The 53,278-nt window shown below is 48.5% G+C and overlaps 1 protein-coding gene and 1 pseudogene across 1 annotated transcript; both read right to left on the bottom strand.

The window, feature by feature from the left end:
* Positions 1–1,246: 1,246 nt before the first annotated feature.
* On the bottom strand, positions 1,247–21,831 carry LOC125917169 (RNA-binding protein with multiple splicing 2). Its single transcript, XM_049623434.1, has 6 exons — positions 21,433–21,831; positions 4,771–4,848; positions 4,133–4,171; positions 3,497–3,559; positions 2,926–3,076; positions 1,247–2,133 (listed from the first exon to the last, which is right to left on the bottom strand). Exons 1-6 carry the CDS (start codon positions 21,517–21,519, stop codon positions 1,946–1,948), a joined length of 606 nt encoding a protein of 201 aa, XP_049479391.1. The 5' UTR covers positions 21,520–21,831; the 3' UTR covers positions 1,247–1,945.
* A 20,195-nt stretch (positions 21,832–42,026) lies between these two features.
* Positions 42,027–46,627, bottom strand: LOC125917170 (glyceraldehyde-3-phosphate dehydrogenase-like; annotated as a pseudogene).
* Between the last annotated feature and the right edge of the window lie 6,651 nt (positions 46,628–53,278).

Raw genomic sequence — 53,278 nt, forward strand, 5'->3', positions numbered from 1 at the left:
CATGATAACTGGCACTTCTCTAGCATTCCCTCTATGCTAATATCAGAGAAACAAATACCTACAAAGTAGGTATGATTATCACCATTCCAAAGAAATTGAGACAGAGGTTAAGTAACTTGCCCAAGGTCATAGAGGTGTTGGAAGAGCCAGAATTTGGACTGAGGCAGCTGTACTGGAGTTGGACAGCCACTGGGCAGGGACAGGGTGGGAGGGAGGAAGCTAGAAAGGAAGAAAACAGGAGGGCACATAGCCCTGCAGTATGGAATTTAAGGACAGGTAGTAGCGTGCCCCTTTCAGCCAGCTGGAGGAGCTACCCCAAAAACAGCAGAGGCACCTCTGCTTATTAACTTGACATACTATCTCTGGTTCCCAACCTCTGCCTCACCTTTGTCATGGCCAAGCATCTTGGAGCAGATGGGGTAGAACCCTCTCCACCTCATCTAGATTGCCCTCTCATTTTACAGATGAGTACACACACAGAGGCCCAAAGGTGAAGTCACTTGCAAAAGATCAGGTAGTGAAATGGTTGCACAGCTAGGATCAGAGCAAAGCGCCCAGCAAGGCCTCATAGGGCTGCTGCAGTGAAACTCCCTGCATGGCCAGGAGCACTACTGCCAGCCTCCTGCACTCCACCAGGTCACGGAGGACAAGGACAGTCTCCTGGGCTCACCCGCTCTTTGCCCACCACAGAACCTGGTTTGTGGTAAATACCCAATCATTTCCCTCTGGGGAATGATCTTTACCACCTTCCTATCCCCTATCAATTTTCTAGCTGCCTGTGGTGCACAGCTGGGGAACGGTGCCAAGTTTAACCACACTTCTGCCCTCAGTACAATCTAAAGCGGCCATGGCCAAGGGGACCTCCCCTGATGGGGGAAAACAGCTTGCTAGGGTAGTAGGCGGGGAGTCTGTACCTTCCACGTCAGAACTGAGTAGATCCAGATGTCACTAAGCCCTTCAGAGGACCTGACATAGACACACACTGAGCCCCCCGCCTTGGGCAGAGCACCCAAGTCCTCCCACCTTGGCTTCTGGTTCCTGTGAACTCTCTCTTCCTGGCTTCTTATATCCTGTACTTCCTCGTGCCCTACTGCCCTGGTAAGGCGACCTCTATCAACAGCAAAGCTCGCCCGGCCAGGTCGCTCTTCCCAAGGCTCAGCTCTTGCTCACTCTACTGATCACAGGCCAAAGTGGGCTTGCCATCACTCCTCAGCCCCCTTGTGCTGCCTGGTGGCACTCTGTCCATACACCTGGCAGTGCCTCCTGTCACTGCACCAGGGAGGTCCAGGCCAGAACGGACCGTGGCTCACTGGCCTCGGGCACCTCGGTGAGTGGCCCAGCACTAACCTCCCCAACTCTCCCCTAGAAGTGCTCATTCCCTCTTTCCCGCCATCCCTGCACAGGTTCACCGTGGAGAGTGTCTAGGCTTCATGAAAACAAGCACTAACACTCACTGAGCACTCTGTGCTCCAGGTGTGGGGGGGCCTGTGGTGCCGGCCCTTCACAGGTGTTAACATCTAATTCTCTCAACAACCCTGACGCAGATAATACTGTGCTCATTCTTCTAGATAGTAAAAAAGTCAGGAATTTTTAAGTGCTTTCTGAAGTTCATAAAGACCAGAGAGGCAGAGGCAGAGGCAGGCGGCCTGGCTCCAGAGAGCACACTCAGGTTGGGATCTGAATTGTGGCTGTCACCACAGGCAGAACGCAGTATGGCACCCGCCTGGACACGTTCGGTCGGTGGTGGGACCATGGCTGGGTCTCTCTCACACTCACATTCTGCCTCAGATCCCCGATGTGGCCTCACAGCTAATCCTCTCCCTCTCCTCTGTCTGATCTGAAGCCCTAAAGAGAATGTCGTGGGAGACGGCAGTTCTGCAGCTCTAGAGGCATCAGTGGCCCTGTGGCCATTCAGGAACAAAGTCTGGCCAGCTTAGAGCCTCCTTCATCCTCTCCCCGCCTCTCCCCCAGAGGGGCTTACCTGAGCATGTAGGGCGGCAGCGGCAGCAGCAGTGGCAGCTGGGTAGGTGAATGCAGCGTGTGAGATGGCTGGGGTCAGCTCTGTGGTGTACAGAGGGTAGGGGGCCCAGGCCTCTGGGGATGCGGGGATCAGGGCAGCCCCCATAAGGTCATCTACAATGGGAGACAACAGCCCCCATTGTCAGAACACTGGTCTCCCCTTCCACTACCATTCCAAACAGAGAAGGGGACCTATCACTACACTATAAGCTCCCTACTCAGGCCAGACTTCCCTCAAGGACTGAAAGACCAGGGGAAAAAAAGCCATGTTAACTTGGCCTGGCATGGTGAGCATCCTATCTGCTTTAAGAAGCCCTCAGATGAGGGGTGCCTGAGTGGCTCAGTCGGTTAAGCGTCCAACTTCAGCTCAGGTCATGATCTCGCGGTTCATGAGTTTGAGCCCTGCATTAGGCTCTGTGCTGACAGCTAAGAGCCTGGAGCCTGCTTCAGATTGTGTGTCTCCCTCTCTCCCTGCCCCTCCCCGGCTCACACTCTGCTTCTGTCTCTCTCTCAAAAATAAACAAACATTAAGAAAATAATAAATAAAAAATAACTCACGCTCTTTAAAAAAAAAAAAAGAAAAAGAAGAAGCCCTTAGATGGGCTTCTGCCCATCTCAACCAAGAAAAATCAGAGAAGGCTTCAGAGAAGTTGGGCAATGCTGACAGCTCAGGAGCTCAGTCTGTCCACAGCCTAGCAAAGGCTACAAGGGGAGGAAGGAAGCATGGAATCCGCAGAGACAGGTGGCTGTGGATACAAGAAGCCTCCTGGAAAGGACTGACTCCCTCAGTGAGAATCTCAACAACTTCCCTCTGTATGCAACTGCACTCAGGCCCCTTGCCTGGGGCAAGTAAAAGGACAGCAGACAATAGCTGGACAGCAGATGATAGCTCTGAGCACCACTCACAGGGGTCCCGTGCAATGAAGTGTGCTCCTAGGGCGGGGTGAGCGTTGGTAGGATTTGGTGTAGCCATTAGCTTGTTCTTGGCCATCTTGGTGTTGGCTTTGGCAAACTCTAGCCTCAGGGTCTGCGGGTTCTCAGGATCAAAGCGAATACCCTACAAGAGAAGAAAAGAGAAGAGAAGAGAAGAGAAGAGAAGAGAAGAGAAGAGAAGAGAAGAGAAGAGAAGAGAAGGGAAGGGAAGGGAAGGGAAGGGAAGGAAAGGAAGGAAAAGACTTTACTTTGTAGGGCTCAGACAGTCTGTCCACTGCAACAGGTACAGAAGGGCCCCAGAAATGATCTTGCCTAAAAGACTCACCCATGCAGGGGCCAAGACAGACGACACACTGCTTGGACCTTGTGAGTAGTGGCGTTTGATAGACAAAGCAGCTAGGGACTTTGCCCCAGATGTTGGGGGATTAAGGTATATCTGTAGGCCCTTTTTAGTGGCATGGAGTGGGGGAAAGTTTGTAAAAGATAGAACAGGAATACTTGTTGTCTAGAGGTCTGTGGGTCAGAGAAAGCCTTGTGTACTCACATTCAATGCATTCTTGGCTGCTTCTGCTCCTGCTCGGCTGTCAAAGATCACAAAACCAACAGGCTAGTAGGAGAAAGAGAGAACATCCTCATTTCTCTCCCAACATTCCATTTTCCCCTCAAAAATAAAACAAAGCAAAAACAAAAAACAAAAACAACTTCTTGCCTATATCCTATGTTCAGCTAGAACAGTAGAAGTTTCTCATGCACCCAAAGTCTCCCATCCAGGTACTACATTGTGGGAAATGATTCCAATACAGCTTTATCCCACTGCATTAAACATTACCCTCTTGGTAAATCTTTTTTTTAAATGCACGCAAGTAATTAAGTTCCAGTGTTTTCGCCAGCAAGAAAGGGGGCACCAATGTATTAAGGACATGGGAAGGCCCCAGGTTTGGTAAAGGGGCAACAGGTTGAAAGCTTCTCAAAAACCAGAGAGGGAGGACCTGAAGCTGACTGGTAAGGAGAGGGGACCTGTGGAGGTCGCTCTTTCATCAGTTCAGAACAGAAACAAGATGAGAAAGAGCAGGTCTCAGCTGCCAAATGCCTCAAGATGAGGAAAAGGTAGTAGGCTCAGGTCCAAGCTCAGTAGTCGGTCTGGGCTGGGAGGAAAAAAAAAACTTTGGAGAGAAATTACCTGTCTCGATGTGAGTTTGATCAGGGACCCTTCATACCCCTGCAGAGAGAGGTGGTTATCACAGGGAAGGTCAGAAGCCTGTTGTGCTAGCCCAGCCACCCATAACGTCATCCCCCCTTTCTCCACCAGTGCTTGCCTGCATCATTCTCACACCACTCCCACCACGTGTCCACCACCCTGACCTCCACCAGTGTTGAGTGCCCTCTGCCCTTGTGTTCTGTATCACATGGTGTAGCACACGATGTGGGCATCATGTGGTAGCCTTCATCATTTCGTGCGTAAATTCCCACTTGCTCCGCTAACTTGTAATGTGGAAGCACAGACCCCACCTTTTTAAAGTTTTCTCAAAACTTGAACTGAAAAGACTACACTGAATCTCAAAGATTCCTTATATGGCAAAGCCTACTGAGATTCTCTCTTGTTTCCACTTTGCAGATGAGGAATGAGAGGCTCAGAAGGGCTAAGCAATCGACGAAAGCAACATGTGAATTAACACAACCGGGACAGAGAGCTGGGTCTGCGATCAGTTTCTGACACACTGCCCTCTGCCTTCCTGCTGCCCAATCCAGGTCGGATTCACTCCTGATGCTTCTCCTCCACCCTAGGCTCCGCCTGTGGGTGGCTGGGTCCAGACTCACCTTGAACGGCCTGAAGAGCAGGTAGAGTTCTCTGGGTTTAATGTCCACAGGGAGGCCACTGACGAATAGTGTTCGGACCTGGTGACAGAGACCACAGTAGACAGGGATGATAGCTCTTCCTCCAGGAAGGAACTAAAATCCTTCCAGAGTTTAAGGAGGAAATCTGTATTTCCTGGGCTTCCTTTGGAGGCCAAGGCAAATGAACACTCAGAGTTTCATAGTACTTAACTTTTCAGAGCCCTTTCTGTACCCTTTCCTTTCTCTACATTCATCCTGCAGTTGACTCAACAAGCACCTGCTAAGTACCTCTGTACACAGACTGAGCTGAAGAGCTGCAAGAGGGGAGAGCCCTGTGTCATAAGCACACAGATCAAGGATCCTTTTTCAGATCAAGGATTCCTGAGACTTGAAGAAAGCTATGGTGTCTTACCCCCAAGAATATACAAGTCAAAACATATATATTTTTCAGAAGATACAAATGGACCCCAGATTGAGAGTCTCTGCCTAGTCTAGAGAAGAGGCAAGGATGTAAATGGATAGTAAGCCCTATACCACACTACACCAGGAGTGATTTCAACAGAAGGCCTGGCGTGTTCACATCCATCTCCTAGTGCTTTCTATGCTAGATGTAAGCTCTTCGATGGCAGGGAATATGTTGTGTGTTTGCCTCTATGCCCAGGTCTTGGCATGGTGCTGTATTAAATGTTTACTAAATAAGAGACCGGGTTAAGGAGTCAGAGATGGAACAATTATGCTGGGTTTTGAAGAAGGAGTACGATCTTACCGGCTTCAAGTGAGGCAGATGGTGCTATAAGTTATGAGCCTTGCCCTCAACATGGTTACAAGCTGATGGGAAAGCCAAAGCTAGACACCAGGTGTCCATCCTGTGACTCCAACCAAACCCGACCTCCTGAACTGTGGGTGAGGTCCCTAAGAGGGTTGGCAGACACTCTAAGTTATTACTGCTAGTTAAATGCTGCTGGCACCAGATGCTCAACTAGCAAGGCCAGATCAGCCAATAATTATAACGGGGAGGGAGGATTTCCCACCGTTTAGATCCCTTACAAATATATATTAAAACCGTAGCTAAGTTGTGAAAAATCCAAACGAACAGAGCTTCCCTATACACTTGACACCTGATTTCAAGTCTCTTTTTTAAAAAAATTTTTAAAATGTTTGTTTATCTATTTAAAGAGAGCAAGCCGGGAAGGGGCAGGGAGAGAGAGGGTAGAGAGAGAATCCCAAGCAGGGTTTGTACTGTCAGCACAGAGCCTGACAAGGGACTGGAACTCACGAACCCGAGATCATGACCTGAGCCAAAATCCCAGGAGGTCATGCCCTGAGCCGAAATCAAGAGTCAGACACTTAACGGACTGAGCCACCCAGGCGCCCCTCAAGTCTCATTTCATACCACCAAGCAAGCCAAGCATAGATCTTCTGAACTCACCCCTGCCAGTATAAGAAAAAGCTCATGCGCCTCAGCCTGCCTCCCTGCCCTGTGGCCTTTCCTGATACCATTTAGATGCCCTACCTACAATGGGCCACATTCCCTTCTTCAGAGGTACCAAAAAACTTGCTCCATATTCCAGTGATGGCCTGCCAAACCCACGCGACAGCCTTTTCAAAGTCAGTGGCTTGAATCAGGAGCCTGGGCAGCTAGGCAAAGTTACACCCAATGCATGCAGGCAGGCAGGCAGGCCGACAGGCATAGACACCCCCACCACTCTACCTCTGCCCAGTCAACACACAGATCTGAACAACAGAGCCAGGAATGGCAAAGGCAACCACCCCCAACCAGTGTCACCAGCCCCACCCACACAAGAATGAGCCCAGCACGTGGCTAATAAAGAATGGATGAGGACAAGCTTCTTCTCTTGCATGGGTTTTTGCCAAGAAGCATACCAAGCAGGATCCTTTGCCATTTAGGATGCATCTTCCCCCTTTGGTCATGCCTTTCCCTCACCAGACACGCCTCTGCTTCCAGGCCTGGGGTGAAGATTCTGCACATTTCACAGGCCTTGGCAGCTCGCATTGCTGTATACACAGTTCTCAAGCATGGCCCTGTTGCCAGAAGCACCTGGGAAAAACTGGACAGCCCGAGCTCCAGGGTAGCGTAAACCCAGCTCCTGGGCTCCAGAGAGCAACAGTCCTCTACACCCCTGCCCTTTGATAAAAGAACCTTTAATTTACACACATACCACCAAACAGAAGTGACTTATTTGGGTCATGCAGCAAACCCAGGTCTCCTGACTACTCATCCAGGCTGCTTTTGGGTGCCAGAACATGGGCACTCAGCCCACCCCCCGAAGATGGACTCAAAGAGCGCAAGCCAGCCAGGGCCCTGCTGGAAGAACCTGGATCAGTACTACTCCCTCCTCCCTGGGACGTGGCTTTGGTCAAAGATGTGGAGCCAGAGCCGCCCCACAGAAACCTCTGCCTCAGTTCTCCCCAGGGGCCACCCATTTCACCCAGGCTAATTTTAAACCCTTCCTCAAATGGCTCCTTTCTGACCAGACCTCCCCAGAGGCCCCCTTAAATAGCAAGTTCTCAGCACAAAATTTCCTGCATGGGCTGGGGGTGGGGTTGAGGGTGAGTATAGGGGAGCTTTCCCTCATTCCCAGTTAGGATCCTTGTTTCCAACCTTCCTGCTGGGCCAGATGACCTTTTTCCTCTGCCTCCATCTTTTAGGTTCTCAAGTGTCCAAAATGCTACAATGCAGAGCTACCACCCTGTCCCTGGCCACCTCTCAGGGAATAAGCTGAGGTCAGGCAGATATGGATTAGGTGGGAGGTCCCTTTCTGCCAGGTCACAGGAAGCCTAACCTGAATACTCTTCTTGGTTCTCACTTGACCTTGGTTGCCCTGGAAGATGATGTGCCCTCTGCCTATCCCCTTGTGCAAATAGGGAAACTAAGGCCCAGATAGGGAGCATGCAGCTTAGGAGCTGAGCTGGATAAGATCCAGGGACCCTGATTTAGTCATCTATGCCATCAGCAATCCACCTTACTGTGGGGACAGAAAGAATGGTACCCGGGTGGCCTCGCTGGCCCCATGGGTGGGTAAAGAGCTGCCACTGTTCATTCAGTAGCCAGTCCCTTCCCCAGGCACTTGTTTAGGATGCCAGCTGGAGTAATGGGGGAAGAATAAGAAGAAGCCGGCAAACCAGAGGTGGCAGGATGTATAACCTTAGCAGGCTGGTCAACTACATGTGGAGAGGACAAAAGGTTGCAGAGCCTACCCTCCCTCCCGCTCCCAACCCCATCAGGTCCTGCCCCAGCCCCAACTATTCCAGGCCCCAGACAAGCACCCACACAGGCCTGCCTCAGGCAGCTGCTTGTGCTGCCCCTCAGCACTCCCCTTCCCCACTCCTTTTTTTTTTTAAGTTTATTTATTTACTTTGAGAGAGAGAGAGAGAGAGAGAGAGAGAGAGAGAGAGAGAAAATCCCAAGCAAGCTCCGCGCTGTCAGCATGGAGCCCAACTCGGGGCTCGAACTCATGAAACCACAAGATCATGACCTGAGCTGAAATCAAGAATCATATGCTTAACAGATGCTTAACCGACTGAGCCACCCAGGCACCCCTCCCCTTCCGCATTCCTTAACTAAAGGGCACTCATTTTGTGGATTCCTCTATTTCTTCACTCCCCTTTCCTTCCTCAGAAGTCCTATGGGGACAGGACCCCCTGCTTACATCGTTCCCACAATCTGAACTTACTCCCTCCACCTGGACTGTATAAAACCCCAGAGACAGGAGCCAAATCTTAAAACTTTCCTATCAACCAAGGTACCTAGAGTCAGGCCCCAGCACTTGAGATGCCCCCCCATCTCTATGCACCTCAGCCCCCCAAAGGAGAAATTCCCAGCCATAGACAGATGTGGCCCAGCAGGGCAAGGTGACACCACACATGGGGAAGAGAACAGGCTTCAGTTGGTTACACCAGAGTCTGTACCCTAGCTTTATGCTTGACTTAGGGAAGTGGTTTCACCTCTCCAAATCTCAGTTTCTTCAACTGTACAATGCAGATACCATCTACCTCCAGGATAAAGAGCTCACTTTATGCCTGGCATGTAGGAGAGGCTCAACAAAATACTGGTTCCCTTAGGGCTCCTGTAATCACAGCATTCACCTGCACAAAAACCTCCCTATCAGGTACCATAAGCCATTTATTTATAAGGTTGCCTAGTGAGTCTGGATTGGATCCAAGTCAGTCTGGAGCTGGGAATGCAGATGAGTCAACCTTAGGTAGTCACTGGATTCTTTAGTGTTCCTTCCTTTTCCCCAGGGAGGGAATGACCAAGGTGGAAGGCACCATGAAGACCAGCTAGTTCAACATCCTCATTTTGCAGATGAGAAAACTGAGTTTCAGAATAGGAAGGTGACAGAATAAGCTGATGGCACACTCAGGATTCTTCGGGGGACAGTAGGGACAGAGACACACAGTTACTTCTCCAAGGCCTTACAACTCCTGTGTCCCAGGCTGGCACTGGAGATCACTCCTTCCATGCCACTTACTGGAGCCAGTCTCATGGCCATAAGGTGCAACATTCAGGAAAGAGTTTGGGTACAGACAAGGATTCAGGCACCAGTTGCCTACTGATGCCAAGATAGAAAGATTAATCAAAGAACACACGGTCTGCCTACTCCACACGTTTAGTACAAGAATTCAGCACACAAACACACAAAGGTGCTCAAGTATTTGAAGAAAACATAAGGGGTGGTTCACACAATCCCAGGCTGCTAGAAGGCACCAAATTTGTTTACCTGGGCCCTTCTCCTTCCATACACTTAACTCTTTCTCCAGAAGTGTCCAGACAACCCAAAGGGTTATACCCGACTCCCATCCTGAAACATGGAAAGCACTGCAATCCTTTTAAAACGGTCATCTTTAGGGGCACCTGGATGGCTCAGTTGGTTAAGCGTCTGACTTTGGCTCAGGTCATATCTCCCATGTCGGGCTCTGTGCTGATAGCTGGGAGGCTGGAGCCTGCTTCAGATTCTGTGTCTCCCTCTCTCTCTGCTCCTCCCCCACTCACACTCTGCCCCTCTCTCTCTCTCTCTCTCTCCCTCTCTCTCTCTCTCTCTCACAAAAATAAACATTAACAAACAAACAAACAAAACTCATCTTTATGGCAAGTACCAGTAGACAGAGCTGGACCGTAGTCACATCCTTAGCACAGGTGGAAGGTATGTCTGGAACAGTGTAGACAAGATATTAGGGGAGAAATGGAAACAGTATGGAGAATCTTTAGAAGTCAGTGAAAGGGGTGCCTGGGTGGCTCAGACGGTTAAGCGTCCGACTTCGGCTCAGGTCATGATCTAATGATCCGTGAATTCAAGTCCCGCATCGGGCTCTGTGCTGACAGCTCAGAGTCTGGAGCCTGTTTCGGATTCTGTGTCTCCCTCTCTCTCTGACCCTCCCCTGTTCATGCTCTGTCTCTGTCTCAAAAATAAATAAACGTTAAAAAAAAAAAAAAAAAAAAAAAAAGAAGTCAGTGAAAGAATAAACATGCTGAGGAACAGCTTTTCTGGTGGAACCTGCTGGAAGCACCAGATTCAACATGGATTAAAGAACTGGCTAGAGAGATGTGCCCATACAGGTCACTGCAGACATAGCCATGCAGCCTTCATGATGGTCAGCAACAGACTCAGCCACACTATAGATCCCAGCTAGCATCAGGTTTGCCTAGAGGAACCAAATGGCCTTTGGCACAACTGTGTCCCCCATCAAGTAGGTTTTGGGGACTGGGCTGCTCTTCCTTTAGGCAAGTCCTGCTGCCTGTCCTTCCCCCAAGTTGCTGGGAGTGAAGGGGTTGGGGAGGTCTAGCCCCATCTGCTAAGTCCACACCACAGGCTATCACCGGTGGACAGACTTCCTGGGGTTGTCTAGGTCTTTGCTGTGTCTTCTTGGGCCCTTTCCCACTAGCTAGTGCTGGACCATATATACTGCCATGGAGGTGGGGGGCACTGCTCACCTCTTCCACAGGAGGCCCCTGAGCTCGCTCCCAGTGCTCCAGGGGAGAGGAAGAGAGGGCAGGACCTGGGGAACTTCCCTCACCCCCAGAATTACTCTTGAGGTCCCTGTGGAGGGAATGTTCCCTAGAAGAAGCCTCTCAACTCACTTTCTAACCCCAGCCTGATAGAGCACCCAGGCTCCCCAGACTCCCTGGCTCTTCTCCTCGGGCCTCATACTGGAAGTCTCTTTCTCCCTCTGTAGTCCTCCCCAGCCCAGAGTAAGATCACCTTCTAAAAAGAAGTAGGAAGAAGGACTCTGACAAACTCATTCTTACCTGTATGTCTGTTGTTTTTCCTTTAGACAAACTGACATTTGTTTATAGATGTTCAGAAAAATGAAATCAAAAAGAAGGCTTTAAGAGCAAGGTGACAGTGACACCCACTGTATCAGCCTTATACATTTTTAACATTTACTTTATTTTAAAAAGTTATGTTTTCTGAGAAAGACAGAAAAAGACAGAGAGAGAGAGAGAGAGAGAGAGAGAGAGAGAGAACGTGAGTGGAGGAGAGATGGAGAGAGAAATCCCAAGCAGGCTCTGTGCTGTCAGCATAGAACCTAATGTGGGGCTCTCACTCATGAACCATGAGATCATGACCTGAGTGGAGGAAACCAGTAGTCAGATGCTTAAATGACTGAGCCACCCAGACACCCCTTATTTATTTTATTTTAGAAAGAGAGTGCAAGCAGAGGAGGGGCAGATGAGAGGGGAGAGGGGAGGGGGGAGGAGAGAGGGAGAGAGAGAGAAGAGAAGACATGAGAAGAGAAGAGAAGAATCTTAAGCAGGCTCCACATCCAGTGCGAAGTCCAATGTGGGCCTCAATCTCATGACTATGGGTTCATGACCCGAGCCGAAATCAGGAGTTGGATGCTTAACTGACTGAGACACCCAGGCACCCCAGCATCAGCGTTACAGCACAAGTTCAGGCTTCTGTGGGAAAGGCTTCTAGGCAGGACTCATCCTCTATCAGTCCTGGTGGACATCTCTCCTGGTCCTTAACACTCATACAGGTGGACCTGTCATTCAGTGCTTCCAAGCCAGGCCAGCTCTCTAGTCAGTGGCTGCTCAGAGGGCTCCCTCCTCCCCAGGGCACACAGGGGACCCAGCTCATCTAGAGGTCCTGCAAGAATTACAGGAAGGGGGCTGCGGGGCTGCTGGGAGAAGGGGGTGGGTGACCTACACAGAAGAAAGCAGCCAAAAGCTTCCATGTGGCACAAGACTGGGGTGGCAGTCAGTGGGGGCCCTCCTCCAATAAAAGAGGACCCTGCGCTCAGACTGGGGCCTGGCCACTCTGCCCTCACAAGTGTGTGCCCTCTTCTGCAATGGGAGGGACAGTCCTGATGCCAAGGGCCCCAACTTTTTGACACAAGACTCCCTTCATACTGAGCATTAAACATACAACTTCACAGTTAAGGGCGGCAGCAGGGTATTGTGACTGAGAGGACAGGTCCATAAGCACCAGATTTTGTTATGAGACAGAAAGGGTAAACACTGCTTTCAAGAACAGTGGAATGCTAATAGATATTAAACCCTCTTATCCTTTAACTCTGAAGGACAAGCACAGCCTTCCTCAAAACCCCAGACTTAATCATCGCTAAGACCACACCCTGGACTTCAGGGACCACCCAGCCAGAGGACAGACTTTTCTCCACAAAGGATGCTGAGCTAGCCACCCACCCCCCACCTTTCCCCACCCCCAAATAAACACTATAGGCCCACTAGGAACACTCTGCCCTAGAAGACAGACTCCTGCCTTCCAGGCAAATCCCTGCCTCACAGGGCTGGGACACAGGAAGGACATGATTGGGAAAACTTGACTCTGGGCAATAGATACATCCTACCAAAGAGATAAAAATGACACTTGAAAATGGATTCTTTGCAGCAATCCTTTAGTATCTCTGAAAGTTGGAATTCAATCTGGAAAGGAAAAACTATTTCAATTGTCCATTCCATCAAATCGTTCAAGTGACGGGCTCACTTTGAATCCCCCCACCTACTCGATGCTTAGTGTGAGCTCTGGTGTCATCTGGATGGAAAACACCACTTAGGGAAGGGAGTGGGGGGAGAAGGGAAATCCAAAAAGGGAAAAACAAGCCTCTCATAAGTCCCTCCCACATCCTTCCCTGACTCCCAGCCCTCTGAAGCAACTGAAATGCAGAATATTTGAGCTAGAAGAAACCTTATTTTTAGATAAGGAAACCAACACCCAGGGGTCCAGTGAGTTGCTCGTGGTCACTGAGCATGTCAGAAGCAGCCCCAGGGTCCCCAGGTGCTCGTGAGTCAATGCTCCTTTGCAGACCTTAACCTTACACACCAACTTACTCAGACCCCAGTCAGGTCAGCCTTGGGCTTCTTGAAAATAAGTGGCCTTGGGGCACCTGGGTGGCTCAGTCAGTTGAGCAACCGACTTCGGCTCAGGTCACGATCTCACGGTTTGAGTTCGAGCCCCGCATCGGGCTCTGTGCTGACAGCTCGGAGCCTGGAGCCTGCTTCAGATCCTGTGTCTCCCTCTCTCTCTGCCCCTCTCCCACACATGCTCTGTCTCTGTCTCAGAAATAAACATAAAAAAACATTTTTTTTAATATATAAAAGAAAATTAGTGGCCTTTAGGCTCTGACCTAAGGAGCCAGAAACAGCCCCTTGCAGAAGGTTGATTCAGGGCGGGGGGGTTGGGGTATGCTACTGGATGATGCCATGGTTAGTTGTCAACAGAATTAAGTACAGGGAAGTGAAAGGGAAGACAGACAGCCAATTCCCAGCAGTTAGTGGGAACAGCCTTGTGTCCCACTGACTTGGAGGCAGGGGCCAGAACAGGGCCACACACATGCCTCCGACAGGGCAGTTGGGCACATGTGGCCCCAGGAAGTCCCAAGTCCAAACGGAAGCCCAGGCCACCCCATCCTGACCAAGGGAGTTTTTGAGATGTAGCCTGCGTTCCATACAGCTTATGGCTCTCCTGATACAAAGATGCTTAAGGTCCTTTCTAAGCTTGCACCAACCACCATCACACCCAGCTCTGCTCTGTCTTCTCCAAGGGGAAGAAACCCCATTGAGAGTCAAGAAACTCTACTCTTGCTCAGCAAGAACCTGTTGATCAGACATGGAAACAAAACAACCATCAGGAAACCTGGGTAGAAGTCCCAGCCTGACCACCAGCAGGCAGGTAGCTTTGTGGCCTTCCTCTGCTGCCTCAACTGTAGAGGAAGGGTGCACTAGCCTCAGGGCCCTTCACATTCCACCTTGTAAGATACCGAGGAAGTAGGAAAAGGTGACTGAACCGCAGTATAAGACTTGGGCATTCATTGCCCTCCTCCGTCTGCTCGGAGCTGAAGCGCTTCCCTTCCTTCTGCCCACAAGAAGGCAAAGTGGTGAAAAAGGGAATAGAGAACAAAAGGGTGACAGAGCAGAAAGTCAGCAGCCAGGTCCTGGGCCAAGGTGGGCTTGGAGGTTTGGGAGGGGTCTCTGCCGGGGCAATGTTGGGGTTGCCAAAAAGAAACCTCAGAGCAGTCTCCCACATATACCCCCCTGCCCAGAGATCTCAGAGGCCAGGGTTTTTTTCTTTTGTGCATGTGTATAGAGGGCAGGGTGGGGGATGGGTTCTGCCCAGGTCTCAGGCTTAAGCTTGGCACCAGCAGGTCGCTCTTACCCCTCCCGGGGAAAGAAGTCCCTCTGAGTGGGGCCACTTGACGAGAGGTGGATGGAATGTGGTGACATGGCCCGCAGACGCAGGACTTATAAGGGCTGAACAAGGACACAGGGAAAAAGAGCAAACAGATACAGCCAGACATTGGATGTGAATTGAGACACACGTTCCCAGAACCTCAGTGCTTCCCATGCTCCTTCCGAGGAGCTCTGGGCTGCTCAGCTCCCAGACTAGGACGCTTCCCAGCTTCTAGCCTCCCTCCACATAGGACACCTCCAATGCCATTAGTCTGACCTGGTGTGAAGTCCCAGGCTTAGGATCTGTTCCACAGCGTTTTGCCTGCCCCTGCTAATTCCAGCCCCAAATCAAAGGGTGTGGCTCTCAGGACCCATTCTGGGCAGCACTTTGTGGTTTCCAGGTCTTTCATACCTACCATCTGGCATGTGAGCCTGGCAATCCTTTGATGTAACAGGCAAAAAAGTACTGGCCCATTTTACAGATGAAGAGCCAGCTCAGGGATTAGGTGTCTGGCCAGCCAGTGGCAGAGCCAGCAGTAAAATCCAGGTTGTCTGGGAACCTGAGGCACTTCCCCTATAGCCTGCAGTGTGTACTAGAGTCCAGACTGTGTGTACAAGAATCAAGGGAACCAAGTTGGGATGGTAAGAAGTTCTTTAAAGGGTGGGACAGGGCTGGGTATGTAGAGAGTGTTAAATAAAATGGCTTCAGACCTAATGCTCCAAGCTACTTCTAGCCTCAGGAACAAAAGGCATAAACATCTTGGGAACACACCTGGTCAAAAGTCTGTTGTGAGTACCGGCCTACACCTCATTTACAGGGAACCAGATCTAACTGTGTGAACTGCACCGTGCAGACTCAGTGGCATGGCTGGGTGACTGCTTTCCATTTGGTTCCAGACAGTGCCAGGGGCCACGGTTTTCAGAGGCCACTCAAGTGGCAGGCTCACAGGGCCCCCAGCATGGACGCCTGCTGGGCAAGGTTTCCTTCCCTTCTATGCCATCCACCTCCCCATCCCTCCTGGGGCTGTGGGGTCAGCCAGCGCAGATCCATCGCTTGTCCCAGTGCCTGGTAAGGGCTGCAGTTGTCCTCACTGAAACACACCAACCCATGCATTAAAGAGTTGGCCTGGGGGAATCTTACACCCCTTCCCCAGCTCTGAAATCAACACCTCCAACCCTTAAACCACCTTATGGTATTCCACTGTGAACGTAGCACTGAGCCTACCACACCTGTATACTGCCTGAAGGAAGCAGATGAAGCCTGAGAAGGGATGTTTCCTAACATAATGCTACACTGTTCAGGAATGGAAGCTGCTTCAAGGGCCTGTATTCTGGTTTGGAGCTCCTCAGTCACAAACATCCCAAGCTGTGCCTGGATATGGCCACAACCATACATCAAGAATGAGGACCAGTCTGGGCAGAAGTTCTTCACACAGCCTTCATTTCAACAAACATTCTCAAAAAAGGGCCTTAGGTCCTATTCAAGTAACCTCTCCTGACCACCTCCCACTCTGCCAATAAAAGCCCAAACCCACTTGGGGAAGAAGGTGGCTAACCACAAAAGGGAACTAGGTACTCCAGACACTCATCCCATGGCCTGGTCCAGGTCAGGTTCTGTCCTTTCTCCCTGAGAGTCCCAGGCCTGTTCACAATTAAACAGGCAGCCTTGATGACTTCTGACAGCCAAGAGCCTCTGCTCAGTCAGCCGTAAATGACTAAAGGCCATGGCAGATAGACCTACACAGACCCTCCCACTACACACAGCCTTTGCTATACCCCAGAGGCCCCCAGCACAGACGGATCCACCAGTGGACTCTTCATGAAGGGAGGACCCCACCTGTCAGCCTTGGCACATCTCAGAGGTAACCATATTTTTTCCATCCAAGGATAGGATGGGGAAGCAGCGGAAAGAGGGAAGCCATGTTGTCCCTGGGCAGGGAGTAGATGGGGTTCTGGCATACAGAGCTTTGTGGACTATCTATAGTTCTGGCCTCACAGCAGCATGGTTTCTGAAGTCTAGTGATGGGCTCTGCCCCACTGCCTCATGGCTTTGCCAGGAGTGTGAGGATCCCTCTAAGGCAGCCATGGTCAGGGAACGGCAGAGAAACTAATACGGTAGCAGATGTCGGTGCTACCCAAAACCAATGGCCCAGCAGAGGCTGGGGGCCATTGGGTGGTACCAGAACCTAGCACTCTAGCTCAGCTCTGGGTAACCAGAGGTTGGAGGCCATGGAGCAGGAATCCAGCCCCCAGGCCAGGTGGGATGGACACCTATATCTCTCAGGACTGTCTGGAGCCCCAATGGGATAAATGGGTTAGAGACCATGAGAGCAAAAAACAAGGCACCCGCACTTCATGTCTTGACTCCACTCTGAGTACTCACCAGACCCCCTCTGGAGATGAGAACAAGAAGAAATCATTATGTCCAAATGTTCAATGGATTTAGAATCTGGTTCCTACTGGGATAAGCTAGCCAGGCTGCCCATGAGCCGGGAAGGAGGAGAGGAGGATACCCAACGGAATGACCCACCCCCACAAAAATGACAGGCAGCTGCTTTAGAGTGGGTACCGTTTCCTATTTAAGATGTCCAAAACATCAGGGTACCAGGGCAAGGGGGTGGAGTAGGGGAAGGAATGAAAGCAGTAAGCCCCTGCACAGGCAACAAGGGGTTGTATTGCCTGTAGGGAATTGAACAATAATAAAATTGACTTGATCTCATTTTATTATCACCCTGCACTGGCAATTCTAAATCCTGTCGGTGATAAAGATGTTCCTTCTACAAGCGTTGCCAGCTCCCATCACCCAGTCTTCAGATACCTATCCCAGCCCAAAGGGAACTAATCTGGAACAGCAGGACCCAGAGCTCAGGCCTCAAAAACTTTAGTTGCAGGATCTTTTTTCCCCCTACCCCCAAAACTCACCAAAACCCTAATATAAAACAAAACAGCAGATACAGTGAGTGTGTGGTTCAGAGCAAACTCTGGGTTCAAATCCCAACTTACCTACTAACTACATAAAAGTTATTTAACCTGTCTCAGATTCCTCATTTATAAAACAGTAATGACAATAATTCACAGTGCTGTTATTGTGCAAGTTCAAGGAGGTAAAAGGGTGAATTACTTCAGGTAATACCTGACTCAAACACTGTGTATGGGCTTACTACTACTAATCGGACAGCGTCTCTATTAGGTTATTTGAATAGAGAAGACACATGCACAACAACCCCCAGGGAGGAAGGCAGCCCAGCCTATAGCATCTGCCTGGGTCTACCTGCTGGGACCCTGTGTCCAGGTAAATGCCCAGAAGTATAGACTCCTCCCTACCTTCATATCAAAAAAGAGCTTGCAGATACAGCATCAACACGCCCCAGATTTTGTCAAATGTTTTTAATGGCAGAGAAAAGAGGAAGTGGCTGAGTCATATGTTGGGCCCCAGAATTCCTTCACCTTCATCTAGAGTGCAGAGACCTCTAGGGGACACACGGTGGACCCAGAGGTGTCCTGCCTGCAAGGAGCCACAATGGCCTAGATCCACTGGATGTAGTGGACAAGCAAAGATGGGAGTGGGAGGGCAGTAAGGGGCCAAGACCCTCCAGTCAAACTGTAGCCCCTTTGGCTGCCATTAATGCCTGCCTCTCTACAGTTTACCATTAGGCTGGCAAAAAAACTTCAACTCTTAGAAACTTGAACTCCACCCACCCAAGATTCCAAATACTACTTTCCTTAGCAGCCCCCCCCACAATGAATAATTACTGTAACTTAGTATTACCTTGTACTATGAAATTAAAGTCTCCATTTTCAAAATAGACCATGTTTTCAAACCACATGTACCCCTCCCCAGAAACATTGTAACTCTCTAGCCATCCCTAAAGAATCACTAAGACAAGCTTGGGTCTGGGATTCTACAGCCTCACAGGCAAGCCTGTCCTGGGCTGTCTGACCTCACCTTCTGGAGTTCCAGCACCAGCTATGACGCACCTGGGTTAAGGTAGAGGCTCTAGAGTGAAAGGGACACTCAGCTCTTCCCCTGAAGACCCTCTCCTTAATTTCTCACTGCCCTCCTTAGCTTTCAAAGGGTAGCAGAGCTTCTAACACCTCTCCTTTCCAAGTGACAGAAAATGCCAATTTTCCCAACCATGCATGATCTCAGGCACTTCACAATGTGGCCCCCACTACTGCTGAAAGCTAGCAAACTCCTGGAAGTCATGTGGCTCCACAATCCACCTCTCACTTTTACACATGCTATTCCCTCTTCTTGGAATGCCTTCTGACTGGCACAAGTCTAAGAACCTCCTACTGAGCTACATCTCAGGGAGGGCTCACTTCTACCTTCTCAGTGGTACCACTGCATCACTTGGTGATATTCCCTCATTTCACCACATCCCATTCCCTCCTGGCAAGTCCTTCTCACCTTCCAGTCTGTGATCTTTCACCTGGAATCCTGACCCCTGGTCCAGAAAAGGAACCTAATGCCTGTGATAGAGACAAAGCCCCAGTGGGTAGGGTGGCCAAGCAGGAAGAGTCAAGCTCCTCATGCAAAGGAGCTTAAAATGAGGAGCCCCACTGATACCCCTTCTGGAACCACGAAAACATACCCCTTTCTCCAGAAACCTAACGCCTTTAGAAATGAGTAGGGGGAGTAGGACTCTTTGGTTCTCTAGGCTTGCTTTACCTAATTTCCAACAGCCAGCCTGGGTTAGTCATGAAAGTAAACTAGCACTGCTAACAGATTCCCCAGATGGTGGCTCCTGGGGGATGCAGAAATGACTGCCTAGGGGACATCGAAGCTAAAGGAAGGAATCCAGGTCCAGCTCAAACCAGCAATTCAAGATGGAACCTCAGTAGGAGAGATCTTGGCCCAGAGGGCTAATAAGGGGAGGGGGCTCATCCTTGCAATTACCTGGCCAGAGCAGACACTGGGCTCCAGGAGATTCCCAGAGCCTTTAGTTTTAGACTTCTATTAAACACAGGGCTGTGCCCCTCCATCAGCACACGGCAGCACTAGTCCTATAACCCACCTCTACCTGCAAGGAGAAGTTAACAGGGATTCCACTTCTTGAAGATCCTGCCCTCTCTCTCAGAACAGGCACTTAGAAAAAAAGTGACCAATACTTCACATGCTTTAAGACTTTAGCTTGGCCACATGGTTCACCCTTCCCACTTCAAAGGGGTAAGTCTGAGGATCAGCACAACCTCTTGGGTAAACTCCCTGTTGAAGTCAACCTTCTAGCATTAGCGGTATTCTGGGTCCTTGCCCAGCTTCACAGGAGATGGCTTCCCTCTCCCAGTTTCAACCCCCAGGAGGCCAAGCAGCGATCTGCCCCCCCCCCCGCCCCCGCAACACCAGCAACCCTGTCACCCTCCCCCCAACTCTCAAGCGAGATTCTGAACAACCAGGTGGTGTCAGGATGGGGTTAAGGTTCTCATCAGTGCCACAGGCCTGTCAGCATGTCAAGGTCCAAAGAGGACAGGGCCTTCAGGGGGCAAAACCACCCCACTGCTCTGGAGCCCACACAAAACTAGCGGACAAATGTCAGGCCCTCCCTTTCCACCCTTCAGAGTCAAGAGTTATATATTCCCCCACCCTCCCTCCCTCCCTCCCTAAAAAGTGAGATCTAGACCTAGATTCTCAAGATGCCATGCCATTGGTGGACTAGGGTTGGCAGCAGGCCTCTGAATTACTAAGAGTGGGAGCTGGTGGTGTGACCCTCCCACCATCCCTCCCACAGTGAGGAGCCCAGCCCAGCAGTGGGCCACTGCCGCCATTCTGCACCAAACCCAGAGCACGGTCAGCCGGCACCACCGCCACTACATTGGAGGGAGGTGAGGGAGGTCAGCGACACCAGCCTCCACCAGGGGATCTGCGGTTTCTCCCCCAGACCAAGGGGAAGGGAGCTCAGGGTGGATAACTGGCCCTTGGTTTCCTGGGCAAGAGCTTGCCAGGACGCGGCAGGAAGGGTCTCCTAGCCTTGGAGTGACACAGCAGAGGCCAGAGGCCCCTGGAGAGAGATGCAAAGCCTGTCGTCCCCTTTCCGCATCAGTTTTTGTCTCTGTCGGCCCAGCTCCTGGTCTCCATTCGCCACCCTCAGCCTTAAGGCTTCTATTCACCACCTCATCATCACCCCTGCCACACACCCTCCCCGATTTCGCCATCCCATTAACCACACAGCTGCTGCTGATTCCACGAAGCCAAGCCGCCTCACACTCACTCCCTCCTCATACTTAGCACATGTCTGGTGGACAAGATAATGTCGCCTTTCCTTGCAGAATCCCACCCAGGCCAGCTCTGGGGTCCTGAATTGCCTGCTGGGGCAAAACCGGGGTGGAGGGGGGTGGCGGGGGGGAGGGAGAACCGGGAACGAAGTATCTTTAGGCATCTCTTTCTCAACTCTAATTAACTGCCCCGCTGACCTCTTTGCCAAAGCCCAGGTTCTGGGGCTGCAAGCAAAGCCCGTCCACCTCCCGTGACTACAGCTCAGTTACAGTGAACCAAGGTGCCGGGCAGCCGTCCCGGGCCTCCAAGGTCACCGGGAGGGGTCAGGGTGGAAAGTGCAAGAGGGTGAGGGTGCCGCCCGCCCGTGGTGCTAATCCCGCTCAGTTCCTTCCAGCAAAGGCGGGAGTCCCAGCAGTACCGGAGGAGCTCCTCGGGTAGCGGCCCGGGCCAAGAGTGGAGAACGAGGGACGCGCGGGCAGCAGGCGTGGGGCAGACGCCGAGCCGCTCGCCCACCACGGGACGCACGGACAGCGGCCGGCGCGCGGCCCGCCCCGAGCCCGGGAGGGCGGGGAGACAATGCCCGCCCGGCGGGGCAGTCCAGGCCGCGCGCCCCCGCCCGCCGGACACGGGCTGCTCCTCCCCGACCGAAGGGCAGCGGCGGGAAAGAGCCCCGAGCGATTGCCAGACCAGCCCCGCGCGGCGCGGGAGGCCCCGCGCGCCCTCTCCCCCGCCCACCTCCGCGTGCACTTCACCCCAAGTCCCGGGGCCGCAGACCCACCTCTTCCTCCAGAGTGCCGCCGGAGCCCGAGCCCGTGCCGGTGCCCGTGCTGGTGCTGTGCTCGCCGTCCGGCTTCAGGTTGCTCATGGTGCGGGGGGTGGGGTGGGGGTGGCGAGGGGAAGGGAACGCTGAGGGCGAGCGCGGCGCCCGGCCCCGGCGAGGAGGTGGGAAGGGGCGCGGTGAGCGGTGCGCTCCGGGAGTGCGGGGCGGAGTGGCGGTGGGGGGCGCACGGGGCGGTGAGAGGGGCAGCCGCCGCGTCAGGCTGGGGTCACATCAAGTTTGGCGGGTGCGGGATGTGGGGAGGGGGTGCGGCGGGGGAGGCACTGGGAACCGGAGCCGAGCCCGAGCGGCCGCCGCCTCCGCCTTTTCACTGCGACCGGCGAGTGCGCCCGCGGCGGCGGCGGCGGCGGCGGGGGGCGGGCGCCGGGGGAGGGGGCGGGCGCCGGGCGGTGGCGGGGGGCGGGGGCCGGAACCGGCCTCAGCTGGGGCCCGGCCAGCCCCCTCCCCCGCCCTCCTCGCGGTCTCCGGGGGAACGCGCAGCCAATCCCCGCCGCCCACTGCGGGCTCGCCCCGGCCGGGGCCGCGGCGCGCCAGCCTCCGGCGGGGCTTTTCCCCTCTCTCCCGCGGCTTCTCTCCCTCGGTCTCCTTTCCCCTTTCCCTTCTGCACGACAAGTTTTTAAACTTTGATGAACTCGCCCAGTGAACTTTCTTAAAGGGTCCGCTCGCACCGTGCAGTCCCAGCCTGCGGGAGGTGGAGCTGCGTGCGAGGCACCCGCGCCCCCGTGTCCCTAGCCCGCCGCCACCCGGCGGCCCCAAGAGAGCGGCGCCCGCGCCCGAAGCGGGTCTCCTGGGTCGTCAGCTTCAGGAAGGAGACCCCCCCCCCACCTTGGACCATGATTTGGGGTTATGGGGTGTTCGGCGCTCTCATTTCACTCCCATATCCAGCCTCCCAGTCCCAGTCCACATTCCTGCCTTCCCCGAACGCAGAGCTGTTGGGGGCCGGGTTCTAAAGACTATGGCCGTCGGGGGCCCGACACCTGGGCTGTGGCCCTGACTGGCTGCTGTTTTGCTGCGTGACCTTGAGGAAATCACTTCCCCTCTCTGGCGTCAGGCTTCCAGCCTAGAGGGTGGGACTTAGATCAAACTCCCTTCCCGCTCCCAGTCACTGAATAGAACTCTGGGCGGGGAGATGAGTCTTTGGAACCCAAATAGTTATTAGCCCAGGGAGGGGGTACCTCGAAGGATCTAGAAGATTCCATTCGCCTTCCTGCCTCCAACCCCCAACCCCGCCTTTGGGTCCTCGCCTCCCTCTGCTTAAATACCGCCTCCCCACACACACCTTTTCTCCTCCTATTCAGAGCCCCAGGGCCGGGGTGGGGGGTGGGGAAGAGCAACCTAAGGGCATGGCGGGGTGGTGGTGACACCCCTCTGCGGGCCTGGAGCACGCGGTCTCCCAGCTGGTTTGCCTCCGACTTGAAAACCCACGCAGACTGGGCCAGACCCTGCCGTCACCTTGTAAAAACCCTTGTTCCCCTCCGGTCGCACTGCCCTCCGTGTCGGCCCCGCCTGGGAACTCGACCCCCGACCTGGGGGATCCTGTCCAGAGGCTGTTTGGACCTGGGAAGACACTGCGGGGGTATTAGGGGACTCCTGTGTGACCCCAGCCGAGACCAGGCGTCTGTGGGTATGATTCTGACTTTCCTTGCAAACCGGGTAATGGCACCTGTGTTTTGAGATTGGAAGTGATGTGCAGTGTGGGTGGAGTGAGAGAAGCTGTGTTTGCAGTCGTCAACTAGTTAGGACCCCGACCGTGAACAAGTGACTCAACCCTTCTGAGCCTCAGTGTGCCGACCTCTAAATAGGGCTGGCTCTACCATACGGGAGTGTGAAAGTATACAATGTTCCTGTGACATGTCCCCCCCACAAATTATAATTTCCTTCCTAATCTGCCATTTCACAGATGGAAGCCTGAATGGAAGCCTAAATGGAAACCTAAGTGGAAGCCTAAAAAATAGGAGATATCTTTCCCAGTGACACATTCCTTTAATAAATTGCTGAACACCTACTGTGTGCCAGGGAACCATTGTGTGCTTGTGTCAAGACCAGGAGCACCATGGTTTCCCACCACCCCCATTGCCAACACATGATTCAGGCCCTGTGATGAAGAGAACAGCCTCCTATAGGAATCAGGTACTCATATTAGTGATAAGTGTGTCACTTTACCCAGAGTTTTCTAGGTACTCCCAACTTCTGGCACCTCCAGATGGAGCCAACCTGGTGAACCCATGGATCTCCTGACCATCTTTCAGAGGCCTCAGTCCATTTTGGCTGTATTCCCACTCTTAACCCTTCTTCCCTAGAATAGATCTTCCCATCAGGCATGTCTCCAACTTTGGCCCAGCAATATTCTTCCTCTTCTTCCCCACCCCTTACCAATCCAAATCCTTCCTTCCCTCAAAATCTTTCTTCAGCCCCACTTTTTCCAGGTGGAGGAGCCTGGCCAGTTTTCTAAACTCAGGTATCCTTTAGAAGTTAGTTTGAGGAGCGCCTGGGTGGTTCAGTTGCTTGAGCATCCGACTCTTGATTTCCACTCAGGTCATGATCCCAGGGTCATGGGATCGAGTCCCCCCACCCCACCCCCACCATGGAGCCTGCTTAAGATTCTCTCTCTCTCTTCCCTGCCTTTGCCCCTCTGCCCCCTCCTTGGTTCTTTGTGTGCACACACACACACGCTTTCTCTCTCACTCTCAAATAAAAAAATAAAAGAAAGTTTGAATTTTTCAAAGAGGAAGGGATTCTCATCTTGTCCTCAGGTCTTCATTTTATAGATGAGGAAGCTGAGGCCCAGAGAAGTAACAAATGGGCACCAGGCTGGCTCAGTTAGTGGAGCATGTGACTCTTGATCTCAGGGTCCTGAGTTTGAGCCCCATGTTAGGTGTGGAGATTACTCAAAACTAAACAAAACAAAACAGGGTCCACAATTGACCCCCATCACTGTATTTTTCCATGATATGAGACTGATGATTATTTAAATAATCTTTATTACTTTCATGATGATAAGAACAATACATGCTTATCGTTGGACAGTTAGAAGCTACATAATAGTTTAGAAAACAATTTGAAATCTGGAGAACAAGATTATTATTTCCCTCTAGTCTCTTTGTGCATATTTTAAAAATCAAAATTGCCAAATAGTCTGAATACTCCTTTCCCCCCCCCCTTAAATTTGTCATGAATGTTTCTTTTTAAGTTCTTTAGTCATAATTTTTTTTTTTTTCAAGTTAGGCACCACACCCAACGTGGGGCTCAAACTCACAACCCTGACATTAAGAGTCGCATACTCTACCAACTGAGCCAGCCAGGCACCAGTCTTTAGTCATAATTTCTAATAATTGCTTAACTGCTATTAGGTATGCCAGAATTTCATCTGTTATTAGACATTTGCATGATTTCTATTTTTTTTTTTTTTTGCCTTCTTAAGAAACACCTTATACAAGGATTCTTAATGCCTCAGAAAGTTTTCTGTGTGACCAGACCTTAAGCACGTTTTTTTAAAGATTTTATTTATTTATTTATTTTTAACTTTTTTTTTTTTTTTTGAGAAACAGAGAGAGAGAGCACAAAAGGGTTAGGAGCAGACAAAGAGGGAAACACAGAAACTGAAGCAGGCTCCAGGTTCTGAACTGTCAGCACAGAGCCCGATGTGGGGCTCGAATTCACAAACTGCAAGATCATGACCCGAGCTGAAATCGGCTGCTTAACCAACTGAGCCACCCAGGCACCCCTTAAAGATTTTATTTTTAAGCAACCTCTACACCCAATGTGGGCTCAAATTCAGAATCCCAAGATTAAGAGTCACATGCTCTTCTGACTGAGCCAACCAGGCACCCCCAGACCTTAAGCACTTTAGGGGCAGCAACTTATTCCTCTGTATATCCTCAATAACCCCAGGATTGGAAAACTGTCTGGCCCCAAAGTGATTTGGAGGTCATACAAATGCAAAGCTTCTACCCAGCCTGGCATGAGTACCCATTGATGCTAACTTGGGGTTGATGCAGATGGGGCTGAAAAGAGGAGTTCGGGGTGTACAACTCTGACAGACTGCCCTGTTTCTCTGTCTTACCCAACTGTGACCTAGTAGCCCAGAGTCTAGTAGCCTTTTCAGCGTTCCCATCCTCTCCACATCACCTCTAAACTTCTCACATTTCTGTTCCCTTTGCCTGGAACCACCCCCCTTTCCCAACTTCCTGACCTTCCTGAATGTTCTCAGAGTGCCTTCTCTGTGTCCTCGTGATCCTGGAAATCCTGGGAATCCCTTGTCTTTCAGTCTTACCTACCACATGGGAAAATCTCTGACTCTGAGAAGTGTTCACAAACCCTGCTAAGTGAATAGAGCCCCCCACCCTGGATCTCTGCAGCCACCTGGCCTCCAGCAGAGAGCTCCATGAGTGGTGGGCATTTGCAGTAGTAGGTGTTCAATAAACCTTTGTGGAAATGGTACTGGGCCATTCCTGGGGCCTCCAGGTTATCTGACACCTGTGGCCCCTTCTCTCTGATCTACTGTATAGACATTATCATTTGTTTCATTCTTAGGATAAGGAAAAGAGTCAGATGTCCTCCCTCTTGAGAAACACTGCCTGGGATCTAGCATCCTGAGGGTGGGCCTGGCTACTTCCAAGCAGGCCTCCTATTCTAACTCCACCTCCCCTACCATCAGGAAAGCCTGAGTAATAAGGCATGTAAAGAAGGTGACCTTGAGGCCCAAAGGCTAGGATGTATATGAGGTGTATTTTTTGGCATTTATAGGTTTAAACTCCACTTGGGTGCAAGAGGTCTCAGGAAGGGAAGGGAGCAGGATGCTGTCATTTATAAAGTACCTGCTTCTTTCTACCCTAGGCAGTGAATATGCCTTCTCATACAGTCCTCGCATTGTTCCTGCTATCCCTAGTTATAGATTAGAAAGCAGGGGCTCAGAAGTATTGGGGGAACTTGCCTAGCTACTGGTGGATGGCATGGGTGGTACAAGAAGCATGAAGCAGCCCTATGATGGGATTCTGATTTGGTGACCTTGGACAAGTTCCCAGCTAAGTATCAATCAATTCATCTGTAAAATGAGAAACTAATCCACAACTTCAGGGATGCATTACATAAGACAAATAACCTCATGGTAAATTCTTGGGGGTTGTGATTATTGCTGGTGGTCCTACTGCTAGTTTGAAGGCCAAGGTCAGAGTGGTGCAGATCAGGACCAGAGATCGGGTCATTTCAGCCCTAAGTGAGCTCTCTCTTTCTCCTCTTGCCTCCTTTACTCTGGGCCACATAGTAACATGTATCATAGGTTCAAATCCAAGGCAAACAGTATTTCCAAAATACCTGTGCCAGAAGATCTAGGTTTGAATCCAGGCAACAATAGCAACCTGTATGACATGGGCAGGTAGTTTACTTTCTAAGACTTAGTTTTCTCATAGTAAAACTAGAGATGCCTTTGGCTTTCATGAGTATTATCCAGGCTCACATGAGTGCTAAGTGAAATCCTGGTTCTGGAAGTTCTCTGATGGTCTCAGAGCTGTAGGGCAACAGGAGGAGAGGTTATAAAATCAGCAAAGGAATAGAATCTAGAACTTCACTTCAAACCAAAGAGCAGCATCTCCCTCACTTCCAAAAAAAAAAAAAAAAAAAGCTATTTCTTCCATCCCCACATGGCTGAAAATTAGGGGAGAACATCATCCCTGAGGACAGGGATGATTTTTTTGTTTGCTTGTTTGTTTGTTTTTGTATCTCTGAATCCTTAGGACCCAGCCCAAGTCCTTGTAGAAGGGGTTCAGTAATGAACATTGAATGAATGGAAGGCTTGGGTTACCATGGAAAAATCCCTGAGAGAAGTACTTTTATACTAATATGTCAATGACTACATTTCTTCTCCCAAGATGGGAGAGAGAACAGGATGCCAGGAACCTGCAAGGAAAGCAGAAGATTAAAAAATAATGATCAGAAACCCAAAAGGGGTGTCTTGGCAGACCACAGTTTCCTAGGCTGTGCTCTGGGCTCCCAACTTAACATCCTCTCTTTCAGCAGCCAGAGCCCCTGCCCCAGCGCCAGTTTCTACCAGACCACTGGCCAGTGGCCTTTGCAGATGGGGAAACTGAGGTTCAGCAGCTGAAATCCCCTAAGGTCACACAGTATGGTACTGAATTCATACTTTCTATTTAATGCCAAAAGCAGGTGGCATAGACATTTTCTGTTTAAGAAGAAACAAAACTAATCAAAGGTAATTTCTTGTAGAGTCCTCAAATTTTATTACCCAGTAAGTCTATGTTTAAAAAAAAAAAAAAAAGAGTTTTGGCAATGATTACATGGTACTTGCTAAACTTTTACCGGCTTTGAGTCCTTCCCAGGGAACCAAAGGTCACTGAGAATGCCTCTCTGGACTGCCTCCCTGCCTGTCACTGGCCTCCTAGAAGCTGGGAGAGGACCCTGTGGACCAGACAAACTCTGCAGAATTGTCTGATATGCCTGGGAAGCTGACCCCGCTGGGCAGTTTCAGAGAGAGAGCAAGGGGCTGAAAGTAGGAATGGTTGCACTTGACCAGGGTCCAGTAGGGCACGTGACAGTTTTGGGGCTCTGCATGGGGTGGAGTAGAGCGGGCCAAGGAAGGAAGATGAGCTGGCATCACGTCACCACTGAAAGTGACAGTGAGGCTTCTGTGCCCTCCATCTTTGCTATCTTTTTTGCCTTCCCAAAAGCTTGCTGCACTCATTTTCTCTAGGGCCTTAGGAATTTAAGAAGGCTGTAGGAGGAGAGGGCAATGCTTTGCCCAAAGGAATGCTTTCCCTGTCATGGGTGTTAAGGCATTGAAGATCATGGAATCGACATTAGAAGGGACCCTAGCGCCTGGGTGGCTCAGTCGGTTGAGCGTCCGACTTCAGCTCAGGTCACGATCTCACGGTTCGTGAGTTCAAGCCCCGCATCGGGCTCTGGGCTGATGGCACAGAGCCCGGAGCCTACTTCCGATCCTGTGTCTCCCTCTCTCTCTGCCCCTCCCCCATTCATGCTCTGTCTCTCTCTGTCTCAAAAATAAATAAACATTAAAAAAAAAAAAGAGAGAGAAGGGACCCTAGAGGTCATGCAAGCCAGGGGACCTCACATGTGGCTGCAGACCTGAATCGTCTTTGGAAAAAGACACATTCCTGGGAACCATATGAAAACAACTACAGCTAAATCTCTGGGGACAGATCTTGGGAATCTCATACCCTCACAATTAGAACCCAGGACTCAAATCTAGTCGATTGTATCAAACACTTGAATCTCTACCAAAAGCTAATCCAGCCTCTGCCTGAACTTGGGAAGAAGCAACTCATACCCTCCACCTCAAACTGCTCACTGCATTGCTACACCTCCAGCTCTACTTACAGCAATATTGTTATCACGTGATGATTAGTGATCATTCACATTTGTCACGTACTTGGCCATTGACCCCTTAGCACAGACGCTAAGCTTCCAAGTTCTAGATTGAGACAGGCCTGGGTTCACATCTTGCTGCACTTTACATTTTGTCGTTTTGGGCACAGTGACAAAGGACTCTGAGCCTCAGTTTCCTCATCTGTGAAATGAGGACACTTTGTGTGGAATCATGTAACAGTGCTTAACACCATGCTTGGCATTATGTCCTGTCAATTAAAAAGTTGTTCCTCCAGGTAAACCCAAATTCTGTCTCCCTGTGTCTCCACCCAACTCCTCCACATATATGGCCCTGGGATCCATGGCTCCATAAAGCAAACCCATGCTCCCTGTCCCTGGGAAGTCCTAGGCAGACAGCAGTCCCCTTTCCCAGCACCTGACCTTGACTCCTGTCCCCTCACACCTTGTTTGGCCCCTCTTTTGAGAGGTTTGGCTTTAGAGATGATGAAATTGTGGGAGGAGGACTGCTCAGCAGGCCAGGCCTCTAAGAGTTCCTTGAGCATGTGGGGAATCAGAGCATCTTATGTGAAAGGGGCTGTAGAGAACAGTGATCCCAGGAGAGAAGAGATTGTCTCCTGCACTCTGCAAGTGTAAGGCCATTAAACTAGGCAGCCAGCTGTGGGCCAGGCATAGGCCCAGGCACAACACATCACAGCTGGCCAGGTAGATGATTTCTCCTTATTTTACATTTGAGGCACAGAGAGGTTAAGTAACCTGTATAGTGATGCACAGCTATAACGGACAGACCTGGGATTTGATGCCAAGTCTTCCTGTACACCATACCCAGAACTAGAATGAAACAGAGCAGTGGAATTTGAATTGAGGTCTAAGTCCAAAATGCATTTTTCTTTCAGAAATCATCTACATAAATATTTGCTCACTCCTTACCTAACAATAACCCTTTGCATTTTTACAGTATGCTTTATTTTTTTCCCATTATGTACACCTTCTTTTTTTTTTTTTTTTTTTTCTTTTCTGGGGTGGGGGAAGTGCTGATATTTGCTCATGGGGCTCATGGCATAAAATTCACAAGGTACAAAAGAATACTGAAAACAGTTTTCAGTTCTTCAATTACCATATGACCCAACAGTTGCACTCCTAGATACGTACCCCAAAGAACTGAAAACAGGTATTCATGCCAAAACCTGTACATGAGTCTTCATAGCAGTGGTATTCCTGAGAGCCAAAAAGTGGAGACAGCCCGACTGTCCACCAACTGATGAACAGATAAACAAGGTGTGGTACATCCCTAAAGTGGAAAATAAAAGCCATGACGAGAATCAGCATGGATGAACCTCAAAAACATGCTAAGTGAAAGAAGCCAGACACAAAAGGTCACATACTGTATGATTCCATTTATATGAGATATCCAGAATGGGCAAATGCATAGAGCCAAAGAGCAGATTAGGGGCTGGGGGAGAGGAGATGGAAAAGGACTGCTAGTGCATATGGGGGGTTCCTTTCAGGGCGATGAAAATGTGGAACTACATCGAGGTGATGGTTGGACTATATGGAAATTGTACACTTTAAAATGGTTCAGGGGCGCCTGGGTGGCGCAGTCGGTTGAGCGTCCGACTTCAGCCAGGTCACGATCTCGAGGTCCGTGAGTTCGAGCCCCGCGTCAGGCTCTGGGCTGATGGCTCGGAGCCTGGAGCCTGTTTCCGATTCTGTGTCTCCCTCTCTCTCTGCCCCTCCCCCGTTCATGCTCTGTCTCTCTCTGTCCCAAAAATAAATAAAAAACGTTGAAAAAAAATTTTTTTAATGGTTCAAATGGGGGCACCTGGGTGGCTCAGTCGGTTAAGTGCCCGACTTCATCTCAGGTCATGATCTCACTGTCCCGGAGTTTGAGCTTTGCGTCAGGCTCTGTGCTGACAGCTCAGAGCCTGGAACCTTTTTCGGATTCTGTGTCTCCTTCTCTCTCTCTGCCCCTCCCCTGCTTGCATTCTGTCTCTCTCTCTCAAAAATAAATAAATAAACATTTAAAAAATTTTTTTAATAAAATGGTTCAAATGTTTCATTTCATGTTATGTGAATTTTACCTCAACTTTATAAAAAGAATATTGAACATTGAGTCTCTCCCCCCAATCCTATCCCCTAGCAACTGGCACATGTTCCAGAGATATTCTGAGCATTTCTAAACATTTGTGTGTATAGTTTTTCATATAAATGGCAGCATGTTGGATACGTCGTTCTGTACCTTGTTTCTTCTACTTAACAGATTTTGGAGATTATTCTACGTCAGCACGTACAGACTTGCTAGGCTCTTGCTTTTGACATCTTTATACTGTTCCATTTTCTAGATGTGCTCTGGTTTATCTAGCTTGTCTGTTCCCTTTTGATGGAAACTTAGATTGTTTCCAGTATTTTGCTATTTCAAACAAGGCTGCTGTGAATAGCCTTGTACATGGGTCATTTCACACATGCCTCTATCTACAGGGATTTCCTAGAAATGGAATTACTGGGTCAAAGGGCATGTACATTTTAATTTTTCCAGTTGCAAAAATAATGCATATTTGTTATACAAATTTCAAACAACTCTGAAGCTCATCGGCTAAAAAGTGAAAGAAGCTCTCCCCACAACCCTTATCCTCCCTCTCCTTGTCTGCCTCCCTTTTCTGTGCACTTCCTCCTTGGCTTCTGGCCTGCAGCTCTCAGAGCCTTCCCTGCCTGACTGATTCTGGGTCTCCCCCTCCTCCTACTCACCCCTCCCCCCACCTCCTCCTTCCCTTATCCCTCAGTAGAGACTTTCTCATCTGTCCCCAGGGCCTGGGCTGGGACTTAGGCTCACAGTCAAATATAGCCTTTACCACCAAACCTACCAAGAGCAGGTCCCTGGCAAATGTTTTTAAATCATAAAATGTTCAAACCAAAAGATTAGGGGCTTCTCACCCAACCCTCACATTCCACCTTACATAGGAGGCAACTGAGACCCAGAGAAGGGAAATGTGGCTCAGTGAGTAGGTTTACAGAGCCAGGAAGAGAAGCCACATTGCCTGACACCCTGTCCAGGAGTCATTTCACTAATTTAGTAAACAATTATTGAATACCATGAAAGCCCAATGGGTCAGGCACTGTTCTAGGCACTAGGCTCTAGCAATGAATGAGATAAACCTTACGTTATGCTTAGGAAGACCAACAAAAAACAAGTAAACAAAATATTTCACATGGTGGTAAGTGCCCCATGAGAATAAAGAGTGACTGGAGCCCAGGAGTTTTAATACCCAGGGTGGTGGCATCTGAGCTAGAACCTGAACGACAGGAAAGATCCAGCTAAGCCAACACATGCAAAGGTCCTGAGGTAGGAAGAATATTTTTGGATTCAACAGACAAAAAGAAGGCACTCAGGACTAGTCACTTAGGGCCCTGGAGGCAGAGTGAGGTCATTCTTCAAATCTATAAGGTCAGCTTCAAACCCCTGTCCCAACCGTTCCTCCCAATAGCTCAGCCTAGAGGACACAGAAGGGGATCCTTGAACCCTTGCTGAATGAATGAATGAGTACTGTGTGTTAAGGTGAGTGAAAAAGCACAGAGGTGTGTTACAGGATCCTTGAACAGACAGATTCAAGCCCCAGGTTACTAGCTGCGTGCCTTAGAGCCTGCTGTTGTTTACCTGTAATGGCAGCCAATTCTTCATGGACATTGTGAGCTATACAGTTATAGCAGTGTTCCAATAAAACTTCATTTGCAAAAACAGGCTGTGGGCCAACTCATACCTTAGAGAGTGCTTAAAATGTACCAGGTACTGGGCCACCTGGGTGGCTCAGTCAGCTAAGCATCTGACTCTTGATTTCAGCTCAGGTCATAATCTCATGGTTTGCGGGCTCAAGCCCCACATCAGGCTCTGCACTGACAGCACAGAACCTGCTTGGGCTTCTCTTTCTCCCTCTCTCTCTCTCTGTTACCCCCTCCGACACACACACCCAATAAACAAACTTAAAAGAAATGTACCAGGTACAGTCCTAAGAGCCTTATGTATATTAACACCTATATAATGAGGAGCTCAACAGATAAGTTGTTCTGTATCTCATTTGGATCTTGGACACCCCTGAGATTTAGGTGGTGTCTCTGTGTGTTCAGAACACACACAGAGTTGTGCACACAGTTGGGGACGTGAAGGACCTTCTGAGGCTTTTGTGGGTCCCCTGGATGGATAATCCTGAAGGCCCTTGCTGCCTCAAACTTTGTCCAGGTGGTAGTACAAGGAATTGTGGAATGACATTGGGAAAGATCTGAGAGATAGAGTGGGAATGAACCAGAGACTTCCAGAGTGGATGGCTCCCCTGGGACAGGAGACCTAGCTGAGAAGGGTCTGTAGTGTGTGAGCTCTAGACAGTTGTCTTCCCAGGAAAATGTAGCCCCTGGAGGGCTTCCTTTCCAAGTGAATGGCAGAAAAAGCCTAGCCTGGGGTGTAGCCCTGCAGGAACCCCCTCAGTCCTGTCTCCTAGTAGCAGGGTGCACATCTCTTCAACTCTGTGCCTCCACTGTAAAATGAAGGAGTTGGTTTAGACTCATTCTTTACAGCTACAGGCATTTATGTGTACCTACTGTATGCCAAAGACTACATCGGACCTCACCAGCAGTGAAGCAGCCTCAAGCACAAAGAACTATGCCCAAGCAGAATGGGAGGCCACAGCACTAGAGCTGGACCCTGAAGATGGGTAGTTGGGACATTCCAGGCAGAGGAAAGGACATGGGCATAGAAAAACTCAGAGTATGCAGAGCCTTGTTTGGCTGGAGTGTCAGGTGAACAGAGAGGAGCTCTAAGGAGCAAGGCAAGAAGTAGAATTTGGTCCACGGGTTGTTAGGACCCTGGTGGGAGCTAGATCAAGGGTCATCAAGAGGTGACAAGTGCAGGGCCTTAGGGGTTGGGAAAGAGACAGCACTGAGCCTTGCAGAGCTTTGTGGGAGGGGAGTAGGAGGGAGGGACAGTGATACCTGGGGCCTGGGTGGAGGGCACCAGGGGCAGGACAGAGAAGAAAGTGGGATTTGATAGGACATTTGTCTCTCAGGCTGGAAATGGGAGGCTAGCTGGGGACAGATTAAGGAAAAGCCCACCCAATATGAATGGCAGGCAGTGGCTGCCTTCCCAGAGAAGAGGTATTAGTAGGTGCTGCAGGAAGCAAGTTCCATTACTCCCCTTCCACCCCTTAACACTATTCTGGGAGGCCCACAATGCACATTAGCATGAGAAAAGCTCAGAGGGGGCATTGAGATACAGGTTTAGTTGATTCTACAGGCTGCTTTGAGTCCAGGGGCTCACTGAGGCTCGCATGTGGACTTACTGGAAGAACATTCCAGACAAATTAAATCTAAGCAGGCATCAAAAAGATTTAACCATGGGGGCATCTGGATGACTCAGTTGGCTGAGCATGCAACGCTTGACCTTAGGGTCCTGAGTTCGAGCCCAACGTTGGGTGTACAGATTACTTAAAAAAAAAAAAAAAAAAGGATTTAACCATCTGACAAAGTTGAGTATATTTTTAATTTAAAACAATTTTTTTAAGTTTATTTTTGAGGGAGAGACAGAGTGAGCAAGGGAGGAGCAGAGAGGGGGAGAGAAAGAATCTCAAGCAGGCTCCACACTGTCAGCACGGAGCCCGATGTGGGGCTCGAACCCACAAACCATGAGATCATGACCTGAGCTGAAACCAAGAATTGGATGCTTAACTGACTGAGCCGCCCAAGGCCCTGAATATATTTTTTAAATGTTTTGAAGTAAAATGGCTTCCTTTAGAGGGATGGATAGAGTAAGCGTGCTGCTTCAAACAACCTGAGCCTTGCTCATCTCTACTGGAACCCATTTCCCCATAACATTCTAACCCAAGAGGTCGGGGTTTGTTATCCCTGTTCTAGATGAGGCAGCTGTGGCTCAGAGAGGTTTAGAAGCTGCTTCAAGATCACACAGCAGGAAAGTAGGGAAGCCAGGACAGGACTGGAACCCAAGTATCTCTGATCTCTGATTCCTTGCTCTTAACCTGCAGGACATGCAACCCACCAATTACATTAACTCTTCAAAAGTCGGGATTAAAAGTTAGTTAGCAATGGGGGCGCCTGGGTGGCTCAGTTGGTGGAGCATGCGTCTCTTGATCTTGGGGTCCTGAGTTCGAGCCCCACAGTGGGTGTAGAGATTACTTAAAAAGAGAAGTTAGTAGCCACATTAAACCCATGGTTGACACAACAGTCAAGTCCCCCTTTGCCTCCCACCGCATCAGTGCAGATGGCCTATCACCTGTCCTGAGCCCCCAGCTCTTTCAGAGCTGCTGGCTGTCCTGAGACACTGAAGCTGAAAGAAATGGCAAGGTCTCAAGCCTAGGAGCTTGGTGGAAATGGGCAAACTGAGAAGAGGAAACAATTTAGCAGGATGATTTTAGTTCATTTGTAATCTGACAGACTTGGATCCACCACTTACCAGTTACGTGACCTGAGACAATGAATCAACTGCCAATGAATATACTTCCCACGATTGTAAAGTGGGGATAGTAGCAGTACCTACCTCACAATGTATATGAAATAAAATCAGTACTGTGTGTAACACACTGAGCCCAAGGCCTGTGTATGTACGTAGCAGCATTCTTTGATCCTTAGTGTTGATCCTCAGGTGGTTGGGGTGGGTCTCTTGAGGTTTCTTTGGCATTCTGCAGGACTTTCTTTGGCATTCTTGGCATTTTGAATCTAAGATTCCCCCAACCTGTTGGAGCTGCTGGATAAAGGGTCAGGAGAGTGAGTGGAAACCAGCCTGGGAGTCTGAAGCAAAGCTCAAAGGTGTTCTCTGGGTATTTGGAGCCAGGGTAGAGGGCTTCTGCACAGGAGCTCAGAGATGCTGCTACCTGAACTTTTTTCCCTTTTCAATCCCTGCTAAGCACTTACCCAGCAAGCTCCCTCCTCCCTACACTCCATTTGAAGTCAGCCTTGGAGAGAGAGAGCAAGTCAGGGCTCTCCAGTCAAAACACTAGAGGTGACATCTTGCTCTGTCAAGCTGTGTGAACTTGGGCAAATCACTCAATCAATGTCTCTCATTGGTAGTTTCCCCATCTGTGCAATGGGATGTATAAAGTACTAATCTCAGGGGAGAGGTTGAGAAGGTGGGTCTACATTGTAAAGAGAGGATACGAAAGCACTTAGTAAACTTTTTTTTAAATGTTGATTTATTTTTGAGAGAGACAGAGCACAAGAGCATGTGTGCAGGCAGGGGAGGGGCAGAGAGAGGGGAGAGAGGAACCCAAGTGGACTCTGTGCTGACAGCAGCGAGCCTGATGTGGGGCTTGAACTCACAAACTGCGATATCATGACTTGAGCCGAAATTGGATGCTCAACTGACTGAGCCACCCAGGTGCCCCGAGCACTTAGTGAACTTTAAAGGCCATGCAAATCCTGGGCATAAATTTCCTCACAGAGCTGATACTGGCACCTCTTCCATGAAACCTTCCTAGACAGCCCAGTTGGAAGTGATTTCTTCCTCCATTGATCTCCCACTGCTGCTCACTGGAACATTACATATATACACGCTGCCCCTATCAAGAGACACAATTCTGAGTACAGAACAAGCCAGGTGTCCTGAATTCCAGCTACTATCTTGGTAGTTTCTCTTGGCACTCCTCTTGTGGTCTGTCCACCAAGCACTTCCCTAGCACTTGTCCTGTTCTTCATCTGTAGATTGTAAGACCAGTCAGGTTCATCCTTTGTGGCTCTGCCACCTGACCCCATACCTTGGTGCATGTTGGGGCCCTTAACCCAAATGGATCAATACAGTCCTTCCCTGAGAATTTACATTTGGATCTGTGATTGACAGGGAGTTAATTCAGCATCCTGAGTAATTAAGCCTGTAACATACAAAGCTCAGAAGCTGGTAGCTTTTCTTTTCTACCATGTAGATGGGGAAACAGGGAAAGCTGTGATCAGAGAAATAAAGATAAGGGATAGGAAAAAGCCTTCTGGGATCCACGGAGCTCCATGACTTTCTGAGGCTTCCTTCTAGTAAATTCCCTTTTTGGCTTAAACTAGCACTTGTAGTTTCTTTTTCTTTCTTTCTTTCTTTCTTTTTTTTTTGAAATAAAAAAAAAATCTTTATTTATTTTTGAGAGAGAGAGATAGAGCATGAGCAGGGAAGGGACAGACAGAGAGGGAGACCCAGAATCTGAAGCGGGCTCCAGGCTCTGAGCTGTCAGCACAGAGCATGATGCGGGGCTCAAACTCATGGACCTCAAGATCATGACCTGAGCAGACAGATGCTTAACCCGCTTAACCCGACTGAACCACTCAGGTGCCCCAAGCACTTGTAGTTTCTATTACTTCCTGAACTTTACAGAAAAAAAGCCTCAGAAAGGCTTACCACCATGCCTGGGGTCACATAGCAATTTAGCAGCAGAGACATCACAGGAACAGCAGGGAGCCTGCTTGGGATTTTCTATCTCCTTTTCTCTTGGCTCCTCTCCTGCCCGCCCCACCCACCGCCACCCCACCCCCCCAAGCTGCACATGTGCTTTCTCAAAAATAAATACACATTAAAAAATAGTGTTTTAAACATTAATCAAGGTGTAATTGGCATACAATAAATTGCACATTGTAAAGTACAGTTTGGGAAGCTTTTTCCCCCTTTTTTTGAGAGAGAGCACTTGTGAGAGGTGGGCACTGACAGAGAGAGAGGGAGGGAGGGAGAGAGAATCCCATGCAGGCTCTGCACAGTCAGTGCAGAACCCAATGCAAGGCTCAATCTCATGACCCTGAGATCATGACCTGAGCCAAAATCAAGAGTCAGATGCTTAACCAACTGAGCCACCCAGGTGCCCCATTTGTAAGCTTTCATGTAGATATACATTTGTGAAACCATCATCACATTCAAGATAATAAACATAACCATCCCCCACAAAAGTTTCCTCCTGTCCCTCCTTAATCCCTCCAGCTCCCTGCTGACTGTCACCCCAGGCAACCACTCAGCTGCTTTCAGTTACTATAGACTAGTTTGCATTTATAGAATTTTATATAAATGGAGCCATACAACATGTACTCTTTTTTGTCTGTCTTCTTTCAGTCAGCTTAATTGTTTTGAGAGTCGTCCATGTGGTTGTATATCTTAATAGATCCATTTCTGTTGCGGAGTAGTAATCAATTACATGGATATATAACAATTTTTTAATTTACCCGTTGATGTACATTTGGGTTATTTCCAGGTTTTGACTATTGCAAATAAAGCTACTACAAACATTTATGTGTAAGTCTTTATACAGAGATAAATGCTTTTATTTCTTTTGGATAAATACCTAGAAGTGGAATGGCTTCGTCATTTGGTAGGTGAATACTATGCTTAAGTTTTGCTGAGCTGTTGTTCAAAGTGGCTTTACTATTTTACATTCCCACCAGCAGTGTATGAAAGTTCTAGTTGCTTCACATCTTCACTAAACCTTTAGTTTCAGCAATTTTAATTTTAGAAATTCTGGGGTGCCTGGGTGGTTCAGTAGGTTAAGCGTCCAACTTTGGCTCGCGTCATGATCTCATGGCTCATGAGTTTGAGCCCCACGTGGGGCTCTGTGGTAACAGCTCAGAGCCTGGAGCCTGCTTCAGATTCTGTGTCTCCCTCCTTCTCTGCCCCTCCCCCCTTGCGCTCTGTCTCTCTCTCTCTCTCAAAAATAAACATTAAAAATAATAATAAAAAAATAAAGTGGTAACCAAGAAGGGTTTAAATTTTTTTTAGAAATTCTAATTATTGCCTGTAATTTTAACTCTTAGGTCTGTCATCTATTTTGAGTTAGTTTGGGCATATATATGAGGTGTCAGTCAACTTTCTTTTTTTGTGTGTAGCTATGAATATCCAATTGTCCCAGTGTCATTTGTTGAAAGATTATCCTTTTTCACTTTTTAAAATAGATATAGGGCTATTTTGATTATTTACCTCTTCTTGGGTTAGCTTTCACGCTTTGTGTCATAGAGAATTAGTCCATTTCATCTAGGTTATCGAATGTATTGTCATAGAGTTTTTATGAATCATGTCAAGCACCTTTTCATGTGTTTATTGGCCATTTGTGTATCTTCTCTGGAGAAATGTCTATCCAGATCTTTTGCTCAATTTTTAATTGGTTTGTTTTATTATTATTATTTTATGTTTATTTATTTTGAGATAAAGAGAGCGTGTGCACATGTAAGTGGCGGGGGGGAGGTGCAAGGAGGAACAAAGAGAGAGGAGAGAATCCTGAGCCGCCTCCATGCTGTCGCGGGGAGCCCGAGGTGGTGCTTTACCCCATGAACTGAGAGATCAAGACCTGAATGGAAATCAAGAGTCAGATACTTAACTGACTGAGCCACCCAGGTGCCCCTTTTTACTATCTCATTGTAAGAGTTCTTTATACTATATACAAGTCCCTTATCAGATATATAGTTTGCAAACATTTTCTCCCACTCTGTGTTTTCTCCCTTTCTTAAGAGTGCCCTTTGAAGCACAAAACTTTTAAATTTTGATGAAGTCTATTTTATCTGATTATTCTTTTGCTGCTTGTGCTTTTGACGTCATATTTAGGAATCCTTTGCCTAATTTGGGATTTACTCCTATGTTTTCTAAATAAGAGTTTTATAATTTTAGCTCATACATTTAGGTATTTGATCTGTTTTGAGTTACTTTTTGTATATGATATGAGGTAAGGTTTCCAACTGCTTTTTTTTTTTTTTTTTTTTTTTTTATAAGGTAGTTTTTCCTTTTTTTTTTTTTTTTTTTTTTTTTTTGTGCACATGACTGACTATCCAGTTGTCACAGCACTATTTGCTGTAAAGACTATTCTTTCACAATTGGTCTTTTCACCCTTGTTGAAAATCAATTGACCATAGACACATGGGTTTGTTTCTGGACTCTCAATTTTATTCCACTGACCCATATGTCTATCCTTATGCTAGTATCACACTATCTTAAATTATTGTTGGCTGCTTTATAGTAAGTCTTATTTTATGTTTTTTAAGTTTATTTTATTTATTTTGAGAGAGAAAGAGCAGGGGTGTTTGGGGCCCCCAGGTGTCTCAGTCAGTTAAGCATCTGACTTTTGATTTTAGTTCGGGTCATGATCTCATAATTCGTGAGTTTGAGCCCTGCATCAGTCTCCATGCTGACAGTGTGGAGCCAGCTTAGGATTCTCTCTCTTTCCCTCTCTCTCTTCCCCTCTCCTGATTGTGCTCTCTTTCTCTCTCAAAAAAATTTAAAAAAAGAAAGAAAAAGAGTCAGCCACTTAACCGACTAAACCATCCAAGTGCCCCTGTAGTAAGTTTTAAAGTGAAAAAGTATAGATCCCCCAACTTTGTTCTTAATTTTCAAGATTGTTTTGGCTATTCTAGGCCCCTTGCAATTTGAATATGAATTTTAGCATCAGCTTGTCAATTTCTACAAAGATGCAACTGGAATTCTGACAGGGATTGTGCTGAATCTGTAGGTCGAATAAATGGGGAGTATTGCTATCTTAACAATACCCAGTCTCCTGATTCATGAACATGGGATGTTTTCCATTTATTTTGATCTTTAATTTCTTTCAATAATGTTTTCTGAGTATAAGTTTTTCATTTCTTTTATCAAATCTATTCCTAAGTATTTTGGTACGCACTTTTGCAGCATATGTACTATTCCTAAGTACTTTGTTCTTTTCGATGCTATTATAAATGGAATTGTTTCCTTAATTTTATTTTCAGATTCTTGATTTATATATAGAAATACAATCAATTTTTATATACTAATCTTTCATCATGTAAACCTGCTGAACTTGTTTATTAGTTCTAATAGTGTTTTTTTGTGTGTGTGGTTTCCTAAGGACTTCCTATATACAAGATCAAGTCATCTACATATATAGTTGTATGTTCTTCCTTACCAATCTTGATTTTTTAAATTTCTATTTATTGCCTAGTTACTCTGACTAGAACTTCTAATACAGTGTTGAATAAAATTAGTGGGAGCAGACATCCTTGTCTTGTTCCTGATCTTAGGAGGAAAGCATCAATCTTTTACTGTTAAGTACGATGTTAGCTGTGTAGTTTTTTTTTTTTAAGTTTATTTATTTATGTTGAGGGAGACAGAGATAGTGTGAATGGGCAAGCAGCAGAGAGAGAGGAGACCGAGAATCCTGAACAGGCTCTGTGCTGCCAGCAGCAGAGCCTGATGTGGGGCCTGAACCCATGAACTGTAAGATCATGACCTGAGTTGAAACCAAGGGTCAGATGTGTAACTGACTGAGCCACGCAGCCTCCCCCACTGTGCAGTTTTTATAGCTGCCCTTTATCATGTGGAGGGAATTCCATTCTATCCCCCCCCCTTTTTTTAAATGAATGGGTATTGGATTCTGTCAACTGCTTTTTGGTTTTTTTCTACCTTTTGAGACAATTATGTGCTTTTTGGTTTTTATTCTATTGATAAAGTTTATTACATTAATAGATTTTTGGAAGTTAAACTAACCTTGCATTCCCAGAATAAATTCCACTTCACCGTGGTATAATTCTTTTTATATATTGCTGGATTCAGCTTGCTAGTATTTTGTTGATTTTTGTCTCTTTATTATTTTTTTTTTTAATTTTTAATGTTTATTTATTTATTTTTGAGAGGGAGAGAGCACAAGCAGGGAAGGGGCAGAGAGAGAGGGAGACACAGAATCCAAAGCAGGCTCCAGGCTCTTAGCTGTCGGTACAGAGCCTGACGCTGGGCTTGAACCCATGAACTGTGAGATCATGACCTGAGCTGAAGTCAGATGCTTAACCAACTGAGCCACCCAGGCACCCCTTGTCTCTGTATTCTTAAGAGATATTGGTCTGTGGTTTTCTTGTGATCTCTTTGTTTGGTTTTGGTATCAGACATAATAAAACGAGTTGAGAATTGTTTCCCTCTCTTCTGTTTCCTGGAAGAGTTTGTGGAGAATTGTATTCATTCTTCTTTAAATATTTTGTAGAATTCCTCAGTGAAACTATCTAAGGTTGTGGGTGATTTCTTAAATTAATACTTCAATCTCTTTACTTGTTATAGGTCTATACAGATTGCCTATTTCTTCTTGAATTGGTTTCAGTAGTTTGTTTCTTTCTAGGAACTTGTCCATTTCATCTAAGTTATTAAATTTATTGGCAGAAGGTTGTTGATAGTATTCCTTATGCTTTTATAATCCTTTTTATTTCTGTAAAGTTGGCAGTAATGTTCCTTCTTTCATTTCTGATTCTAGTGATCTTTCTCTTTTCTTGATCATTCTAAGGGTTTATCACTTTTGTTGACCTTTTCAAAAAACAACTTTTGGTTTATTGATTTTTCTCTATTTTCCTATTCTCTATTTCATTAATTTACACTCTAATTTTTACTGTTTCCTTACCTCTGCTTGCTGTAGATTTAGTTTGCTCTTCTTTTTATGGTGTCTTAAGGTGGAAGGTAAACATTTTAGGTTGATGTTGTATTTTTTATTTCTGTATTTTATTTTTATTTTTTGTTTATTTTTGAGAGAGCGTGCACACACACACATGTGAGCTGGGGAGGGGCAGAGACAGGCTCTCCACTGATAGCAGAGAACCCGATGTGGGCTTGCACTCACAAACCTTGAGATCATGACCTGAGCTGAAGTCGGACGCTTAACCCAACTGAGCCACCCAGGTGCCCGTTATTTTTATTTTTTCAAGTTTGTATTTGTTCATTTAAGTAACCTCTACACCCAACATGGGGATTGAACTCACGACCCTGAGATCAAGAGTCACATGCTCTTCTGGCTGAGCCAGCCAGGTGCCCCTCTTTCTGCATTTTAAAAATGTGGCTCCACTATTTTCTTGCTTGCACAGTTTCTGACCATAATAAATCCATTAGCCTTATTTATATTTGTATGTAATATGTCTTTTTACTCTGGCTGCTTTTTAAAAAAATTTTTTAATGTTTATTTCTTTTTGAGAGACAGGGAGAGACTGAGCATGAGCAGGGGAGGGGCAGAGAGAGAGGGAGACACAGAATCCGAAGCAGGGTCCAGGCTCTGAGCTGTCAGCACAGGGCTGGACATGGAGCTCAAATTCACAAACTGAAAGATCATGAGCTGAGCTGAAATCGGATGCTTAACCGACTGAGCCATCCAGGTGCCCCTACTCTGACTGCTTTTAAATTTTCTCTTTATCACATTTTAAAAACAACTTACAATATACCTTGGTATAGGTTTTTTGGAGGGGAGTGGGCTGGGTTCAGTGTACTTTATTGGTGGTACATGACCAGGAAGGCTCCCCAAGCTCCTCCCACTCTTTAGGGGGTCTGAGTTGGAAAATACAGTGTGTTGGGAGATTGAGTTGGGGCCCTCAAGCAGCTGAGGGCCTCTGTCTTCCTCTTGTGTTCTTGCTGGGGCTCTTGGTCTGGGAGACTCTTACTCCTTGGAGGTCATGTGGATTGTAAGGTCTACCACCATTTTGCTGTAGTCAAATTCATCTTCATACTAGGAAATGAGCTTGACAAAGTGTTCATTGAGAGTAACACAAGCCCCAGCGTCAAAGGTGGAAGGGTGGGTATCCCTATTAAAGTTGCAGGACAAACCAGGTTCTCAGTGCAAATCAGGATGCCCATGAGGGGGCTGATACCTGCTTCACCACCCTCTTGATCTCATCACATATGGCAGCTTTCTCCAGGCAGCAGGTCAGATCCTGCTGACACATTGAGAGTGGAGACATGGCAGACCATGTTGGTGAGCTCCCCATATAGCTCAGGAATTACCTTGCCCATAGCTGTGGCATTGCCAGTAGGAGCAAGGGTGATGTTCTGCACAGCACATGGCTGTCATGCCACAGCTTACCAGAGGGGCCATCTACAGTCTTCTGGGTGGCAGTGATGGCATGGACTGTGGTCATGAGTCCCACCATGATGCTAAAGTTGTCATGGATGACTTTAGACAGGGGGCACCAAGCAGTTGGTGGTGCAGGAAGCATTTGATGGTCTTGAGGGAATTGTCATACCTCCCATGGTTCATTCCCATCACAAACATGGGGGCATCAAAGGAAGGGGCAGAGATGATGACCCTTTTGGCTCTACCCTTCATGTGAGCCCCAGTCTTCTCCAAGATAGTAAAGACATTATTGGACTCTACAACATACTCAGCACCAGCATCACACTATTTGAGGTTGGTGGGATCTCACTCTTAGAAGATGGAGATGTGCTTTCCACTGATGACAAGCTGCCCGTTCTCAGCCTTGACTGGGCCATTGAACTTGCCATGGGTAGAATCTTTCTGGAACATGTAGACGATGTAGTTGAGATCAATGAAGGGATCACTGATGGCAACAGTACTTTGTTAGAATTAAAAACAGCCCTTGGGGTACCTGGCCTGGGTAACTCAATTGGTAGAGCATGTGACTCTTGATCATTGTGTGTAGAGATTACTTAAAAATCAAATACTTTTTTAAAAGCTTTCTAATTTATTTTGATAGAGAGAGAGAGAGAGAAAGAGAGAGAGAGAGAGAGAGAGAGAGAGAGAGAGATGGGAGGGGCAGTGGGAGAGGGAGAGAGAGAATCCCACACAGGCTCTGTTAGCACAGAGCCCGATGCAAGGCTCGAACTCATTAACTGTGAAATCATGACCTGAGCCAAAACCAAGAGTCGGATGCTTGACTGACTGAGCCACCCAAGTGCCCCAAAAATAAAATCTTTAAAAAAAAAAAGTGGCCCTGATGACCAGGTATCCAATATGGCCAAATCCGTTTACTCCAAGCTTTTCCATTGTGTCTCAGGGAACCAACTGGCAGTGCACAAGGAGATGCAACAGTGTGTTGAGCTGGGAGGAGCAGAGAGCTTGGTATAGTTTCTGTGTATTGTGCTTGGGGTTCATTAAATATTTTAGATCTAATGATTTATCAGATTTTCATCAAAGTTAGAAGTTTTTCAGTTCTTTTTTCCTTTTCCTTCAAGTATTTCTTTTTCTCATCCTCTTCCCTCTTTGGGGGACTCTAATTACACACACACATTAGATCACTTGAAGTCATGTCACAGCCTGCCAATGCCGTGTTATTATTATTTTGAAGCTTTTTTTCTCTGTGTATTTTACTTGGGATAGCTTCTGTACTATATATTCGAAGTTCGTTAGTCCTTTGCCATGTCTAATGTTCCATTAATCCATCTAGTGTATTTTCTATCTCAGACATTATAGTTTTCATCCTTAGAATTTTAATTAATTTGGGTCTTTTAAAAATATCTTCTATTTCTCTACTTCACATGGTCAGTCTTTGTTTTATCTTCTTGCACATGTGGAACGTGGTTATAATAACTGTTTTAATGTCTATGTCTCTTAATCCCATCATCTGGGTAATTCTGGGTAGGTTTCAATTGATCGGTTTTTCTTTTCATTATGGGTCATACTTTCCTGTTTCTTTGTATATGTGCTAATTTTTATCGGTTGGCAGACACTGTGGATTTTATTTTGTTGGGTGCTGGATATTTCTGTAATCTTATCAATATTCTTGAGTTTTGCTCTGGGGTGCAAAAGCACTTGGAAACAATTTGGTCCTTTTTCAGATCTTGCTTTTGTTGGGGCCAGAGTGATGTTTTGTCTTCACCCACTTCTGAGTCAAAAAGTCTTGTGAGTGCTCTACTCAATGCCCCATTAATTGTGAGGTTTCCACTCTGGTTCCTGGGAGCCAGCACTATTCCTAGCCTCGTGTGAACTCGCAGGATTATTCTCTCTAACCCTACTGGTTGATTCTAACCGTGCTTTTGAGTAGTTTCTTCAAATGCAGGCACTATGCTGAATGACCAAAGGGGTACTACCTCTGTAGAGCTCCACAGTTCTCTCTGTGTGCAACTTTCTCCTTTTTGGTTCTCTGTCTTGTGTCCCCGGGCTCCTGACTTCATCTTGTCAGTGCAGGAGACTGCTGGTCTCCACCTGCCCTTCTCTCCCTGTGCTCTGGTCTGGACACTTTCTTTAGGCAGTAAGGTGGGGCATTCATAAGCCTCTCCCCATTTGGTTCCTACTCTCAGGAGTCACTGCTTTTCCTAGTCTGACGTCCAATGCCTTGAGAACCGTTGTTTCACATATTCTGTGGGGAATTTTAGTCATCTCAGGTGGGGACATAAATCCAGTCCCGGTTACTCCAACTCAGCTGGAAGCAGAAATTCTCGTGATGGTTTGTTCATTTGTCCAGTGGGCACTTATTGGGAGAGAGCTTGCTGGGTCCCCCTCACAGTGGTCTTGTGGCTCTCCAGACAGTCCAGATTTTCCTATCTCAGGGCCTTTGCATGGGCCCTCTCCTCTGTCTGGACTGCTCTTTCTAGCTGTACTTCCTCTCTCAGCTCAGAGGCCTTTTCTGACTACTTACTCTGTGTAAAGCGAATTGCTCTCTTTTTTATTTCCCATCACACTTCTGCTTTCCTTTACAATTTCTTTTACTAGAGTGTAGGCAGGAATTTCTGTCAGATTCCCTGGAGCCAGCTCAGGGCCAGGCACACTATAGGTATGCAATAAATATTTATCAAATGACTGAGGTCTTTGTATATTTCATGGTACCTGTCATATAACAGAGCTCAGTCAAACTGGGGCTGCTTGTCTGATGGGGGCATAGCTCCTCGCCCTAAGTCCCCACCAGGGAAGGGATACAGGGCCCCTGGACTGAGGCCATGCACTCCTTAGTGATAACTGAAGGCCCCTGGGTACCGGCCAGGGAGGGTTTGACAGGTGGAGCTGATGAGTTCCAGACCCAGGCCTCTGGGCCCCGGCACAGGCCGACAGAACCGGACACTGGGCAGGAGCCAGAGCCAAGCTTCCATGACGTCGTTGCCTTCAAGGGCCATGCTCCTCCCTAGGCTTTTGGTGGGACTTCAGATCTCACCCAACCCTCTTAGAGCTATCTGCCACCAGATTCTGGGGAAAGATGGAGCCGTCCTCCCTGGTTCGAGTCCCAGATCTGGTTGTATGACCATCTACAATGATCAGAACACTCACAGAGTTGGCTCTATAAAGTCAAAAGTACTTTCTACATGGAAAACCTCTGTGAACTGAAAACAAGTGCTCACTGAACTGGCAAAGCCTTAGGAAGCTTCTGTTCCAAACCCCTACTTTTAACAAAGGAAGAGCCTGAGGTTTAAATGAAATAATGTATGTAGACTGCTTGGCACCGGGCTTGGAACTTTGTGTTTTTATGCCAGCTATTAGCCACCTGCCTACCCCAGGCTGAGCGACCAGTGCCTCAGTGCCTCCCTCCTTCCCAAAGTCCTTCCTACCTCAGCTGGGGGCCTTGATCCATCTTTCTTCAACAAGGATTATAGTTATCATTTTCTTTTTTTCTAATGTTTATTTTTTGAGAGAGAGAGAAAACACAAGTGGGGGAGGGGCAGAGAGAGAGATGGGGACAGAGGATCTGAAGCAGGCCCTGCACTGACAGCAGAGAGCCTGATGTGGAGCTTGAACTCACGAACTGTGAGATCATGACCTGAGCTGAAGTCGGACACTTAACCGACTGAGCCACCCAGGTGCCCCCGTAGTTACCATTTTCTGAGCATTTGTGAGGTGCCAAGCTATGAGCTAATAAGCACTCTACATATATCATTTAACTATTTTGTCATAGGATGAGATAGTATTATTGTCCCCATTTTACTGGTGAGGAAGCTGAGGCTCAGAGACATTAGGTAATCTCCTCAAGGTCCTATAATTACTAAGTGGCTGACAGTGTTTAGACCTCGGAAGTCTCCTAGTGTTTAGGTTCTGGCTTCTCTTCCCTTAGATGTCTCTTCTAATAACTTGTATTTCCTGCCAGCTATTCCTTCCTGGGCCTTTGGGAAGGTTTCTGAGAATCCACTGGGTCAGTCATTGGAACAGGGCAAGAGAGGGTCTAAAGCTTCTAGCTAAAAGCCTGCCATGAGTCCCCACTAGGAGCTTTTGTGGAGTTGGCAGTAAGGCTGTCTCTGAGGGTCAAAGATAATCCCCTGTCAAAAACACAGCCCTGTAGGAAGGAACAGGGCATGGGCAGGAGCCCACAGACCCAGCCATTCTCTCAGCAAGCATCCTGCCAGCTGGTTGTCTAGGACTCCCAGTTGTGCATTCCCCACAGGACGGTGGGAGCTGTAGATGGAGGCAGTCCAGCCCTGTAGCAGCTCCACATGGGCAAGGTTACCTCTGATGGGGCTGCTGGGGGGCCTGGCCTCTCTAGGAGGGGGCAGTACTGGAACCAGCCTTGAGGACCTTCCCAATTTGGATGAAGGAGAGTGGGGGTTGGATGGGCAGCCTTTCCAGCACAGGGAAGACAAGAGTGCTGGTCAGGCCATCCAGCGTTTCCCCCAGGCTCTTCGCATGTGCCCCAGTGTGTCCATAACAGAACCCTCTAACTCAGGGGTTGTTAGTGCCACTTGGCACATGAGGAAACTGAGTCCAGGGTCCAAGACTGCAGGCAGGATGGGCTGAATGCCAGCTGATGAAGTGAATCATTCTAAGGGAGGCCATGGGAGACCACAGGAGGTTCCTAAAGCCATTTTACCTGGGTGATGTGTGGGGTGGAGGAGAAAAGAGTGGAGACCAGAGACAGTGCAGAGACTGTTGGAGCAATCTTTGTGAGCCACAAGGGAGGTCTGGGCCAGGGCAAGAGCCAAGAAATAGAGGCCTTTGGGGATGGGCGGGGCTGATGGAAGGTGCAGGAGGTCTGAGCCAGAAGGGATCTCAAAGATCATCCACCCAACCCACCTGTTTTACACAAGGAAACTGAGGCCCAAGGAAGTAAGGGAGCTTACCTAAGGACACACAAGAGGTTAACAATAGAGTCACACTGGGGTGCCTTGCTGGCTCAGTCAGTAGATCATGGGACTCTTGATCTTGGGGCCATGAGTTTCAGTCCCAGGTTTGGCATAGAGTTTACTTTAAAAAAAAAAGAAAAAAAAAGTATGGGTGCCTAGGTGGCTGAGTTGGTTAAGCTTCCAACTTTGGTTCAGGTCATGATCTCACGGTTCATGGCTTTGAGCCCCACGTTTGGCTCTGTGCTGACAGCTCGGAGCCTGGACCCTGCTTCAGATTCTGTGTCTCCCTCTCTCTCTGCTCCTCCCCTGCTCATGCTCTCTTTCTCTATCAAAAATAAGTAAATATTTTTTTAAAATTAAGAGAAAAGGGGCGCCTGGGTGGCGCAGTCGGTTAAGAGTCCGACTTCAGCCAGGTCACGATCTCGCGGTCCGTGAGTTCGAGCCCCGCGTCAGGCTCTGGGCTGATGGCTCGGAGCCTGGAGCCTGTTTCCGATTCTGTGTCTCCCTCTCTCTCTCTGCCCCTCCCCCGTTCATGCTCTGTCTCTCTCTCTCTCCCAAAAATAAATAAAAAACGTTGAAAAAAAAATTTTTTAATTAAGAGAAAAAAGTATCTGACTCTTGATTTCGGCTCAGGTCATGATCCTGCGGTTATTGAGATAGAGCCCCGTGTCAGGCTCTGCGCTGATAGCAGGAGCCTGTTCGGGATTCTCTCTCTCCTTCTCTCTCTGTCCTTCCCCAGCTCACGCATACACACTTTCTCTCTCGAAATAAATAAGTAAACATTAAAATAAATAAATAAATAAATAAATAAATAAAATAGTAGAGGCATGCTAAAAAAACCAAACAAAAACAAAAACAAAACCTTAGAAGCTCAATGACACTCCCATTAAATATGGAGCCAAGTTTCCTCCTATAATAGACTCCCCTCCTCCAGGGATCAAGCCCTTACCTGGGGTTATCAGGGGTTCCAGTATGGTCCAGTTCAGCTTCTGTCTTACTGCGGGACCCAGAGCCTCCCCTCTCATTCCCTGGGCCACAGTTGGCTCATTTGTTGAGGCCATTGGACCATCGGACTGCTATGATCCCTTTCTGCTCTGAGTACCCAAAGAAAAACAGGCTAGGGCTTCCCCTAGTGCCTAATCCAGTCTGACACTAACATGTGTTGAGGCTGGTCCTGTTGCTGGGGCTCACATCCCTAGGGAGGGAGTACCTGGTCCTGAGGAGGCAACATGATCTGTAAAGGATCCCTGACCCTCTCCTTTTGAACCCTGGAGAGGGCATCTCAGTCATGTGAGGACCACAGGGACATTAGCCATGCAGAGATGGGAGGCTGGGGAGGTGGCTACCTGGGGGAAAGACTAGGAAGAGGGGAGAGAAGGAAGTAGGAGAGGATGGCCTGGGATCTCAAAGGGTAAAAACTGAGCTGTGGGAAGGGCCCTGCAGGGGTCTTGCAGTGAGAAGGTGCCCAGCCTGCCTCCTCTGGAGGGTTGTGGGACATGCCACCAGCCACCTATAATTTTCTCTGTGTATGAACCAAGTCGAGGTGAACTGTTCTGGGCCAGAAACCCTGGAGAAGGGGAAGGAGAGGGGTGGTAAGCCTGGATGAAAGAGGAGGGAGGCAGAAGGGAAGGAGTCAGGGACCCCCACCTGGGAGCTCTGCAGGCAGAGGAAGGGTGTGTGCAGGGGGCTTTCAAGGATGTCTTGTCCCTGATAAGGGTCACTCTCAGGTATCACATATAGGCATGCCAGGCATGAGGAGACCTGGTATGAAGGGGAGAAAGCATTAAATTTAAGCCAGGCCAGGCCTGTATTTCAGACCCTTCTGCTCACTAGCTGTGTGGCCCTGGGAAGGTCTCTTGGCCTCTCTGAGCGTCAGATTCTAGAACCAAAGAACTGTTGTGTTTCATCCTTCATATAGGCAAGATGTGGAGATCAGATGTCAATCCTACCCTAGACCCTCCCATTCCCTTTACTGGTCACCCTGGTCATGCCACTTCTTCACCCAAACATACACCCATCCTAGGCCCTGGGACTGGCATTAGTCCTCATCTCCCCACCCCCACTGCCTATAAGGGGCTGCATGAAGCATTCTGGGAGCATCCTAGCCCCTCTAAAGGGGTTTGAGCCAATAGAGGACCTATTCAGTAAGGGGACCAAAGGGGAGGCTGGGAGTGGGAGGTGGGGCAAGGACCTTCCTATACCTGCTTCACCCCCATCCCCCTCCCCCAACTCTCTGATGGGCTGTCTGGGGCTCCCCTCCCCTTTCTCTAAGCTCAGGCCTTGCTGGTCTTCTCCACAACAAGAAGTGAATGTTATTTAAAAGGAGATCAGGAGATTTGCCTTAAATAGGCATGGAGTGCTGTGCCAAGGCCCAGGGTGAGAGGCGGGGGAGGAGGCCACCCTGAGTGGAGAGGGAAAAAAAGAAAGAGGAGAAGACCTTCTCTGGGGTGTGCATAGCCCTTCTAGTTTACCCAGCACAATCCCAGGCTATAGGGCATCGGTCACACAGGGCTTACTCCCACCCTACCCCATTCTGAGGATAAGGAAACTGAGACCCAGCTCAGGAAACTGACAAGCACGAGCTACCAGATGCCAGATGCCATGGTCTCTCCACAACACATAGTCCCCAGGAGTTCACAGAGGAATTGTGTCCAGAAGATAAGGCCCCCATGGTGGGGATGGGGGGGCTCCCACAGGGTGGGGGCATCTTGGGACTCCCCCTGACATCTGCTCCCACCATCAGTTCCCAGGCCTTTGGCTCCTGCCCCCATGTTGCCCCTGCCTGACCCCCCAGCACCAGCATGTAATTGGACGCCCTCCTCACCCCACACCTTCCAGGGGAGCTGGGGCTCTGCTTACTGAACCCAACACCAGCCAGCCAGGAGGGAAGTGAGGGGGCGGTCCTGGCAAGGAGGAAGCTGGAGCCAAGGGAGTAAGAGTGGGAGGAGTGGGAGGTGGGCTAGCAGTCACCCCCCTCCCACTGGGGCTTGTCTGGCACTTCCCTATTCAGGGTCTCTGTCCAAGCCCTTCCCCTTCCATCTTGGCTCCTCCTAGCCATTTCTGCCCTAGCAGGTGATGCTCTTGGAATCATAAAGAAATGGAGTCTTTTTTTTCCCCCTTTTTAAACTAGGTTTGAGCCCAGCACAGGCTCAAAGGAACTCCTAACCCTGAGATCAAGACCTCAGCTGAGATCAAGAGTCCAACACTTAACCTACTGAGCCACCCAGCTGCCCATCCCCCTTTTAAAGATTTTATTTTTAATCTCCACACCCAACGTGGGGCTCAAACTTACAACCTGGAGATCAAGAGTCTCATGCTCTACCGACTGAGCCAGCCAGGAGCCCCCAAGAAAGGGAGTCTTGAGTGTGGGGTTTCTGGGACAAAGCTGGGGGCTGAGAGGCACTCATGCCTGCTCCTTTTTTCAAAGGCTCTGAATACCAGGGTGAGGCCTTATGCCCATCCTGGCTCTGCCATTTACAGCTAAGCAACTGTGAGCTGCCCACCTTCTGTGAGCCTGTCTCCTCCTCGATAATTGCAGTCTAAAGATCCCCTCCAAGAATTGTCAAAGTTTTGTTAAGGGTTTTGAGTTCAAGCCCCATGTTGGGCATGCAGCCTACTTAAAAAAAAAAAAAAAAAAAAAAAAAAAAAAAAAAGACAGAAGAAAGAAGAGGGCCATTTCTGATAAATGCACTTACTGACTAGGGCTGGAACTTTATGTTTGTTGGGGGAAGTAGGGGGCCTTCATTCTCCCCTTCTCCATAGTGTGTGGGCACAGCCTGGGTCCCCTAGGAGGGAAGACTGTGAAAGAGGACATTCATTTACTCTGGATCCTGTTAATTCTCTTTGTTATTCTCTGGGCCACTCAAGAGGCTGGGAGGGTAAGGGAGGGGGGAAGTGCAGGGTGGTCACTTAAAGTAAGTGTAATGAAGACAATAGGAGCTAACTGTGAGGGTTTACCCATGCCTGGCTCTACCCCAGTTCTTTACTTGTCCTAACTCCATTGATGGCTCTTAGACCCATTTCACTGAAGATGAAATTAGGGTTGAGGATTTAGGTAGCATATTCAAGGTCACACGGGAAGTGGTGGAGCCATTTGGAGCTTTAGGGCTCTCTGTTGACTTTGCAAAAACCCCAGTACCCTGTAGCTGGGACTTGGGTTCTAGACCCAGCTTGCAGTGTGGCTAAATCATCTAACCTCTCAAGAAATCAGTTTTCTCTCTATACGGTGGGGATAGTGTCCCACCGTCCTCTCAGGGTTATTGTGGAAAAATGAACAAGAGGGCTAATGAACACAAACCATGAGGCACTCCACACATACCCAGTGCAAGTTTCTCAACAAAGGAACCTCCCCCTCCCTATACCTACGGGCACCCAGCTCCTGAGGTGTCCACGAGCCCCTCCCTAGCACAGCAAGGAGACAAAGGACGTGCCAGGTCTCTGGGAAGGGACTAAATGACCACTTAGTGCCACCTAGTGGTCTTTAGTGTGTGGTGCTTGGGGAGCGGAAGGGCCTCTTATTCTGGGATTGGGGGTCTGAGCATGACCATTGGCCCTGTGGAGGTGGGCAAAATATGCCAGGACCTCAGGAAAGATGTGATCATGCTGAGCTAAGCCCTCCCCCGGGCACCCCCCCCCCCTCCGCTGAGGGTAGGGTGCAGCTGGGCACTCCATTCGTCTGCCAACTCAGCCCCACATTTCACTTCCTCTGGACAGCTCCAG

This window comes from Panthera uncia, unplaced genomic scaffold (genome assembly GCF_023721935.1).
Source record: "Panthera uncia isolate 11264 unplaced genomic scaffold, Puncia_PCG_1.0 HiC_scaffold_1554, whole genome shotgun sequence".
Lineage (NCBI taxonomy): Eukaryota > Metazoa > Chordata > Mammalia > Carnivora > Felidae > Panthera > Panthera uncia.

Excerpts from the sequence above, each read along its gene's own strand:
- LOC125917169 (XM_049623434.1), bottom strand. The coding sequence starts at position 21,519 with ATGAGCAACCTGAAGCCGGACGGCGAGCACAGCACCAGCACGGGCACC. Across the intron at positions 4,172-4,770 it reads TGCTCTTCAGGCCGTTCAAG|GGGTATGAAGGGTCCCTGAT; the intron begins GTGAGTCTGGAC and ends CTCTCTCTGCAG. Across the intron at positions 3,077-3,496 it reads CAGCCAAGAATGCATTGAAT|GGTATTCGCTTTGATCCTGA; the intron begins GTGAGTACACAA and ends CTTCTCTTGTAG.